This window comes from Carassius carassius, chromosome 26 (genome assembly GCF_963082965.1).
Source record: "Carassius carassius chromosome 26, fCarCar2.1, whole genome shotgun sequence".
Taxonomy (NCBI): domain Eukaryota; kingdom Metazoa; phylum Chordata; class Actinopteri; order Cypriniformes; family Cyprinidae; genus Carassius; species Carassius carassius.
The window spans coordinates 31639614-31711702 of record NC_081780.1 but is presented as its reverse complement, the minus strand read 5'-3'; the positions used below and the strand labels follow the sequence as shown (position 1 = coordinate 31711702).

Genomic DNA, 72089 nt, shown 5'->3' with positions numbered 1-72089 from the left:
TGATTGGAGAGGTGTTCAGGGTGGGTTGCAGGAGTTGTGAGTGGTGTGAACAGTTGTTTGGAGAGGCATTCAGGGTTGGTTGCAGGAGTTGTGAATGGTGAGAGCGGTTGATTGGAGAGGTGATCAGGATGGGTTGCAGGAGCTGTGAATGGTGTGAACGGTTGTGTGGAGAGGCATTCAGGGTTGGTTGCAGGAGCTGTGAATGGTGTGAACGTTTGTTTGGAGAGGCATTCAGGGTTGGTTGCAGGAGTTGTTATTGGTGTGAACGGTTGTGTGGAGAGGTGTTCAGGGCAGGTGATGGGTGTTCTTTCAAACCTGCAGTAAAACTCGTTCAGATCGTCTGCCAGTCGTTGATTTTCCACAGTGCTGGGGGGTGGTGTCTTGTAATTGGTGATCTTCTTTAGGCTTTTCCACACTGATGCGGAGTCGTTCGAAGTGAACTGAGTCCTTATTTTTTCAGAATAATTCCTCTTTGCCACTTTGATCTCCTTTTCCAGTGTGTATTTAGCCTGTTTATACAAGACATTGTCCCCCTTCACGTAAGCATCTTCTTTGGCCTGACGGAGCTGTCTGAGTTTTGCAGTGAACCACGGTTTGTCATTGTTGTAATTTAGTTGAGTCTTGGTAGGAATACACATATCCTCACAGAAACTGATATATGATGTTACAGTCTCTGTGAGCTCGTCCAGATCAGTGGCAGCAGCTTCAAAAACACTCCAATCAGTGAGGTCAAAACAAGATTGTAAATCCTGCTCTGCTTCATTAGTCCATCTTTTTACAGTCCTTAATACAGGTTTAGCTGATTTTAGTTTCTGCCTGTAGGTCGGTATAAGATGAACCAGAAGGTGATCAGAATGTCCCAAACTTGCTCGTGGAACAGAGTGAAATGCATCCTTTATTGTTGTGTAACAGTGATCCAATATATTACTGTCTCTTGTGGGACAAGTAACATGCTGTCTGTATTTTGGCAGTTCACGGGAGAGATTGGCTTTCTTAAAGTCCCCAAGAATGATTAAAACAGAGTCTGGGTGTTGTTGTTCTGTGTCTGTGATCTGCTCAGCGAGTTTCTGTAAAGCTGAGCTCACGTGCGCTTGAGGAGGGATGTAAACACTAACCAGAATGAACGAATGAAACTCCCGCGGCGAATAGAACGGCTTGCAGTTAATGAAGAGCGTTTCGAGATTTGAGCAGCACGTCTTCTTTAACACAGTTACATCTGTACACCACCGTTCATTGATGTAAAAGCATGTCCCGCCGCCGCGCGATTTCCCCGTTGATTCTGCGTCGCGATCCGCTCTAAACAGCTGAAAGTCCGGCAGATGGAGCGCGCTGTCCGGTATGGTGTCATTCAGCCAAGTTTCCTTGAAACACAGAGCAGCAGAGTGAGAGAAATCTTTATTTGTCCGAGAGAGCAGAAGCAGTTCGTCCGTTTTGTTGGGTAGAGAGCGGAGATTTGCCAGATGGATGCTAGGCAACGGCGTTCGAAATCCGCGTTTTCTGAGTCTCACGAGCGCTGATGTGGATGCTGAGGATGCCACTCAGAGGATGCTGAGGAGATGGTCTTCATCCCTCCTGGGGTGGCGCCACTCTTCTCTCTAGAAATATGGCAAATAGTCTTAGTGTTTATACTTGACTAACTGGGGCCCAGGTCAGGAAGCAGACAGACTGGCTAAACCGACCGTCTGCTAGCTGCCTCCCGTCACAGAGGTCAGTTAATTCTCAGCACATAGAGACTCTTTCACCTAGATATCACACTATAGAGACTGTGTCTGTTCCCCGAACTAGAAAATACAAAAAACGTCCAAACCAAGTTAAGATTAACAATTTAATTGAGGTTCAACAAATAAAAAACAGAAGCAATATGGATAAACAAATGATAAAGCTTGGCTTATTGAATATCAGATCCCTTTCTACGAAAACACTTTTTGTAAATAATATGATCACTGATCTTAATATAGATGTACTCTGTTTGACAGAAACCTGGCTAAAACCTGATGATTACATTATTTTAAATGAGTCCACCCCCCAAGATTACTGTTATAAACATGAGCCACGTCTAAAAGGCAAAGGTGGAGGTGTTGCTTCAATTTATAACAACGTTTTCAGGATTTCTCAGAGGGCAGGCTACAAGTATAACTCGTTTGAAGTAATGGTACTTCATTGTGAATAAATAAAAATAAAAATAAAAAAAATAAAAAAATTGTGAAGTGACATTCAGCCAAGTATGGTGACCCATACTCAGAATTTGTGCTCTGTATTTAACCCATCCGAAGTGCACACACACAGAGCAGTGAACACACACACACACTGTGAACACACACCCGGAGCAGTGGGCAGCCATTTATGCTGCGGCGCCCGGGGAGCAGTTGGGGGTTCGGTGCCTTGCTCAAGGGCACCTAAGTCGTGGTATTGGAGGTGGAGAGAGAACTGTACATGCACTCCCCCCACCCACAATTCCTGCCGGCCCGGGACTCGAACTCACAACCTTTCGATTGGGAGTCCGACTCTCTAACCATTAGGCCACGACTTCCCCCCTGTTCATATAACATTATCCAAAGAAACAAATGTTTATGATAAATCCCCTGTTATGTTTGTACTGGCTACTGTATACAGGCCACCAGGGCACCATACAGACTTTATTAAAGAGTTTGGTGATTTTACATCTGAGTTAGTTCTGGCTGCAGATAAAGTTTTAATAGTTGGTGATTTTAATATCCATGTTGATAATGAAAACGATGCATTGGGATCAGCATTTATAGACATTCTGAACTCTATTGGTGTTAGACAACACGTTTCAGGACCTACTCATTGTCGAAATCATACTCTAGATTTAATACTGTCACATGGAATTGATGTTGATGGTGTTGAAATTATTCAGCCAAGTGATGATATCTCAGATCATTATTTAGTTCTTTGCAAAATTCATATAGCCAAAATTGTAAATTCTACTTCTTGTTACAAGTATGGAAGAACCATCACTTCTAACACAAAAGACTGCTTTTTAAGTTATCTTCCTGATGTATCCAAATTCCTTAGCATATCCAAAACCTCAGAACAACTTGATGATGTAACAGAAACTATGGACTCTCTCATTTCCCAACACCACAGCAGTAATGACTTTATGAACTACTTTACTTCTAAAATCGATACTATTAGAGATAAAATTGCAACCATTCAGCCGTCAGCTACAGTATCACATCAGACAGTGCACTATAGACCCCATGAGGAACAGTTCCACTCATTATCTACCATAGGAGAGGAAGAATTGTATAAACTTGTTAAATCATCTAAACCAACAACATGTATGTTAGACCCTATACCATCTAAGCTCCTGAAAGAGGTGCTTCCAGAAGTCATAGATCCCCTTCTGACTATTATTAATTCCTCATTGTCATTAGGACATGTCCCCAAAACCTTCAAACTGGCTGTTATTAAGCCTTTCATCAAAAAACCACAACTTGACCCCAAAGAACTAGTTAATTATAGACCAATCTCGAATCTCCCTTTTCTGTCCAAGATACTAGAAAAGGTGGTATCCACACAATTATATTCCTTCTTAGAGAAAAATGGTATATGTGAGGATTTCCAGTCAGGATTTAGACCGTATCATAGTACTGAGACTGCTCTTCTTAGAGTTACAAATGATCTGCTCTTATCATCTGATCGTGGGTGTATCTCTCTATTAGTTTTATTGGATCTTAGTGCTGCGTTTGACACAATTGACCACAACATTCTTTTGCATAGACTTGAATACTTTGTTGGCATCAGTGGAAGTGCATTAGCATGGTTTAAATCGTACTTATATGACCGCCATCAGTTCGTAGCAGTGAATGAAGATGTATCCTATCGATCACAAGTGCAGTATGGAGTACCTCAAGGCTCAGTACTAGGGCCGCTACTCTTCACGCTTTATATGTTACCCTTGGGAGATATCATCAGGAAACATGGTGTTAGCTTTCACCGTTATGCTGATGATACTCAGCTCTATATTTCTTCGCAGCCCGGTGAAACACACCAATTTGAAAAACTAATGGATTGCATAGTCGATATAAAAAACTGGATGACGAGTAATTTCTTACTGCTAAATTCTGAAAAAACAGAGGTGTTAATTATAGGACCTAAAAACTCTGCTTGTAATAACCTGGAACACTGTCTAAGACTTGATGGTTGCTCTGTCAATTCTTCATCATCAGTTAGGAACCTAGGTGTGCTACTTGATCGCAATCTTTCCTTAGAAAGCCACGTTTCTAGCATTTGTAAAACTGCATTTTTCCATCTCAAAAATATATCTAAATTACGGCCTAAGCTCACAATGTCAAATGCAGAAATGTTAATCCATGCATTTATGACCTTAAGGTTAGATTATTGTAATGCTTTATTGGGTGGTTGTTCTGCACGCTTAGTAAACAAACTACAGCTAGTCCAAAATGCAGCAGCAAGAGTTCTTACTAGAACCAGGAAGTATGACCATATTAGCCCAGTCCTGTCAACACTGCACTGGCTCCCTATCAAGCATTGCATAGATTTTAAAATATTGCTTATTACTTATAAAGCCCTGAATGGTTTAGCACCTCAGTATTTGAATGAGCTCCTTTTACATTATAATCCTCTACGTCCGCTACGTTCTCAAAACTCAGGCAATTTGATAATACCTAGAATATCAAAATCAACTGCGGGCGGCAGATCCTTTTCCTATTTGGCGCCCAAACTCTGGAATAACCTACCTAACATTGTTCGGGAGGCAGACACACTCTTGCAGTTTAAATCTAGATTAAAGACCCATCTCTTTAACCTGGCATACACATAACATACTAATATGCTTTTATTATCCAAATCCGTTAAAGGATTTTTAGGCTGCATTAATTAGGTAAACCGGAACCGGAAACACTTCCCATAACAACCTATGTACTTGCTACATCATTAGAAGAATGGCATCTACGCTAATATTAGTCTGTTTCTCTCTTGCTCCGAGGTCACCGTGGCCACCAGATCCAGTCTGTGTCCAGATCAGAGGGTCACTGCAGTCACCCGGATCCAGTACGTATCCAGACCAGATGGTGGATCAGCACCTAGAAAGGACCTCTACATCCCTGAAAGACAGCGGAGACCAGGACAACTAGAGCCCCAGATACAGATCCCCTGTAAAGATCTTGTCTCAGAGGAGCACCAGGACAAGACCACAGGAAACAGATGATTCTTCTGCACAATCTGACTTTGCTGCAGTATGGAATTGAACTACTGGTTTCGTCTGGTCAGAGGAGAACTGCCCCCCCAACTGAGCCTGGTTTCTCCCAAGGTTTTTTTCTCATTTCTGTCACCGATGGAGTTTCGGTTCCTTGCCGCTGTCGCCTCTGGCATGCTTAGTTGGGGACACTTCATCTACAGCGATATCGTTGACTTGATTGCAAATAAATGCACAGACACTATTTAACTGAACAGAGATGACATAACTGAATCCAATGATGAACTGCCTTTAACTATCATTTTTGCATTATTGACACTGTTTTCCTAATGAATGTTGTTCAGTTGCTTTGACGCAATGTATTTTGTTTTAAAGCGCTATATAAATAAAGGTGACATTGACATTGATAGGGAGCCAGTGCAGTGTTGACAGGACCGGGCTAATATGGTCATACTTCCTGGTTCTAGTAAGAGCTCTTCCTGCTACATTTTGGACTAGCTGTAGTTTGTTTACTAAGCGTGCAGAACAACCACCCAATAAAGCATTACAATAATCTAACCTTGAGGTCATAAATGCATGAATTAACATTGCTGCATTTGACATTGAGAGCATAGGCCTCAATTTAGATATATTTTTGAGATGGAAAAATGCAGTTTTACAAATGCTAGAAACGTGGCTTTCTAAGGAAAGATTGCGATCAAATAGCCCACCTAGGTTCCTAACTGATGACGAAGAATTGACAGAGCAACCATCTAGTCTTAGACAGTGTTCTAGGTTATTACATGCAGAGTTTTTAGGTCCTATAATTAACACCTTTGTTTTTTTCAGAATTTAGCAGTAAGAAATGACTCGTCATCCAATTTTTTATATCGACTATGCATTCCATTAGTTTTTCAAATTGGTGTGTTTCACCGAGCCGCAAAGAAATATAGAGCTGAGTATCATCAGCATAACAGTGAAAGCTAACACCATGTTTCCTGATGATATCTCCCAAGGATAACATATAAAGTGTGAAGAGTAACGGCCCTAGTACTGAGCCTTGAGGTACTCCATACTGCACTTGTGATCGATATGATACATCTTCATTCACTGCTACGAACTGATGGCGGTCATATAAGTACGATTTAAACCATGCTAATGCACTTCCACTGATGCCAACAAAGTGTTCAAGTCTATGCAAAAGAATGTTGTGGTCAATTGTGTCAAAAGCAGCACTAAGATCCAATAAAACTAATAGAGAGATACAACCATGATCAGATGATAAGAGCAGGTCATTTGTAACTCTAAGAAGAGCAGTCTCAGTACTTTGATATGGTCTAAATCCTGACTGGAAATCCTCACATATACCATTTTTCTCTAAGAAGGAACATAATTGTGAGGATACCACCTTTTCTAGTATCTTGGACAGAAAAGGGAGATTCGAGATTGGTCCATAATTAACTAGTTCTTTGGGGTAAAGTTGTGGTTTTTTGATGAGAGACTTAACAGCCAGTTAGAAGGTTTTGGGGACATATCCTAATGACAATGAGGAATTAATAAAAGTCAGAAGAGGATCTATGAGTTCTGGAAGCTCCTCTTTTAGGAGCTTAGATGGTATAGGGTCTAACATACATTTTGTTGGTTTAGATGATTTAACAAGTTCTACAATTCTTCCTCTCCTATAGTAGAGAATGAGTGGAACTGTTCCTCAGGGGGTCTATAGTGCACTGTCTGATGTGATACTGTAGCTGACGGCTGAATGGTTGCAATTTTATCTCTAATAAATGTCAATGTCAACACTTGATGAGGCTTTATTTTTCGTTAATTTAGCCACTGTATTGAATAAATACCTGGGGTTATGTTTGTTTTCTTCTAAAAGAGAAGAAAAGTAATCGGATCTAGCAGTTTTTAATGCTTTTCTGTATGATAGGTTACTTTTCCGCCAAGCAATACGAAATACCTCTAGTTTTTCGGGCTGCTCTCTTTAGGGTGCGAGTACCACCAAACCACCAAACCCAACCACCAAAGCCTGTGAGCCCTGTTCCTGTGAGAACTCTCCAACCGCTGCCACAACACCAGGGCCCAAACCCTCTATCTGCTGAAGGTGAACCAAAAACAACTGATAGCAGCTCTCAATGATATGTGTCAGGTCCCCGCTATAATAGCAGCAACATTCACAAATGCTTACAGAACAAGCGGGAACCCAGTGTGCCTGTAGCTTTCTCTATTTCAATTTTAGAATTTATTCATTAGAACGTATTTATCTAGGGATTGTGCTGAAAGGGGCTCCACGCATTCTGTTTATTATTATTTACAGGCCTCCAAAATACTCTCCAGCCTTTGTTGAAGAGGTCACAGAAATGTTATCAATGATTTTCTCAGAGTTTGACTGTTTTGCAATCACAGGGGATTTTAATATTCACATAGATAATTCAGAAAACAAAACTACAAAAGAAATGATAACGGTTCTAATCACTTTTGACCTGATTCAGCATGTGCATGGACCCACACACTAAGGTGAACACACTCTGGATCTAATCATCAGTAGGGGTCTAAACATTTCATCCATTGTTATTAAGGACGTAGCACTATCTGATCACTTAATGATCACGGAGATGCATTAATGAGAACACAAGTGTACTATTTATGGAGGCTATATCTTTAAAACCAAGCATTTCTGCAGACTCTGTTGATACTCTCCTTGATTCCTTCAACTCAAAAGTTAAGAATGTTATTGATGATATTGCTCCAATAATAGTCGGTAAGAAAACAAACAGACAGAAATCAGTTTGGAGAAGATCAACAGCAGTTCAGACTATGAAAAGACAATGCAGAAAAGCAGAGCGGATGTGGCGGAAGACAAAACTTGAAATTCACTATAGCATCTATAAAGACAGCCTTCATGCTTTTAATGTGAAACTAGCCACAGCTAGACAGAATTTATTCTCAAGCCTTATAAACAGTAACTTAAATAACACTCATACTCTTTTGGCCACTGTTGAGAGACTGACAAACCCCCCAAGTCAGATTCCCAGTGAAATGCTCTCAGACAGCAAATGCAATGAGTTTGCATCCTTCTTTTGAGAAGATCATCAATATCAGGAAGGCGATTAGCACATCCTCAAGTAATGCAGAGGTCAGACAGATTAGGCCACAATATAAAAAAGATACTATGTCTATTTTTGAAGCAATTGATAGCAAAATTCTGGAAGACAAAGTGCAGCACCTAAAATCGTCAACCTGCTATCTTGACACACTTCCCACATCTTTTTTCAAAAGTGTGCATAACCTCTTAGAAGCAGATCTTTTAGAAGTGGTTTAATGCCTCACTTTTTTCTGGGACGTTTCCAAGCTCCCTAAAAACTGCAGTTGTTAAGCCCCTCCTGAAAAAGAGCAATCTTGATAACACCATTTTGAGCAATTTTAGACCAATATCTAATCTTCCTTTTATAGGCAAAATTATAGAAAAGGTCGTTTTTAATCAGATGAACAAATACTTAAACTCAAATGGATACCTGGACAATTTTCGAGTCAGTTAGAAATACCAAGGGTTCACACAAAACAAGGGGAGTCCTCCTTTAGTTACTATGCCGCCCGCAGTTGGAATCAAATTCCAGAAGAGATCAGATGTGCTAAAACACTGGTCATATTTAAATCTAGACTTAAAACTCATCTTTTTAGCTGTGCATTTATTGAATGAACACTGTGCTATGTCCTAACTGATTGCACTATATTTTCACTGTTTTTTTTTAATGTAAAATCATTTTCTAACTGTTTTTAAATTCATTTTAAGTAAATGTATTAATCATTTTAAAAGTTTTAAAATTGCTTGCTTTATTTTTGTTATTTTTCTTCATGATTATTTTACTTTCTTTTATGTAAAGCACTTTGAATTACCATTGTGTACGAAATGTGCTATATAAATAAACTTGCCTTGCCTTATTATCTTATTCCTGAAATGCTGTTATGTATCTATGTTCTTGTTTGTTTGTTTCTGATGGTTTGTATGTACGGCCCATATCAGACCTATATGCATAGTGCTTTCTGTTTTTGTTGTCATCACTTTCTCTTTTTTCTGTTCTCGTCACAGATCACAACACATAACGATGATGAGTAATTACAAGAATGTATTAATTCTGGCCTACGTGTTCATACCAAAGATATAGAAATGTTTATATGATGCAAATAGCCTATATAATATTAAGCAATAAGCCCCAATAAAGAGTGAGCCATGGATTATTAAAGCGAAAGTTTCAACAATGGAAGGTGAGCTTGAGAAATGTTTAAAGCGTAATAACCTCAAATGACCTTCCTCCAAAAATGTTGGTAAACATTTATTATTAAGTGCCATTTTTATTTTTCATTCATTTTAATCAATTAATTTAATTAATTGTAATTCATTGTAACACCCAAAGAATATGGAGGTTCAATTTACTTGATATCAAATAATATATTTTTTAAATATTTAAATAAATCGTTACATTTATAATTAGATCATTAATAAAACATACAAAGCACACATAAATTGATTATTAAATCACCAAATAAATAAATATCTGTTGTATTTAATTTTTTATCATTCATTTGTATTTATTTGCCATTTTTATGGTTATCTTTGAATTGTACATTTCAGCATGGGCTGGTGTTATTTAATTTTTGTTGTCACAGTTGTCAGCATGTGTCACTCAACAATATTGGGTGTCTGTTTTTACATTTTTCTAAAACAAATTCACAGACCCTCCAGGCCCCCTGGGGGTCCCCAGAAATAAGTTTAAAAACTCCTGTTTGTGTTAATGTGGTTAGTAGTAGTGCTTAGAGTAGAACAGTGACGCAGATTTATCAACGCTCAAGAGCAGCGAGAGGACTGATATCTGAGGGAGCTCCAAGGTCTCCATGAATCCATATTCCTGTCAATTCATCCCGTGGAGGCCAGGATTCCTGACTTGATTTTTAGTTGTTTGACCCCTATAGTCAAGGTATGCATTCACCTTGAAAACTTCATCTTTGTTTCCAAATGCAATGACTTCAGTTTTTTCCTTGTTTAACTGAAGAAAGTTCTGGCACATCCTACTATAAATTTCATCAATGCATTGACAGAGGGAGTCAATGGGGCTGTAGTCATTTGGAGATAAGGCTAGGTAAATCTGGATATCATCAACATAGCTGTGATAGGCAATTTGGTTCTTTCTCATTATTTGACTTAGTGGGAGCATATACAACTAAACAAGAGCAGTGCAAGAATTGACCCTTGTGGGACTCCACATGTCATGGACGTCCACTTAGACTTATGCTCTCCTATACTCACATAATAACCTCTCCCTTTTAAGTATGACCTGAACCATTTGAATACCATCCCCGAAAGCCCGACCCTGTTTTCCAGTCTCTCTAGTAGTATGTTATGATCGACAGTGTTAAACGCAGCACTGAGATCTAGCAATACCAGCACCGATATTTACCCAGAGTCACAATTTAAGGGAATATCATTTATTATCTTAATGAGTGCTGTCTCTGTGCTGTGATGCGGTCGAAAACCAGATTGAAAATTGTCCGGGTATCTATTTGAGTTTAAGTATTTGTTCAGCTGATTAAAAAGTACCTTTTCTATAATTTGGCCAATAAAAGGAAGATTAGATATTGATCTAAAATTGCTCAAAATGGTGTTATCAAGATTGCTCTTTTTCAGGAGGGGCTTAACAACTGCAGTTTTTAAGGAGTTTGGAAATGTCCCAGAAGGAAGTGAGGCGTTCACCACTTCTAAAAGATCTGCTTCTAAGCAGTTAAGCACACTTTTGAAAGAAATCTGTCAAGATAGCAGGTTGACGATTTTAGGTGCTGCACTATGTCTTCCAGAATTTTGCTATCAATTGTTTAAAAATCGACATAGTATCTTTTTGATATTGTGGCCTAATCTGTCTGACCTCTGCATTAGTTGAGGATGTGCTAATCGCCTTCCTGATATTGATGATCTTCTCAAAAGAAGGATGCAAACTCATTGCATTTGCTGTCTGAGAGCATTTCACTGGGAATCTGACTTGGGGGGTTTGCCAGTCTCTCAACAGCGGCAAAAAGAGTACGAGTGTTATTTAAGTTACTGTTTATAAGGTTTGAGAAGAAATTCTTCAAGCTGTGGCTAGTTTCACATTAAAAGCATGAAGGCTGTCTTTAAAGATGCTATAGTGAATTTCAAGTTTCGTCTTCCGCAACATCCGCTCGGATTTTCTGCATTGTCTTTTCATAGTCTGAACTGCTGTTGATCTTCTCCAAACTGATTTCTGTCTGTTTGTTTTCTTACTGACTATTATTGGAGCAATATCATCAGTAACATTGTTAACTTTTGAGTTGAAGGAATCAAGGAATCTCACAAATGAGTGAGAGAGTTTAGTCCCAGCATACACAAATTCCTCCATTTTTTGTGAGAAGCACAGAAGTGGAGATGCTGGCGAGGGGGATAATGTGTCTGGTGAGATGGGCTGTGTCTCTGGTGTTTCCGGTGGCTGTGATATGTTGTCCTGGCTTCCCTGGCTGTTTTCCAGAAAGTAATCCCTGGGTGCTGAATCTTGTAGCTGTTTTGATACATCACAGTCAGTCTGTGAGGAGGTCTGTGGGCAGGGCTCATGTCGGGATAGTGTCCATGAGCAGTGCTTGTTTTGGCTGCATGGTGTTATCAGTGTCCTTGTGGGATATGTCAACCACATGATGGCTAGGACCCGGTGTGTGTGTGCTGAATGGATGGACACACTCTGCTGAAGAATGATGGAGTGAGTAACAGATATTATCCTTAAACACTCCATGTAAAAGCACCATGTTTGTTTGGGTGGAGGCCATCCGGTTTAAACAATTGTCTATGGTGCCAGAAAATATTGAAGTTGTTGATGAAATTCACTCCTTTTATATTACAAGATCTTTGTAGCCATGTGTTCAGCCCAAGCAACCGTGAAAACATATTTGTTCCTCTTGCTGGGAGTGGTCCTATGATGAACAACTGAACTTTAAGTCTTCGAAGTGTTTCAAAGAGTTCACTGAAGTCCTTCTTTAGGAGTTCTAAATGCTCTTTCCGAGTATCATTCTTTCCCACATGGATGATGATTTGATTTGCAGTCTTGTGCTTCATCAGAATGTTCTGAAGTTCCTTGTTCACATCAGAGACCGTTGCTTGAGGAAGGCAGCATGTTGTTGTAGTCCTGCTACGGATGTTTCTGATAACAAAGTCACCCACTATCAGAGTCCTTGGCGCGGCTGCGCTCTGAGCTGAAAGCCACTGTCTGCTCGTCCTTGAGCGCCTGTTAGTAGCGATGTTAGCAGCTGGCTGATCCAATAGATGTTTAATCACATTTAGGGATTCCTCACCCACATTCATTTATGCTTCAAATCTGATCTCAAGATGTATAGGGGTTGGTTGAATGCCAGTATTTACAATTGTCATAGTTGTATCTGGGGTAGAGGAAGCTACGGCAGCAATACGAGAAACTCGTGACAATCTGATGTCTTGTGTTCCTTTGGGTCTCGCTCCCTGTTTATGCCATCGATTAGTGTGGTGATCAGTTACAGCTTGTTCCTCTACACTTGGTATAAACTGTTGAGATTCAGAAGATTCATGGGACTCACCAGTGTTTGCGCCAAAAATCTGTTACATGAGCACTGTGCTGATCTGCTGAAGAAAAAGAAAAATCTGAGAAAAGTACAGAAATAAGATGCACAGCGCAGAGCAGTAAGCTAGAACGTCCGAACGGTAGCAAAGCCTGAAGCAGCTGACCGAAACTGATTTAGCAGACCGAAACTGGGCAGTCCCGCAATAGGCAAATGCAAAACCAAGCGCCACTTCAGCACGTATTTACCAGGGTAAGACACACAGTTAATAAATCAAAGTTTCCTAGCAACGACGATCACGCAGTAGTTTTTTCCCCCCTTTGGACTAATCATCCAAATAATGTATAGGCCTATAAAGCTATTATTATCAGAGCATAGCATCACAGGAGGGAAGCATTGCCATGTTACAGCACAGGAGCACTACTGGAAAAAGGAGCTTTTGACTAAAGGGGAAATCCAAAGACCATTTAGTCAAAGTTTTTTCACGTTGTGAAAAGGTTGTGATTGCATTTTTTCCCCAACATATTTAATATGACAAATGTTGTTTTTGTCGTTGCATGAAGGTTTTTATAACTTTTTTTATCACGTCCATATGTTTCCTCCCAACATTTTAAAAATGTACTTACCACACCCAATCTGGTACTTTACAATCTGTCATTAAAATGTTTTCTTTACAGCATTAAATCCGAATATTTATCTTATTACCAGCGCTTTTTTACATCTCACCTTACTTGTAGCTTTGCTGACCTCTGGTTGCTGTCCATCTTGTAAGCTTACATTAACATATGTAGGCCTAATAATTTATACTTCACACAAATTGTGTTACTCATTGAATTTTTCAAAATATACAAATTTATATAATATGGGTAGTTCACCAAATGCATAAATATATAGCAATAAAACGTAATACTACACACCATGATGACTACTAGACCATGATGGCGGTGCGAACACATGGCGAGGCTTAGCGTCTTACTAGATTTTGGAAAATAGTGTTAATTTACTTGTTTATTTCCTTTATGTTTGCTTGATTCTGTTATGCGAACTACAGCTATAGTAAACAGTCACTTTTGGACATCAACAAATGGTGTTTCAACATAGTTTAAGGTCATCCTTTTGACGATGAGTCAGCCTACAGGGATGAGGGGCAGCACCTGGCTGTTCCAACAATCTGGAACTAAACACCCAGAAGACAAAGGAGATCATTGTGGACTTCAGGCGGACTAGAAGTCATGCACACACACCCATCTACATCAACGGAGCTGTAGTGGAGCATGTGTTACTTGGCATCAACATCGCTGATGATCTCACCTGGTCCCTAAACACCTCCACCCTGGTCAAACAGGCACAGCAGTGCCTTTACTTCTTACAGAGCCTTAAGAAAGTTCACATAAGGGGTCCCAGGATACTTGTGGCATTCTACCACTGTACCATTGAGAGCATACTAACAAAGTGCATCTCAGTATGGTACAGCAATTGCTCCGCTTCTGACCGCAAAGCACTCCAGCGAGTGGTGAAAATTGCTCAACGGATCACCAGCACCCAGTTAACTTCCATTGAGAACATTAATCATAAGCGATGTCTGGACAGGGCAAGAAATATCATCAAGGATCCCTCTCAGCCTGACCATGGACTTTTCACCCTCCTTCCAGCCGGCAGGCGTTACAGGAGCCTACGCTCTCGCAGTAGTAGGCTCAGGAAGAGCTTCTTCCCCGAGGCTGTTGCACTTCTGTACTCCACACCACCAATCTAACCTGCACCTGCTCTTTTACTGCACTGGTCACAGTACTTTACATACATGTATTTAAACTAGTCATATTTTGCACAGACTGCACATTGTTAAAGCTATACACTATAAACTGTCTAAAGTTGTTATTGTACAAAGCACAGTAAATTATTTCTATAAAAATATCATTGCACTACTGTTATTTTGCATATAATACATTGTTTAACAATACTATTGCACACTCATCCAACTATATTTATTACCACTGTTCTTACGTTGCTGTTGTTCATAATGTACATATAATACTACATTGTTCATAATGTACTTATAATCCCTACATTACATTCCTATTTATATTCTGTATATTCTCTGCTCAGTACTGTATTTAGCAACTCCACTGTACATTCTGTAAATCATAGCTTCACTTACTCTGCACTTATATGCATATATAGGAAGATGGAAGATGGCGCCGATGTGTCTGGCTTGCCGTCTTACCCTGGCAGTCTTTGTTTTGTTTGTGTGGTTGTGCTGTCTGTCCCAAAGACGATTCATTCTTTGTTGGTGTATGATCGTCAGGAGTTACTTAAAATCAAAAGTATGGTGGACTTTACAGCAAACTACTCCCAGGGTGGTTCAAAAACATTTCCTCCTCCACTCTTGACGGATGTCCCAGCTCATTTCATCTGCATCGAGGGTCCACCTCCCCGGAGATGCAGACGTAGAGGGGTGCGTAGCGGCTGGCTAGTCCAGATTAAGGCATGGCTGGCTTCACCTTTTCAGTTGTTGCCGGCGACACCGGAATGTCACCGATGTTTTCAACGCCTTGTCGCTCATCGTGGCCTTGTTTCAACTAGCAGCTGGTTGATACCTGTTGTAGGATTGTACGAAGAGCGACATGGTATGTGCATCTGCGCGCCCTCGTTCCAGAAGTCCTGGCAGAAGTAACTACAGCAACCTTCGGCCACTGTGCCGGTCAGCTCATGCGGCTGACATCTCGACTCTACCAACCAAATGTGCACTGATAAATGCTAGGTCGGTAATGAACAAAACTTTCATCCTTAAGGATTTCTTCATCACACAAGCGGTGGATGTATTGTTTTTAACAGAAACATGGATTGCTGTGGGTGAGTCAGATGCTTTTACAGACCTCTTACCTCCTGACTGTACTTTTTTTAACTCCCCAAGGACCACTGGATGTGGAGGAGGAATAGCAACTGTCTTAAAGAGCAGCTTACATTGTAAGCTTTTGGCACCATCTCTTTTTTCATCATTTGAATTGAGCTTGTATGTTTTAGGCCGTTTGGATCCCGTATTGTGTGCGGTGATATATCGCCCGCTGAAATATAACAAACATTTTATAAAAGAGTTCTCTGACTTCTTGGTCAGTATTATGACAGACTATGACAGAGTTTTAATTGTTGGTGATTTTAATGTACATGTTTGTTGTCCCTCCAAACCACTTACTGTACTAAAGATTTTTTAGATATGATTGATACTTTTAACTTTTTTCAACATGTCAGTGGACCCACTCAGGAACAGGAACACATGTTAGATCTTGTGTTATCCTATGGTTTGCCCATTTTGATTATTCAGACACAGGATGCTGTATTTTCTGATCACATGCCAGTTTTATTTGATTTTAACTTGTCATGTCTTAAATCTAAATCAAATGCTCCTGCACGCCTAGGTCGTGTGTTTAAGCCGACCACTGCTGCTCAGTTTTCTTGTCTTTTTCAAAAATCGTTTCAATTTTATACTGGTCTCATAGCAGACAAAGAGAACTTAACTTCTTCCTTTCTCTCCACATGTTCTAGCATTCTTGACATTGTTTCTCCTTTAAAAGTTTTGCGCCCCAGACCTAAATCTAGCCATGGTTTAATGACACCACCCGTGCATCAAGGAGAGAGTTCAGGAGAGCAGAGCATCGGTGGAAGAAAAAACAAGCTTCCTGTCTTTTATGAAATTTTAAAGGAAAGCTGGACAAGGTATCAAAAAATAGTAAAAGCTAAAAGAATTTTTTTTTTCTTCAAAATTTCAATAAACCACGTGTCCCTTTTCACCCCAATCCTCTTGTTTAGAATCTTCTTCTGAAGTCTGTGAGAATTTTTACACTATTTTTTAGACAACATTGCCTCCATTAGAGCTCATATTTCCCCACTTGTATCTGACCCCTCTGAAATGCTGACCTGTTTAGCAGTATTTGACCAGTTTGAGCCTGTGTCACTCTCTTGCCTCAATAAATTAATTCTGCAGCTTAATCCCTCAGTATGTCCCACGGACATTGTCCCCCCTTGCCTTTTTAACAAGGTCTGGACCACTATAGGGCCAAATGTCCAAAAAATTATTACCAGCAGTTTGACTTCAGGAGTTGTTCCAGCGTATTGCAAGGAGGCATCTGTTGTACCTCTAATTAAAAAGCATAATCTGGACACTACTATTTTAGCTAACTACCGACCGATATCAAAGCTTCCTTTTATTTCTAAAATCTTAGAAAAATTTGTTTTTGCACAATTACAACCCTTTTTAGATACAAATAGTATTTTAGAAACTTTTCGATCTGGTTTTAAAGCTTTCCATAGTACTGAGACTGCACTTTTAAGAGTTTTTAATGATCTTTTATTAACTACCGACCGTGGAGACTCAGTTATTCTTGTGCTTTTAGACCTTACTGCTGCTTTGACACAATTGATCATGCTATTCTTATCTCTCGCCTAGAGCACTGTGTAGGCATCCGAGATACTGCCCTGCAGTGGTTCAGATCGTATTTATCTGACCGGTCTTTTTCTGTAAAACTTGGTGACTCTACATCATCTATCGCCCCCTTTCTCTGTGGAGGCCCTCAAGGCTCAGTTCTAGGACCACTACTGTTCTCCTCTACCTCTTGGAAATATTTTTAAAAGACATGGTATTTCTTACCATTTTTATGCTGATGACTCGCAAATCTATTTACCACTGAGAAGAGATGCAAACAGTTCTCTTACTCCATTACTTGAATTTCTCAAGGATATTAAAACCTGGATGTCTTTTAATTTTTAAAATTAAACAAAGAAAAAACTGAGATCATTATGTTTGGACCCAGCCAGGTTTGTGACTCCACTACTGTAAACCTTGCAGCAATATGTAAAGCCAGTAGTGACCAATTTAGGCATTAAAATTGATAGTGAATTTAAGCTTGACAAGCAGATAAACATGGTGGTTAAATCCTGTTTTTATCAATTGAAGCTTTTAGCCCAAATTAATCCTGTTTTATCTTTTAATATTTTGGAGCAAGTGATTCATGCTTTTATTTTGACCCGTTTGGATTACTGTAATGCACTTTACATTGGCATGAATTTTGGCACAAATTGCCCTTTCACGCCTACAGCTAGTCCAAAATGCACCTGCTCGTCTGTTAACAGGAACCCGGAAACATGAATTACCGCTGCATATTAAAGTTGCGCCCAGCCTCTACACTTTTGAATCTCGTTTAATTCAGCTGTTATTTTGATTTTTTGAGAATTAGGCATATGCAATATTGGACCCACCGGTGGGTCCCCAGAGTCGATGTGGTTAAAAACACATTTTTATTCCCTGACTTTTGACTCACCATGAGAGCCGTTGTGGTCTTTGTTGTCTCTGTTACTGTTGATGCTATTTTATTTATGTTGTTTGTTTTTGTTTTATATTTTTATCTCTGTAAAGCACTTTGGTAACCTTGCTGTTTGTTTAAATTGTGTTATATAAATAAAGTGGATTGGATTGGATATAAAACACTATATTCTTGCACCTCTGGTTAGATGGTAACTGCATTTCATTAGCTCTATACTTGTACTCTGCATAATGAGAATTAAGTTGAATCCAATCAAATCTAATCTAAAAAATGGTTTCTAATAAAGTACAATGCATAAAAAATATATAATGACTTGCAAATTAATATATGAGCACATTAAAGGGGTTTAATAATTAGGAGTGGATGGATTTTTATCATTGTAGGGTGGAACACACCGTTATGCCCAAATACCATGTAAAAGTGAATTTGCATAATATGTGCCCTTTAATGTCCATGCAAATGTGTGCATTGTAGAACTGCATTTTAAATTTAATACATATGAATACTCATGAGATCACGTTGTTGAATGAGAAGTCTTAAAGGCCCTTTCTTCGTGATCCCATGTCCCAACTTTAGTTAGTGCGTAATGTTGTTGTTAGAATATAAATAATATCTGTAAAATTCTAAAGCTCAAAGTTCAATGCCAAGCAATATTTTATTTAAGAGAATTTGCCTACAACGAACGACCCGTTTGGACTACATCCCTCTAGTTCCTGCAGTAATGACATCACTAAAACAGTTTTTGACTAACCTCCGCCCACATGAACACACAGAAAAGGGGGCGTGGTCTTGTTGCACTCCGACGGAGAAGAGGAAGAGTTGCGGTTGAAGAGTGCTTTTGTCGCCCTTTTTGTCAAAACGCTGTTATTTTCATCTCAGAGTCCAATCACCTTTGTTTGGCCTTCCCAGGATTAGAGATCAATGGTTAGAATTTATGTTTAACTCTGTTCCCGAAAATTATAATCCACATGTAAAACTATGTGCAGCACATTTTGCTGAGGACAGCTTGCTCAATCTCAATCAGTTTAATGCCGGATTCACACAAAGATTATTCTTGAAAGATGGAGCAGTTCCCTCTTTGTCTGGAGAAGGCGTTGTTTATGGACCACAACCGGTAAGTGTATTTTATTATTTAAGTTGGTGCGTTTAACAGTTTCTTTTACTCATTACACAAAGGGCAACGCTGTTTAGTTTTGTTAACTAGATGGTAGGGCTGTACAAAAAAATCGAACACGATTTTCATGCGCATCTTGTCAGTAAAAACGCTCCTGTGATTTTAAGTACATCTCCAGCATGTGCGTTCAGATCAGGATTGGCAGGTTTTCAAAACAAATCCTGCCCACTTACTTCTCAAAACTAGTCCAATCGTGTTACCAGGAGGACAGCGTGCGCTCAGCTGCTGTCGAATCACAACACAGGAACCGCTGGCCCAATCAGAACTCGTTACGTATTTCTGAAGGAGGGACTTCATAGAACAATGAAGTCATCAGCCCTTTTTATGACAGTGAAAGGTGGTGAATTGTGTGAAAAATCCTGTGTTTTTTACACGCGAAACATGAACACATGTTATATTGCACACTGTAAACACAATCAAAGCTTCAAAAAAACAAGAAAAACATGACCTTTAAGAAACAACTGAAGACACTGTTATTCTTTCCTTTCTGCTTCAGTTTACTAATGTACAGGTGCTGGTCATATAATTAGAGTATCATCAGAAAGTTGAATTATTTCACTAATTCCATTCAAATAGTGAAACTTGTATATTATATTTATTCATTACAAACAGACTGATATATTTCAAATGTTTATTTCTTTTAATTTTGATGATTATAACTGACAACTAAGGAAAATCCCAAATTCAGTATCTCAGAAATGTAGAAAATAACTTAAGACCAATACAAAGAAAGGATTTTTAGAAATCTTGGCCACCTGAAAAGTATGAGCATGTAAAGTATGAGCATGTACAGCACTCAATACTTAGTTGTGGCTCCTTTCCCCTGAATGACTGCAGCAATGCGGCGTGGCATGGAGTCGATCAGTCTGTGGCACTGCTCAGGTGTTATGAGAGCACAGGTTGCTCTGATAGTGGCCTTCAGCTCTTCTGCATTCTTGGGTCAGGTATATCACATCTTCCTCTTCACAATACACCATAGATTTTCTATGGGGTTAAGGTCAGGCGAGTTTGCTGGCCAATTAAGAACAGGGATACCATGGTCTTTAAACCAGGTGCTGGTAGCTTTGGCACTGTGTGCAGGTGGCAAGTCCTGCTGGAAAATGAAATCTGCATCTCCATAAAGTTGGTCAGCAGCAGAAAGCAGGAAGTGCTCTAAAACTTCCTGGTATACGACTGTGTTGACCTTTGACCTCAGAAAACACAGTGGACTAACACCAGCAGATGACATGGCACCCCAAACCATCACTGACTGTGGAAACTTTACACTGGACCTCAAGCAACGAGGATTGTGTGCCTCTCCTCTCTTCCTCCAGACTCTGGGACCCTGATATTTACTTTCATCAGAGAACATAACTTTGGACCACTCAGCAGCAGTCCAGTCCTTTTTGAAGTGTGGCACCAGGTGTCTTCAATATTGAACCTTTTCACAATATTCTAATGTTCTGAGATACTGAATTTAGGGTTTTCCTTAGTTGTCAGTTATAATCATCAAAATTAAGAGAAATAAACATTTGAAATATATCAGTCTGTGTGTAATGAATGAATATAATATACAAGTTTCACTTTTTTAATGGAATTATTGAAATAAATCAACTTTTTGATAATATTCTAATTATATGACCAGCACCTGTAGTTTTTGTCTTTCTGTCTGTTGCGGTTATCTCTGCATCAGTACTGTATTTTACTCTACCTGCCTCAATCTATCTCAATCAATCTACTGCATATATCAGGTAAGATGTAAGTGTGTTTGATGACAAACCCCAGAGCTTCTCTCCCGTCTCTTGAAAAACCAGCTTCACTGGTTTTCCCGGAGATGAGTTTCAGAGCTTTTTCTCGAGATCCCAGATCACAGGTGGAACGAGAAGCCTTCAGACGTTCTCATTTACCACGGTAAGTTATTAAATACGGACCTATCTATATCTTAAGTTTCAATTGATTCTAGACTTTCACAATATCACAATAGTTTATTTTACTAATAATTGAATTATTAATAAAACACTTAAAAAACTTTTAATCCAGGGGTGCCTAACATTGATCCTGCAGAATTTTGATTCGACCTTGAAAATTCACCTGACTATAGAGATGAAGTAAAACTCAGATTTAAAAAAATGAGATAACTTTCTGTATCTTCAGCAGTTTTTCTACTTGTCCTGCCAGAGTGGATCAGTGAAGGGTGATGGCGTCTGTTTCAGAGCAGCTTCTGGCCGCTCTGGATGATCTAGATGCAGATAAACTGAAGAGGTTTAAATGGCACTTTAAGAATTATAAGGGCTTTTCAGTTGCGCATCTGGAGAAGGCAGACGCTCATGACACAGTGGATCTGATGATGAAGCGTTTTGGACCAGAAGAGGCTGTGAAGATCACGGTGGACATCCTAAGGAAGATGAACCAGAACCATGTGGCCGAAGAGTTGGAGGACAAACACAAGAAAGGTAACACATTAAAGTAAAAATATAAAAAAATAAAAATGACTAATCATGGCCCATCAAACAAACAAACAACAAAATAAAACAAATATAAAAATAATATTCACAATGCAAATCTGTTTAATAAACAAAGTAAAGGTGGACAAACCAAGAATCATTTGCATAGGACAAATAATCTCCTTGGGTCTTATGGCTGACTTTCACCACTTTCTTATGGTTTCTTTCACCACTGACATTCACACTGAACTGAACAACTGGATCAACTGACTTGACAGCATTGCTGGCTTTGTGAATCTCCTAAATGTTGTCTAGAGACATCTTGCGCTTTATGCAATACATGTCATGTCATTTGTAGCCAGGCAAAATAGTAGAGTCTAGAGAGAATTTCATGAATGTAAAACAAGTTCAATACATCGTTAAGCAGATCCACAAAGACAAGGAGTGATTAATCTGTAAGGCAGCTCTACCATTGTTTTACATTGAAGAAACTCCACACCTTACAAATAACTGACCAGAGAAAACATTTATGCAGATTAACCAACTAGCTATTATTCATGTTACAATAGCCACAAAGTGGTCAAAGCAGCCAGTCATTCACACCTGCTCAGGTACGCACAACAGCACACCTATTGGCTCGGATACATATATATATATATACAGTACAGACCAAAAGTTTGGACACACCTTCTCATTCAAAGAGTTTTCTTTATTTTCATGACTATGAAAATTGTAGATTCACACTGAAGGCATCAAAACTATGAATTAACACATGTGGAATTATATATGGAATCATATACATAACAAAAAAGTGTGAATCAACTGAAAATATGTCATATTGTAGGTTCTTCAAAGTAGCCACCTTTTGCTTTGATTACTGCTTTGCACACTCTTGGCTTTCTCTTGATGAGCTTCAAGAGGTAGTCACCTGAAATGGTCTTTCAACAGTCTTGAAGGAGTTCCCCGAGAGATGCTTAGCACTTGTTGGCCCTTTTGCCTTCTGTCTGCGGTCCAGCTCACCCCTAAACCATCTGGATTGGGTTCAGGTCCGGTGACTGTGGAGGCCAGGTCATCTGGCGCAGCACCCCATCACTCTCCTTCTTGGTCAAATAGCCCTTGATGCCTTCAGTGTGACTCTACAATTTTAATAGTCATGAAAATAAAGAAAACTCTTTGAATGAGAAGGTGTGTCCAAACTTTTGGTCTGTACTGTATCTTCACACATACATATTTTGGCTCAAACTTTCCTCTTTGCTGATGTACAGTATTTGTGTAGTTTAATCTTATTGTATATACACTCCGATCTGTTTTTCTCTCTCACACAGCTCAGGATGAGAGCAGTATTAAGGATCCTGCCCCTGCTGGAGCCGAATCAGAACCGATTGGGGGTATATATTGGTCACTGTCAGCTCATGTATACGTACCCCAAATCACATGTGGCTATACACCAGTAACATAAAAAACCTCATGGTTATTGTGTCATGATCTATATCTTCAAATTATATTTGTGTGTGTGTTTAATAATAGACAAGAAAACCATAGAAGATTGGGACGACATGAGGGTGAGTAAATGATGACAGAATTTCAAACTTTTAAATGAACAATCCCTTTTAAACTAGCCCCTGATAAAATAATAATAATAATAATAAATATAGCTGCAAGCAGCAATTACGGAGCTAAGCACTCCACCAGCAAATTGAGGAGCTAAGCATGGAATGGAGCATCATACCAAATGCTACAATGAGCAATTACAGCAATTTTAGGATGATTATAATTGTAATGGCTGAAAAATCATGAATACAACCACTAGTAATATGATTAAATAAGTTATCACTTTTGACCAACAGGTGGCACTGTAAATCATTTTGGCATGTTCTGTGTGAGATGACAATAGCACACAAAAAGTTTGGTGTCAATATGCCAAAGCATTGCAGAGATACAGCCTGAAGTGTCATTTTGGCATGATGCCTCAAATTCGTTGCGTTGCTATGCAAAGACAGTTTTGTCTATCAACACAAAATTTTGTTCAATAATGTAGGTTTTCAACATAAATCAAAATGGCAGACAGGAAGTTCAGCTTACTGTGGCATATTTTGCATTTATGCTTTCGGCATAAGCCACAAAATATTTTGAGACCAATTTCATTGCAATAGGCTAATTCAATCAAAAGTTATTAGCATTTTTATGAATGTAATTATTAATGAACGGTTTGTTACTCTTGACCAATAGGTGTTGCTGTTACCAAATTGATGTGGCATGGTCAATGTGAGGTGTCCATGGCACATATAAAGTTTGGTGAAAATATGTCAAAGCTTTGCAGAGATACAGCCTCAGATGCATTTTTGACATCTTTCCAGCAAATTTGTTGACGCACTAAATGAGAACAATTTTGTATATTGACACAAAATCCATAACTTTTGGCCAGTGGGGTCTGAAGATGATCCGTGTCAAATTTGGTGAAAATCGGACTAACGGTCTAGGAGGAGTTCGAAAAAGTAGGTTTTCCACATTAATCAAAATGGCGGACAGGAAAGATGGCCAATTTTGGAATAATTGGTATCGATGTTCTCGACATGACCCAACGAATTTAGGTAGACCATTTTCATTTATTCAAAAGCTTTAGCATTCTTTAGATATTTTATTATAACTTACATTATAAAGCCACCAAACATTTTGAGTACCTTCAGGACATGAAGCCAAAGATTTTTGTAATTATTTTCGTAACGATATGATAATGCATTTAAAAAATACAGCAAAATGGCTGACAGGGGAAAATTGGATATCATTCGACTCTACCGAATCTAAAGAAGCCAGTTTTGTGATTTTTGTCTAAACCATTCAGAAGTTATTAGCAAAAATATGCATTTTAAATATCTCCTGACCACTAGGTGGCGCTGCGTCAAAACACAGCAGTTAGTCTCAGGTCATGGTTATTATAACACAAACCAAGTTTGGTCTCAATACGCCAAACCATTGCCGAGATATAGCCTCACATGCATTTTTACTGCTTATTGGGCAGGACCAGTGATGATGAACTAACATCTGACAACTGACAGTTATACTACAACACAAATGGATCCACTCCATGCTGTCCAGTGGGTTGCGCAGCTGTGACATACATATTTTAGTAGTAGATAAATAAATCAGGCGATGTGCCAAAGAGGTAGGTTTAGGGGTAAATTAGGTGCAGATGCTGACACGAATTTCTCTGGCATACCTTGGTAGCCAAACCTGTGCTTACACAGAAGAAAGTCCTGTCTGCATGGCACTGTTCAGTATGGTTTTTGGCATTTCTTAACATTCTGTTTAATTGTTGTATGAGCTGATATAGCCTATAACTGCAAAAATCTAAAAGGATTGTAAGGATTCTCTCCAAGATTCTTATATATCCTAAAACTATACCAGAGTAGGATTATTATTCTGTAACATGGAACTGTGGAAGAATTGATGATAGCACATGTTGATATTTGGCTGACAAATCAGTGAGGGGGTTGTTTTATGCCTGACGACACATAGGAATGTAATATTCAAGCTGTTTATTTATGTCTATACCTGAACCTAAAAATAATAAAATCAGCCTGAATAAATGTTTTTGTTTCTGTGGTGTAAAAAAAGAATAGCACTATTAAAAAAAATTTCTGCTTTCAATGTTAAATCAAATAGTGAATAAACTTGACTGGTTTATCTTACAGCTCGATTTGAAGATAACACAGAGGATGTTCCGGCAGAAAATCCAGCAGAGACAAAAAGATCTTCAGCAGCTGGAAGAGGCTGTGAAATCTTATGAGGTGAGTTTTTGAGGAGTTTCCGTTAAGACTCTCCTCCAGAGCTGGAGCTCTTTCAGTCCCACTGTAGATGTGTGATTGTGATTTATTTTCAGTACTCTGCAGGAGCAGCAGTGGAGGACAGTGAGAAGATGTTTAAAGAGCTCATCAACACCATTGAGAGAAGCTGCTATGAAGTGTCACAGCGATTCAGAGATCAGGAAAAGACTGCAGTGAGTCGAGCTAGAGAAGGACTGGAGCAACTGGAGCAGGAGATCAGTGATCTGAGGAGGAGAGACGCTGAGCTGGAGCAGCTTTCAAACACACAGGATCACATTCAGTTCCTGAAGGTAACACAGATCTAGTGGATTTAAGCAATATCCTGCTATGACAGGAGACTAAGGAGCACTTATAAATGGACTTCAACTCTGAAAATCTCCCCCAAACTGCACATTTTGTATGTCTCTTGTCTAAAACACCTATGTATGGTCTTAGTGCCTCGGTTTATGAGCTCCCCTGACCCGAATCAGGTTCCCTTTCAATACTTCACTCGTACTGCGTCGAAGACGCTTATGGGGGAAAACTCCTTTGTTCTCCTGAACTGAAGCCTTATTCAATCACGCAGTGAAACTGCACGGCCATTGGTTCGTGCAGTGTTATTAAAACAAACCAATGGCTAGGCAGCGGTGCTGCACAAACCTATGGCAGCGAAGCCCGCCAAAGCCCGCCAAAATGGGCGGGGGATCTGGCTATATATTGGCTGCTCCGCCACTGGAATTCAGAATTCTTCTCCTTCAGTGATGACGTCACACTGCTTCGCTGATCTCCGCTGAACTGCTCGCCATTAACACTCCTCACACTGGAACGTGACTGCCGGTCCCCGTTGCAGATACATCGCTTCCCTGCGGCCATCCGGCGAGAGAGATTGAAAGAGCAAATTTCTGTAAAAGAGCCTTTTCTATGGCGTTGTTTCAAATGCCACTCTGCACGCTGATGATGGGCACAGCAAGTGTGTTGCGTGCTTGGGGAAACCCCACGCTGATGCAGCACTCGCGGGGAATTCCTGTTCTCATTGCAAGAACATGAATATCGCCTCTCTGCGCTCGTGAAACGCTTTCTTTTCAGAGAGCGATCTGGCTCCTCGCGCCCTCCTATTTTCTTCCTCCCGTGAGCCAGCAAGGAAGAAAAGGCGGGGCAGAGGATTAAAGCAACAGGATGAAAGTGAGCTCAAAGGGGGCTCAGCCCCCGCGTGCCTCGTTTTCTCCACCCAGAGGGGATTCCCCAGTCCTCTTTATTCAGCCAGACCAATGTCCCTCTGCTGCCGCAAGTGATCTGGTCCTGATCCGCATCTCTGCCCGCCCACGGCTATTGGATGGAAAGCCAAGGCGCTCCACTCCATGGCAGTGCTACAAGTCTTCCAGGCCAAACTTCTCGCCGCCACTGATGAGTCTGGCCCGGATGTCGCCACGCTCAGGGAGCTGAGAAGTGCAACTGACTTGGCACTGTGTGCTACCAAGAGCACTGCCCAGGCCATAGGGCGCTCGATGGCTAACCATCTAATGCGCCGATCTCCCCCAGTGGCCTCTTTTGTCCAGCGATTGAAGAGTTCGCCGAATGCTTCACGGAGGCACAGAAGTCTTCCAAGGCGATGCGACACTTCCTGCCAAAACGCACTTCATCTACCGCTGCCAGTCGCCCCAGACTCGTCTGCCTCCCAAACAAGTGCCCGCTGCTACCGCCGCTGCCCAGCCTGTTAAATCCTAGCCTTGACACCCCGTCGTCATCCTGATCTACAGGCAAGAAATAGGAGGGGGCTAAGTCTCACTGCGGCCGGACCATCCCCCAAACTGCCCCGTGTGTTTCGCTGTCCATCTCCAGGTGTCGACGAAGTTGTTTTTGCTGCAAACAATGGGCCCTTTTTAGCGCCCAGACAGCAAAGCGCTGTTATAGCGCACAAAATAAAAAACACACTCCTTCACAAAAAGAGCAGTTTTCCTCACATAACACTCACGAGTGCTATGTCCACCCGCGGCAGACAAACACTCGAGTTAATCCAACCTCTGTCCATCCGGGCCTCGCAATGGCAAGCCAATCCCGGGGTATCAGATTGGGTCATGGGAATAATAAAACATGGCTATTCCCTTCAGTTCGCTTTCGCGGGGTGGTCACCACTTCGGTGCACAACAATAAAGCTCACGTTCTTTGTGCCGAAGTAGAAAATCTGCTGTTGAAGGGAGCTATAGAAGTCGTTCCCCCAGTGCACTGCGACTCAGGGTTTTACAGCCGTAACTTTCTAGTTCCCAAGAAGGATGGCAGGCTGCGCTCCATCCTCAATTTAAGACATCTGAACCGTGCTCTCATCAGACGGTATTTCAGAATGATCACGCTGAAACAAATCCTCTCACAAATACGCTCAGGGGATTGGTTCTTTTAGCTGGATCTGAAAGACGCTTACTTTCACATCCAGATAGCCCCCAGTCACAGGCCGTTCTTGAGATTTGCCTTCAAGGGTGTGCCTTAGCAATACAAGGTCCTTCCCTTTGGGCTGTCTCTGGTGCCTCGCATGTTTACAAAGTGCATGGATGCGGCTCTCTCCCCTATCAGGCAGAAGGGAATCCGCATTCTCAATTACCTCAACGACTGGCTAGTCCTAGCTCGGTCAGAGGGGGAGGCATCTAGTTACAGAACTTTGCTCCTCAGCCATCTGGAATGCCTGGGGCTCAGGGTGAATTTTGCCAAGTGTTCGCTGTCCCCCAGCCAACGGATATCATTTCTGGGAAGAGTGTTAGACTCAGTTACGATGAGGGCAACAATGGTGAAGGAGCGCTTCGCGGCTCTACAGCGACTCGCGGCCTCTTTCAAAATAGGTGCTTCTTGTCCTCTAAAAACTTTCCAGAAGTTGCTCGGCCTTATGGCCAATGTTCCTCTGCTGCCGGAAGTGATCTGGTCCTAATCCGCATCTGTGCCCGCCCACGGCTATTGGATGGAAAGCCAAGGCCAACCATCCATCCAAACCCTGCCGTACGATGTCGGCGCTCGCCGGGTGTGCTTATTCATCGGCAGGTCAAGCAGCCACGGCGCTCCACTCCATGGCAGTGATACAAGTCTTCCAGGCCAAACTTCTCGCCGCCACTGATGAGTCTGGCCCGGATGTCGCCACGCTCAGGAAGCTGAGAAGTGCAACGGACTTGGCACTGTGTGCTACCAAGAGCACTGCCCAGGCCATAGGGCGCTCGATGGCTAACGTGGTCGTCCTGGAGCGCCACTTGTCAAGGATCAAGGATGCTGACAGAGCCCAGTTCCTGGATGCGCCGATCTCCCCCAGTGGCCTCTTTTGTCCAGCGATTGAAGAGTTCGCTGAATGCTTCAAGGAGGCACAGAAGTCTTCCCAGGCGATGCGACACTTCCTGCCAAAACGCGCTTCATCTACCGCTGCCAGTCGCCCCAGACTCGTCAGCCTCCCAAAGAAGCGCCCGCTGCTACCGCCGCTGCCCAGTCTGTTCATCATTGAATTCAGTGATGTCATCTCTGTTCAGTTAAATAGTGTCTGTGCATTTATTTGCAATCAAGTCAATGATATCGCTGTAGATGAAGTGACCCCAACTAAGCAAGCCAGAGTTGACAGCGGCAAGGAACCGAAACTCCATCGGTGACAGAATGGAGAAAAAAAACCTTGGGAGAAACCAGGCTCAGTTGGGTTGTCTTCTTTCTCCTCCTTTTTCATGGTAATGCACTCAACTTCCAGCTCTATCTCTTTGTCTTGCTCCTGCAATTTTTCATTTGCCCACAGAACAAATTTCCCTGCAGCTGCATTGACTGAGGCAAAGTCTCTTGACATGCTTTTCATGCTTTCATGTGTTGCCATAACCATTCTGTGGGCAGACAAAATATCCATCCATTGTGTTTGGAGGTATATGGACAGTGGTGATGTCTGCTCAGATATCCTGAGGAAGGTCTGTGCTGTCAGTATCATCTCATACTCAAGCAGAGCCTCAACAAATCCTCGTGCCTGAACTTGAGCAGTTGTTTTCATGGTCATATCCTCTTGTATCGCCGTTAATGCAAGGGTGACATCCACATAAAGACAATTATCTGGATTTGCAAATGATCCAAACACTTTCCTGAGAGCATTATCTTTGGCCCACCACCTTGTATCGCCAATTGGTAAGAGTCGCCTCTGGTGCTTGCCCTGGCTCTCACTTTCCCACACATTCATCCTTTTGTATGACTCGCGAAAGAACACTGCAATATCATTGAGAACTGCAAACAGTGAACCACTTTCTATTACTTTTTGGGTTGTGTCAGCAAGAACTAGGTTGAGGACATGCGCAAAACACCAAACATGCACTTGATTTGGTGTCACTTTGGACATCTGAGTAGAAAAGCCTTTGTATTGACCTTGCATATCAGAATCAGAATCAGAATCAGAATGAGCTTTATTGCCAGGTATGTTCACACATACGAGGAATTTGTTTTCGTGACAGAGCTCCGCAGTGCAACATAACAGCGACAGAACAAAAAACACAATAAGGAATAAAAAATACAAAAAAATACAAATAGGTGGGTAAGGATTGACAATATACAAATTGACAATGTATGGCAGGTATATTAAAAAGAGCATTTATGTATGTACATGTATATTATGTGGAAAAATTGTAACTGTACGCTAAGTATGTGTGTTTGGATAAATAAGTGTATGTCTATATAAATATAAATATAAGTAGTATAGTGTGTTCCATGTATGTACATGTATATTATGTGCAAAAGATTTACGTGTACGCTAAGTATGTGTGTTGGATAAAAAGTGTAGTGTATATAAATATAAATAGTGTAGTGTGTCCCACAGTTATTATCAGCTGTTCATAAGATGGATTGCCTGAGGGAAGAAACTGTTCCTGTGTCTGGTCGTTCTGGTGCTCAGTGCTCTGTAGCGTCGACCAGATGGCAACAGTTCAAAGAGGGAGTGTGCTGGATGTGAGGGGTCCAGAGTGATTTTAACAGCCCTTTTGCTCACTCTGGATAAGTACAGTTCTTGAATAGATGGGAGGGTTGTACCGATAATTCGCTCAGCAGTCCGGACTACCCTCTGTAGTCTTCTGAGGTCCGATTTAGAAGCTGAGCTGAACCAGACAGTTACTGAAGTGCAGAGGATGGATTCGATGATGGTGGAGTAGAACTGTTTCAGCAGATCCTGTGGCAGGTTAAACTTCCTCAGCTGGCGAAGGAAGTACAACCTCTGCTGGGCCTTTTTCACAATGGAGTCAATGTGAATGTCCCACTTCAGGTCCTGAGAGATAGTGGTGCCCAGGAACCTGAATGACTCCACTGCAGTCACAGTGCTGTTCATGATGGTGAGTGGGGGGAGTGCAGGGGGGTTTCTCCTGAAGTCCACGATCATCTCCACTGTTTTGAGCGTGTTAAGCTCCAGGTTGTTGAGACTGCACCAGACAGCCAGCTCTTTAACCTCCTGTCTGTAAGCAGACTCGTCACCGTCCTGAATGAGGCTGATGAGTGTGGTGTCATCTGCAAACTTCAGGAGCTTGACAGAGGGGTCCTTAGATGTGCAGTCATTAGTGTACAGGGAGAAGAGCAGTGGGGAGAGAACACAGCCCTGGGGAGCTCCGGTGCTGATTGTACGGGTGCTGGATGTGTATTTTCCCAGCCTCACTAGCTGCTGCCTGTCTGTCAGGAAGCTGTTGATCCACTGACAGATGGAGGTGGGCACGGAGAGCTGAGTTAGTTTGGGCAGGAGGAGGTTTGGGATGATCGTGTTGAAGGCAGAGCTGAAGTCCACAAACAGGATCCTCACATAGGTCCCCGGTCTGTCTAGGTGTTGCAGAACATAATGCAGTCCGATGTTTACTGCATCGTCTACAGACCTGTTTGCTCTGTAGGCAAACTGAAGAGGATCCAGCAAGGGTCCAGTGATGTCCTTCAGGTGGGCCAGCACCAGTTTTTCAAATGACTTCATGACTACAGACGTTAGAGCCACAGGCCTGTAGTCATTTAGTCCTGTAATTTTGGATTTCTTTGGAATGGGGATGATGGTGGAGCGTTTGAAGCATGAAGGGACTTCGCACAGCTCCAGCGATCTGTTGAAGATCTTTGTGAAGATGGGGGCCAGCTGGTCAGCACAGGATTTCAGACAGGCTGGTGTAACACAATCTGGGCCTGGTGCTTTTTTCCTTTTCTGCTTCCTGAAGACCTGGCACACCGCATCCTCGCTGATCTGTATTGCAGGTGTGGGCAAGTGGGGGGGGATGCAGGAGGTGTGAATGGTGAGAGCGCTTGATTATAGAGGTGTTCAGGGTGGGTTGCAGGAGTTGTGAGTGGTGTGAACAGTTGTTTGGAGAGGCATTCAGGGTTGGTTGCTGGAGTTGTGAATGGTGAGAGCGGTTGATTGGAGAGGTGATCAGGATGGGTTGCAGGAGCTGTTAATGGTGTGAACGGTTGTGTGGAGAGCCATTCAGGGTTGGTTGCAGGATCCACCATTCTGTAGCATGTCCGATGCACTTGCTCAGATCCAAATTGAGCTACTCAGCAAGATCTGAAACAAGACTGACAAAATATTGTCCAGTCGATTCCTTACACTTGACAATGCTTATAAGCCTTCCGTGAATTTTGTCTGTAACATATCGTACAACACTATAACATTGATCTTGTGATGTGATGTCTTGTGTGGTGTCAGTCTGAAGTGAGAACATTTCAGCATTCTTTATGTCTCTCACAATGGTCTCCTGGATAAGCTGCTGAATGGTGTTAATGACAGAATTAATGGTTCTTACAGACAGTAATAAAACCATGGAACCTCTGCCTTTTGCCCCAGATTTATGAATCCTCCTGGATTTTTCGATACATTCCTACTTGCTCAACAGGACTATAACCTCCAAGAAGTTACCATGATCAATACTGAAGTCATCAAACATGTATGCAGCCTCATTCTCTGACCTATAGCTTAGGCCTCTTTTGCCAATCATTTTTACAACATCAACTACACGCTCCAGTACTTGTCGTTTCTTTCGGATTTGTTTCCTGTGCGAGGACAACTGACTTCCACTAAGTAAGTCTTTCACATCAGATTTAGAGGCATTTAAAAAGTATGCTTCTGCACAAGTTTTGTGAGCCATGCTCTTTTCATGTTCCTCTAATCGCTGATGCACGTTTCCAGTCTCTCATACCACTAACTGAAGATTTGTCAGTTGACTTGGCAAATGCTGAGCAGACAGAGTAATGTAATGCATGGCGTTCTTGGCAGTAAGTAAGCCACCTTCTGTTAGTGCCATCCTTGCAACAGAATAATTTTTGCACTACTGGATTACTTGATGTTTGTTGAGGATGATACTCAAAAAAGGCCATCAAGCTGTCATGGTGGGGACGAATGTAGTAATCCATTTGTTCCTTAGTGTTTTCACTCCTCTACTGTGAATGTTCTTACTTCTCCACTCTCTCCTATTCTTCCATGTACTCTATCCTCTACTCTATCACGTGTTCTTTCTTTTCCTCTCTTCTCTATCCTGTCTACTCTCATCTCCTCTCTCTTCTTCACATTCTTCTCCTGCCTCATGCCCTCTCTAATATAATGTATTATTAATATTAAAAATATTTTCTCAACTAACCTGCTATGGTCTTTAAAAGGCTTTCTTGAGGTTAATGTAATGTTCTGTTACATAATTGTTCTCCTGCTGTTTTATTGACTGATTGATTGATATTAATTATGAGGCATATATACGATAGATCGGTTTACTTGAACTGAGGCGCTAAAGCAATCTATCACGTCTCATTTAGTGCCAAAATGGTATTGTCTGAATTTCGTAATAAAATGGACAGAACCTGAGAGCTGAGTTTTAAAAGTCATTTATATAGATCAGTGAGTGGTGTCCTGTTACAGCTGGAACATTGTAACTTTTTGAAACAAAACATTGTAGTAACCTACGTGTATCATTAAATGTCTGTCTCACCTCAGCAGTCAGGCCTGCCCTGCTGACATCTTCAATGAAGTCTTTTGCCGGCCTTCCAGAAAATAATTAATTTATCTTGACACATTTGATGGCATCTGCCTCAAGTGCTTGTTGTTTTCTCTCTCTCAACTTCTCTGCCCCTCCTTTACGCTTAGATATTTTATTATTTTGTTGCTTATCATCACATCGCTGCAGTTGTAAAAGCTGCCTCTTTTCAAGGCTAGAACTTGATTCTGATTGGCCAGTGCTCAGTGAACACGACACGTGTGCTCATCACAGGTTTAGACCCGTCAGTCTCGCAGCTCGCATCGGCTTCATGAGAGAGACACATAAGCCCGGAAATTGGACTATAGAACAATATACTTAAGAATATATTTATGATTAATAATGATTTAAAAACAAAATACATGCAGCACCAGCCCAACCAGACCGCGGAGCACTGGGAATCTCCCAGTAATCCCGATGGCCAGTACATGCCTGCCATGAGATGAGATTTATGACATAAACTATGCAACTAAATAAATACATGATTGTGATAGAGAATAAGAATATGATGTCTGATTTGTTTAGAGTGCATAGTCTTTTGCATCGCTTATAAATATTTCTGCCTTGTTTAGTGATTATAATCCACATTGGATCGAGTTATTTCAAACACTTACTGCTGAGTAAGAGTGAGTTTTGAGCTCAACTTATTTTATAAAGTCTTTAATACTGGTGTTAAAGCTGTTATCTCTCTGAAATGATCCGTGGCTGACGATCTCCGATCTCCTATCATTATTATAACAGTATATATATATTCTGACCAAGTTTGCCCTGATGGAGGTCACAGTTTAAATTCTGAGTACAGCTTCAAGATGGGCATCACTAAGCCTGGACCTGTACTTGCTTTTATTGAAGTTCATAGTTGAGAAAGGTTCCTCACACAGATATGTGCCCGACTGAACACTTTGGACAGCTCTAGGAAGCATGGAGGTAATTCTCCTAAAAACTGTCCAATCTTGTCTGCTTATCCCTGTGCCTCTCTGAATTTAGTTTTTATCTCACTGTTGCACTGCAAGTCAGTAAGTTCCATTTGCAACACACTTGGGACACCCTCCACATCAGCTGAGATTGGGTCTGCAATCACCTGGAAAGTGTCACGATGTGTCTTGAAGACAGCAAAACGGTGATTAAATTCCTGCAGATGACAGCAGAGGCATATTCATCACCACTGAATGCTGTGCCCTCCTCCACAAGAGATCTGGATGTTGGGAAATGACTGCATTTCAAGCATTTGCTTCACAGTGCCTGTTGGTGAATAATGCAGTGCAGAACAACTGTTCCTCTTCTAACTTTCTTTGTACTAGCACTACCAGTCCATTCTTCCCCCTGTCATAGACGGAAGCCATCAGTGGTAATGCCGCCCAGCCTGTTCCACAGCAAACCAACGTGCTCAAGTGTGTCACACAGCTGCTGAAATATATCTTTGGCTGTGGTACGGCTGTGCATTGGACACAAACTCAGCAACTCTTCTGTCACTTCAAATCGGTCATTAATACCCCTGATGAAAATTGCTAACTGAGCCCTGACGGTTATGTCTGTGCTTTCGTCAAGCACCACAGAGTATGCAGTGAAAACCTTAGATTTGCTGCGTAAATTATCATAAATGTCACTTGATAACTCGCTGATCTGCTCCGCCACTGTGTTTGACGAAAAAGATTGATTGTTGAACATGTTTTTCTTTTCTGGACAAAGAATATCAGCATGCAATCCTTAATAAACTGCCCTTCTGTGAATGGCTTTCCCGCTTTAATGATCAACTCACTCACCACATAACTTGCCTCTCCTGAAGGATCAGCATCCGTCTGAGGTCTGTGCTGAAGGCTCGTCTCATTGAGGGCAATGTTGTGGTATCCCTGGGTGCAGATCTACCAGTCTGGACACGGGTCAGATCCAAGTGACTATGGTATCCTTGGGTTAAGCAGCAACAAACAGGCCAATATATTAGTCTATATAGTCTTCTGATTATGTAACATGTACATCGGGTGTTCCGGTTGACCTAATTGATGCACCCTAAAAATCCTTTATTGTATTTGGATATTAGAAGTGTATTAGTGTGTAATGTGTAAGCCAGGTTAAAGAAGTGGGTCTTTAATCTAGATTTAAACTGCAAGAGTGTGCAGGGCTGGGGAGTAACGAAATACATGTAACGGCGTTACATATTTAAAAATATTACAAAATATGAGTTACTGTATTTCGTTATAATTACATTTTAAATAAGTGGTAATCAGATTACAGTTACATCTGAAAAGTATTTTATTTTACCATTTTGTGATTACTTTTTATTTTGATGTAATTTATTAATTTAATATTTAAGTAAACAGTTTGGGGATTTCAGCCAATACTGCGACTGAATTGAAACAAAAAACCCTGCGTGCAGCAGCTGTTCATTTAGGGACTCCTAGTGAGCAATACATGCTCATCACGACACAAACAACCTCCTAGAACTCACACTTTGCATTCAGTTAACAGATCCATATGAATCATGCATGAAATAGAAGTTAATAAAGTCAAACGATAGCTTCATGTGCTTTACAGATGAACTTGAAGTCTTTATTTATTCGAGATGCTCAATAAAAGATAATCTTTGACTCGGTAATGCAAGTTCATGATCCGATTCGTGAACAGATGATTCTTTTGAGTCAGTCTTTTCAAATTATAATTTATTTTCTTTAACGAAATCTGTGTGGAAACCACAAACTGGATAGATCTGAGGTGCAGGGCTCCGACGTCCTGGGGCTATTGTGTTTTCCAGTCAGCTCCAAAATATATCATAGCCTTGCCCGACGGGCTATCGTGAATAGTGATGTAATATTCCTAACTTGATTCGCGTGGTTCACTCGCTTGAAGGGGTAAAACGGAACGTAGTTGATCGTTTACACTTGTTTCTAAATCTTGCCAATTCAAACGTTTTAAACCATTCGCGTGCATTCGGAGCTTACGTGCACTCATTCAAAGCACGCGCTGAGAGCAGCGTTTCAGACAATGCACTTAAACAAAATTAATTCATCTTTCGCGTGTCCTTGCTTCTGAATAAACACATAAACACAAAATCATCTCAAAATAATTGTCTCTGCAAGTATTCTTGTAAACACGTTCGGTTATGTCTTAAGTGTACATTCAGTTTTTGCTTCATTATCTTTTAATTATACAATCCAAATAACATGTTTTTAGCATATTTTTTTGGATAGTAATTCAATGGTTTCCTCTAATTTAAAATAGAGCACAGACTATGTTTTTTTTTTTTTTCAATTTAGATATTTCTTTTAGTTGTATGATTCTTGTATTTGATATAGGATTTGTTTCAAAATAAAAATAAAAATTAGAATTTCAAATTAGTTTTATTATTTAACATTTAAATTTCACAATGAAATATGCAGCATTTTGTCGTTTGTCTAATAATAAAAGGACACATTTTCATTTATAATTTGTCTTACATTTAGTAAAAATAAATAAATTGTCAGAAAATTGTATGGCGTTATCTGTATTGTGAATTTTATCGCATCAGAAGTTTATTGTATCGTTACATCCCGAAATGCTACTCTATGTTATAAGTTTATTGTTTATTAAATGCTACTCGAAATGCTATAAGTTTTTGCTGATCATGCAGATTTGTCCAGAGAAAAGTTCAGTAAATGTCTTTTTTTTTTTTATTCCGGGTTAGTTAAATTCATTTTGGGCTACCAAAACCTGAAGAATGCCTGTCCGAAGGGCTACCAGTGATTTTGAAATCGCAACCCCTCAGGTGTGTTTCCCAAAAGCATTGTTAATAACGACATTGCTTGTGGCCATGGGAAACGAACCCTGTCAATTTTGACTCAGCGATTCTTTTGCGACTCTTTTTCACTTAAAGTTTGGTCCATTCATTAAACAAATCTATTGTATAACTAGGACAACTGTCATTATGTTTTTGGTGTGTCTGGATTCATTTAGAATTTTGGAATGCAGCAAGAAACGGCACAGAATGCCATTCATTATATTCAAATTGAATTTATATTGATTAGTAAATTTAAATGACAACATTATTTTGTTGTTCATAGAAATCCTGTGGAAAATTGATGTTCTTAAAAATAAAATGCAAAGAAAACACAAATCTTATGGGTGGTAGATGTCAGAAAGCATAAAATCAAGACATCAAGTTAATATCTTCCTTTGTGTTACAAAGCTTAAGTATTTCAAAGTATTCTAAAGTATTTAGATTAAGTTACTTAACCCGAGTAATCTAAAAAAAATACATTACTGTATTTTGTAATCTGTAGTGGAATACATTTTAAAAGTAACCTTCCCAATCCTGAGAGTGTGTCTGCCTCCTGAACAATGTTTAATTAGGTTATTCCAGAGTTTAGGCGCTAAATAGGAAACGGATCTGCCACCCGCAGTTGATTTTGATATTGCGATATGTAGATTTTGAGATGATAATGGATGAGAAGCGCTGAAATGCAACAGAAGTTCACTGAGATACTGGGAAGCTAAACCACTCAGATCTTTATAGATAATCAGCAGAACTTTAACATTTACACAATGCTTAAAATGAAACTCACATATTGCACCTCATATTTAGGTAATTTTGTGCATGGCCTTGAATGTCATTCATGTTTTTTTACTATGTTTGATTATTCAGTTTTGAGGTGATGGAATTTGATTTCTGTTCTCTGTAGAGTTTCCAGTCTCTCTCAGCACCTCCTGAATCTACAGACGTACCCAAAATTCCCTTTGGTTCTTTCTTCTCTTTTGATGGCCTGAAAGAAACTGTCCGTCAGCTGACAGACAAACTAAATGATGTCTGCAAAGAGGAGATCTTGAACATCTCAGACAGAGGTAAAGTCCTGGAGATTCATCTGCTCTCAGAAATTAGTCTTCCATCATCTGATATCTTGGAGAACATCATATTAGAAATGTGTCATGAATGGATACAGGATCATGAAAATCACACTGTTCTTGTCTGTTGATTTCCACAGTCACGTACAACAGCATTGCTTCTAAGACCAGGAATGACCTCCTACAATGTAAGTCACTAAAGCTGCGTTCACACCATCAGTGACTTTGTCGCTCAATGTTCCTATCCCATTAATGCTATTGGTAAAGTGCTCATGTGGACATATCTTCAGTAAATGTGATCACTTGATATATTGCTGATAAAACTAGGATTCTAATTTAAATAGGAATTGGTTTTCTTTGGGCAAAGCGTTAGCACTCGTTAGCTTGTCATTAGCGTTTTCATTCGAACCTATCGCTGTATTCTTTTCTCCCCTCGCTCCAGTTTTTCACAAGTTCATCAAACAACCGCAGTAAGAAGTTTCATCAAGCACGGTGAGTAATGGCTTCTCCTGTCATTGTTTCTTGCACCTCTTGCCACATGTACAGTTTATCTATCTCTGTCGCTGATGAGGGATTCACATGTGATAAATGCAGGGAAATAGTTAGGCTGACAGAGAAGATTTCAGAATTAGAGACACGCATCCAACCTTTAATTGAGGACAGTAAGAATGTTAGGGCTCTAGATACGGCTTTGGATGCGTCTAGCTCAGGGATTCCTGTACATTGTTCGGTTCCGGAAACAGAGCCCCCGCAGCAGGGCAACTGGGTGACGGTGAGGCAGCGTAGTCATGGGTCAAAACACCGCTCTTCTGTTCCGATCAAAACATTAAACAGGTTCTCCCCACTCAGTGATGCACCCACTGAGAAACCTGATGAAAGTGCTCTAGTTATTGGTGATTCTATTGTACGGAACGTGAATATAGAGACACCAGCCACCATAGTCAAATGTTTACCGGGAGCCAGAGCGCCTGACATCTTGGCAAATTTAAAGGTGCTGGCTAATGTTAAACGTAAATACAGTAAGATTGTTATTCATGCTGGCGCTAATGATGTTCGACTTCGCCAGTCGGAGATCACTAAAAATAACATTAAAGAGGTGTGTGAACTTGCAAGCACGATGTCAGACACTGTAATATGCTCTGGTCCCCTCCCTGCTTACCGTGGTGATGAGATGCATAGCAGATTGTCATCACTCAATGGCTGGATGTCTAAGTGGTGCCCACAGAATAACATAGGTTTCATAGACAACTGGACGAGCTTTTGGGGCAGACCTGACCTGTTTAAAAGAGATGGTCTTCATCCCTCCTGGGGTGGCGCCACTCTTCTCTCTAGAAATATGGCAAATAGTCTTAGTGTTTATACTTGACTAACTGGGGCCCAGGTCAGGAAGCAGACAGACTGGCTAAACCGATCGTCTGCTAGCTGCCTCCCGTCACAGAGGTCAGTTAATTCTCAGCACATAGAGACTCTTTCACCTAGATATCACACTATAGAGACTGTGTCTGTTCCCCGAACTAGAAAATACAAAAAACGTCCAAACCAAGTTAAGATTAACAATTTAATTGAGGTTCAACAAATAAAAAACAGAAGCAATATGGATAAACAAATGATAAAGCTTGGCTTATTGAATATCAGATCCCTTTCTACGAAAACACTTTCTGTAAATAATATGATCACTGATCATAATATAGATGTACTCTGTTTGACAGAAACCTGGCTAAAACCTGATGATTACATTATTTTAAATGAGTCCACCCCCCAAGATTACTGTTATAAACATGAGCCGCGTCTAAAAGGCAAAGGTGGAGGTGTTGCTTCAATTTATAACAACGTTTTCAGGATTTCTCAGAGGGCAGGCTTCAAGTATAACTCGTTTGAAGTAATGGTGCTTCATATAACATTATCCAAAGAAACAAATGTTAATGATAAATCCCCTGTTATGTTTGTACTGGTTACTGTATACAGTCCACCAGGGCACCATACAGACTTTATTAAAGAGTTTGGTGATTTTACATCCGAGTTAGTTCTGGCTGCAGATAAAGTTTTAATAGTTGGTGATTTTAATATCCATGTTGATAATGAAAAAGATGCATTGGGATCAGCATTTATAGACATTCTGAACTCTACTGGGGTTAGACAACACGTTTCAGGACCTACTCATTGTCAAAATCATAACCTAGATTTAATACTGTCACATGGAATTAATGTTGATAGTGTTGAAATTATTCAGCCAAGTGATGATATCTCAGATCATTATTTAGTTCTGTGCAAACTTCATATAGCCAAAATTGTAAATCCTACTTCTTGTTACAAGTATGGAAGAACCATCACTTCTAACACAAAAGACTGCTTTTTAAGTTATCTTCCTGATGTATCCAAATTCCTTAGCATATCCAAAACCTCAGAACTTGATGATGTAACAGAAACTATGGACTCTCTTTTCTAGCACTTTGAATAAAGTTGCTCCTTTACGCTTAAGGAAGGTTTTGGAAAACAGTTTGACACCATGGTATAATGAGCATACTCGCACCCTAAAGAGAGCAGCCCGAAAAATGGAGCGCAGCTGGAAGAAAACAAAACTAGAGGTATTTCGTATTGCTTGGCGGGAAAGTAACATATCCTACAGAAAAGCATTAAAAACTGCTAGATCCGATTACTTTTCTTCTCTTTTTGAAGAAAACAAACATAACCCCAGGTATTTATTCAATACAGTGGCTAAATTAACGAAAAATAAAGCCTCAACAAGTGTTGACATTTCCCAACATCACAGCAGTAATGACATTATGAACTACTTTACTTCTAAAATCGATACTATTAGAGATAAAATTGCATTTCTAATAATAAAAGGACACATTTTCATTTATAATTTGTCTTACATTTAGTAAAAATAAATAAATTGTCAGAAAATTGTATGGCGTTATCTGTATTGTGAATTTTATCGCATCAGAAGTTTATTGTATCGTTACATCCCGAAATGCTACTCTATGTTATAAGTTTATTGTTTATTAAATGCTACTCGAAATGCTATAAGTTTTTGCTGATCATGCAGATTTGTCCAGAGAAAAGTTCAGTAAATGTCTTTTTTTTTTTTATTCCGGGTTAGTTAAATTCATTTTGGGCTACCAAAACCTGAAGAATGCCTGTCCGAAGGGCTACCAGTGATTTTGAAATCGCAACCCCTCAGGTGTGTTTCCCAAAAGCATTGTTAATAACGACATTGCTTGTGGCCATGGGAAACGAACCCTGTCAATTTTGACTCAGCGATTCTTTTGCGACTCTTTTTCACTTAAAGTTTGGTCCATTCATTAAACAAATCTATTGTATAACTAGGACAACTGTCATTATGTTTTTGGTGTGTCTGGATTCATTTAGAATTTTGGAATGCAGCAAGAAACGGCACAGAATGCCATTCATTATATTCAAATTGAATTTATATTGATTAGTAAATTTAAATGACAACATTATTTTGTTGTTCATAGAAATCCTGTGGAAAATTGATGTTCTTAAAAATAAAATGCAAAGAAAACACAAATCTTATGGGTGGTAGATGTCAGAAAGCATAAAATCAAGACATCAAGTTAATATCTTCCTTTGTGTTACAAAGCTTAAGTATTTCAAAGTATTCTAAAGTATTTAGATTAAGTTACTTAACCCGAGTAATCTAAAAAAAATACATTACTGTATTTTGTAATCTGTAGTGGAATACATTTTAAAAGTAACCTTCCCAATCCTGAGAGTGTGTCTGCCTCCTGAACAATGTTTAATTAGGTTATTCCAGAGTTTAGGCGCTAAATAGGAAACGGATCTGCCACCCGCAGTTGATTTTGATATTGCGATATGTAGATTTTGAGATGATAATGGATGAGAAGCGCTGAAATGCAACAGAGGTTCACTGAGATACTGGGAAGCTAAACCACTCAGATCTTTATAGATAATCAGCAGAACTTTAACATTTACACAATGCTTAAAATGAAACTCACATATTGCACCTCATATTTAGGTAATTTTGTGCATGGCCTTGAATGTCATTCATGTTTTTTTACTATGTTTGATTATTCAGTTTTGAGGTGATGGAATTTGATTTCTGTTCTCTGTAGAGTTTCCAGTCTCTCTCAGCACCTCCTGAATCTACAGACGTACCCAAAATTCCCTTTGGTTCTTTCTTCTCTTTTGATGGCCTGAAAGAAACTGTCCGTCAGCTGACAGACAAACTAAATGATGTCTGCAAAGAGGAGATCTTGAACATCTCAGACAGAGGTAAAGTCCTGGAGATTCATCTGCTCTCAGAAATTAGTCTTCCATCATCTGATATCTTGGAGAACATCATATTAGAAATGTGTCATGAATGGATACAGGATCATGAAAATCACACTGTTCTTGTCTGTTGATTTCCACAGTCACGTACAACAGCATTGCTTCTAAGACCAGGAATGACCTCCTACAATGTAAGTCACTAAAGCTGCGTTCACACCATCAGTGACTTTGTCGCTCAATGTTCCTATCCCATTAATGCTATTGGTAAAGTGCTCATGTGGACATATCTTCAGTAAATGTGATCACTTGATATATTGCTGATAAAACTAGGATTCTAATTTAAATAGGAATTGGTTTTCTTTGGGCAAAGCGTTAGCACTCGTTAGCTTGTCATTAGCGTTTTCATTCGAACCTATCGCTGTATTCTTTTCTCCCCTCGCTCCAGTTTTTCACAAGTTCATCAAACAACCGCAGTAAGAAGTTTCATCAAGCACGGTGAGTAATGGCTTCTCCTGTCATTGTTTCTTGCACCTCTTGCCACATGTACAGTTTATCTATCTCTGTCGCTGATGAGGGATTCACATGTGATAAATGCAGGGAAATAGTTAGGCTGACAGAGAAGATTTCAGAATTAGAGACACGCATCCAACCTTTAATTGAGGACAGTAAGAATGTTAGGGCTCTAGATACGGCTTTGGATGCGTCTAGCTCAGGGATTCCTGTACATTGTTCGGTTCCGGAAACAGAGCCCCCGCAGCAGGGCAACTGGGTGACGGTGAGGCAGCGTAGTCATGGGTCAAAACACCGCTCTTCTGTTCCGATCAAAACATTAAACAGGTTCTCCCCACTCAGTGATGCACCCACTGAGAAACCTGATGAAAGTGCTCTAGTTATTGGTGATTCTATTGTACGGAACGTGAATATAGAGACACCAGCCACCATAGTCAAATGTTTACCGGGAGCCAGAGCGCCTGACATCTTGGCAAATTTAAAGGTGCTGGCTAATGTTAAACGTAAATACAGTAAGATTGTTATTCATGCTGGCGCTAATGATGTTCGACTTCGCCAGTCGGAGATCACTAAAAATAACATTAAAGAGGTGTGTGAACTTGCAAGCACGATGTCAGACACTGTAATATGCTCTGGTCCCCTCCCTGCTTACCGTGGTGATGAGATGCATAGCAGATTGTCATCACTCAATGGCTGGATGTCTAAGTGGTGCCCACAGAATAACATAGGTTTCATAGACAACTGGACGAGCTTTTGGGGCAGACCTGACCTGTTTAAAAGAGATGGTCTTCATCCCTCCTGGGGTGGCGCCACTCTTCTCTCTAGAAATATGGCAAATAGTCTTAGTGTTTATACTTGACTAACTGGGGCCCAGGTCAGGAAGCAGACAGACTGGCTAAACCGATCGTCTGCTAGCTGCCTCCCGTCACAGAGGTCAGTTAATTCTCAGCACATAGAGACTCTTTCACCTAGATATCACACTATAGAGACTGTGTCTGTTCCCCGAACTAGAAAATACAAAAAACGTCCAAACCAAGTTAAGATTAACAATTTAATTGAGGTTCAACAAATAAAAAACAGAAGCAATATGGATAAACAAATGATAAAGCTTGGCTTATTGAATATCAGATCCCTTTCTACGAAAACACTTTCTGTAAATAATATGATCACTGATCATAATATAGATGTACTCTGTTTGACAGAAACCTGGCTAAAACCTGATGATTACATTATTTTAAATGAGTCCACCCCCCAAGATTACTGTTATAAACATGAGCCGCGTCTAAAAGGCAAAGGTGGAGGTGTTGCTTCAATTTATAACAACGTTTTCAGGATTTCTCAGAGGGCAGGCTTCAAGTATAACTCGTTTGAAGTAATGGTGCTTCATATAACATTATCCAAAGAAACAAATGTTAATGATAAATCCCCTGTTATGTTTGTACTGGTTACTGTATACAGTCCACCAGGGCACCATACAGACTTTATTAAAGAGTTTGGTGATTTTACATCCGAGTTAGTTCTGGCTGCAGATAAAGTTTTAATAGTTGGTGATTTTAATATCCATGTTGATAATGAAAAAGATGCATTGGGATCAGCATTTATAGACATTCTGAACTCTACTGGGGTTAGACAACACGTTTCAGGACCTACTCATTGTCAAAATCATAACCTAGATTTAATACTGTCACATGGAATTAATGTTGATAGTGTTGAAATTATTCAGCCAAGTGATGATATCTCAGATCATTATTTAGTTCTGTGCAAACTTCATATAGCCAAAATTGTAAATCCTACTTCTTGTTACAAGTATGGAAGAACCATCACTTCTAACACAAAAGACTGCTTTTTAAGTTATCTTCCTGATGTATCCAAATTCCTTAGCATATCCAAAACCTCAGAACTTGATGATGTAACAGAAACTATGGACTCTCTTTTCTAGCACTTTGAATAAAGTTGCTCCTTTACGCTTAAGGAAGGTTTTGGAAAACAGTTTGACACCATGGTATAATGAGCATACTCGCACCCTAAAGAGAGCAGCCCGAAAAATGGAGCGCAGCTGGAAGAAAACAAAACTAGAGGTATTTCGTATTGCTTGGCGGGAAAGTAACATATCCTACAGAAAAGCATTAAAAACTGCTAGATCCGATTACTTTTCTTCTCTTTTTGAAGAAAACAAACATAACCCCAGGTATTTATTCAATACAGTGGCTAAATTAACGAAAAATAAAGCCTCAACAAGTGTTGACATTTCCCAACATCACAGCAGTAATGACATTATGAACTACTTTACTTCTAAAATCGATACTATTAGAGATAAAATTGCATTTCTAATAATAAAAGGACACATTTTCATTTATAATTTGTCTTACATTTAGTAAAAATAAATAAATTGTCAGAAAATTGTATGGCGTTATCTGTATTGTGAATTTTATCGCATCAGAAGTTTATTGTATCGTTACATCCCGAAATGCTACTCTATGTTATAAGTTTATTGTTTATTAAATGCTACTCGAAATGCTATAAGTTTTTGCTGATCATGCAGATTTGTCCAGAGAAAAGTTCAGTAAATGTCTTTTTTTTTTTTATTCCGGGTTAGTTAAATTCATTTTGGGCTACCAAAACCTGAAGAATGCCTGTCCGAAGGGCTACCAGTGATTTTGAAATCGCAACCCCTCAGGTGTGTTTCCCAAAAGCATTGTTAATAACGACATTGCTTGTGGCCATGGGAAACGAACCCTGTCAATTTTGACTCAGCGATTCTTTTGCGACTCTTTTTCACTTAAAGTTTGGTCCATTCATTAAACAAATCTATTGTATAACTAGGACAACTGTCATTATGTTTTTGGTGTGTCTGGATTCATTTAGAATTTTGGAATGCAGCAAGAAACGGCACAGAATGCCATTCATTATATTCAAATTGAATTTATATTGATTAGTAAATTTAAATGACAACATTATTTTGTTGTTCATAGAAATCCTGTGGAAAATTGATGTTCTTAAAAATAAAATGCAAAGAAAACACAAATCTTATGGGTGGTAGATGTCAGAAAGCATAAAATCAAGACATCAAGTTAATATCTTCCTTTGTGTTACAAAGCTTAAGTATTTCAAAGTATTCTAAAGTATTTAGATTAAGTTACTTAACCCGAGTAATCTAAAAAAAATACATTACTGTATTTTGTAATCTGTAGTGGAATACATTTTAAAAGTAACCTTCCCAATCCTGAGAGTGTGTCTGCCTCCTGAACAATGTTTAATTAGGTTATTCCAGAGTTTAGGCGCTAAATAGGAAACGGATCTGCCACCCGCAGTTGATTTTGATATTGCGATATGTAGATTTTGAGATGATAATGGATGAGAAGCGCTGAAATGCAACAGAAGTTCACTGAGATACTGGGAAGCTAAACCACTCAGATCTTTATAGATAATCAGCAGAACTTTAACATTTACACAATGCTTAAAATGAAACTCACATATTGCACCTCATATTTAGGTAATTTTGTGCATGGCCTTGAATGTCATTCATGTTTTTTTACTATGTTTGATTATTCAGTTTTGAGGTGATGGAATTTGATTTCTGTTCTCTGTAGAGTTTCCAGTCTCTCTCAGCACCTCCTGAATCTACAGACGTACCCAAAATTCCCTTTGGTTCTTTCTTCTCTTTTGATGGCCTGAAAGAAACTGTCCGTCAGCTGACAGACAAACTAAATGATGTCTGCAAAGAGGAGATCTTGAACATCTCAGACAGAGGTAAAGTCCTGGAGATTCATCTGCTCTCAGAAATTAGTCTTCCATCATCTGATATCTTGGAGAACATCATATTAGAAATGTGTCATGAATGGATACAGGATCATGAAAATCACACTGTTCTTGTCTGTTGATTTCCACAGTCACGTACAACAGCATTGCTTCTAAGACCAGGAATGACCTCCTACAATGTAAGTCACTAAAGCTGCGTTCACACCATCAGTGACTTTGTCGCTCAATGTTCCTATCCCATTAATGCTATTGGTAAAGTGCTCATGTGGACATATCTTCAGTAAATGTGATCACTTGATATATTGCTGATAAAACTAGGATTCTAATTTAAATAGGAATTGGTTTTCTTTGGGCAAAGCGTTAGCACTCGTTAGCTTGTCATTAGCGTTTTCATTCGAACCTATCGCTGTATTCTTTTCTCCCCTCGCTCCAGTTTTTCACAAGTTCATCAAACAACCGCAGTAAGAAGTTTCATCAAGCACGGTGAGTAATGGCTTCTCCTGTCATTGTTTCTTGCACCTCTTGCCACATGTACAGTTTATCTATCTCTGTCGCTGATGAGGGATTCACATGTGATAAATGCAGGGAAATAGTTAGGCTGACAGAGAAGATTTCAGAATTAGAGACACGCATCCAACCTTTAATTGAGGACAGTAAGAATGTTAGGGCTCTAGATACGGCTTTGGATGCGTCTAGCTCAGGGATTCCTGTACATTGTTCGGTTCCGGAAACAGAGCCCCCGCAGCAGGGCAACTGGGTGACGGTGAGGCAGCGTAGTCATGGGTCAAAACACCGCTCTTCTGTTCCGATCAAAACATTAAACAGGTTCTCCCCACTCAGTGATGCACCCACTGAGAAACCTGATGAAAGTGCTCTAGTTATTGGTGATTCTATTGTACGGAACGTGAATATAGAGACACCAGCCACCATAGTCAAATGTTTACCGGGAGCCAGAGCGCCTGACATCTTGGCAAATTTAAAGGTGCTGGCTAATGTTAAACGTAAATACAGTAAGATTGTTATTCATGCTGGCGCTAATGATGTTCGACTTCGCCAGTCGGAGATCACTAAAAATAACATTAAAGAGGTGTGTGAACTTGCAAGCACGATGTCAGACACTGTAATATGCTCTGGTCCCCTCCCTGCTTACCGTGGTGATGAGATGCATAGCAGATTGTCATCACTCAATGGCTGGATGTCTAAGTGGTGCCCACAGAATAACATAGGTTTCATAGACAACTGGACGAGCTTTTGGGGCAGACCTGACCTGTTTAAAAGAGATGGTCTTCATCCCTCCTGGGGTGGCGCCACTCTTCTCTCTAGAAATATGGCAAATAGTCTTAGTGTTTATACTTGACTAACTGGGGCCCAGGTCAGGAAGCAGACAGACTGGCTAAACCGATCGTCTGCTAGCTGCCTCCCGTCACAGAGGTCAGTTAATTCTCAGCACATAGAGACTCTTTCACCTAGATATCACACTATAGAGACTGTGTCTGTTCCCCGAACTAGAAAATACAAAAAACGTCCAAACCAAGTTAAGATTAACAATTTAATTGAGGTTCAACAAATAAAAAACAGAAGCAATATGGATAAACAAATGATAAAGCTTGGCTTATTGAATATCAGATCCCTTTCTACGAAAACACTTTCTGTAAATAATATGATCACTGATCATAATATAGATGTACTCTGTTTGACAGAAACCTGGCTAAAACCTGATGATTACATTATTTTAAATGAGTCCACCCCCCAAGATTACTGTTATAAACATGAGCCGCGTCTAAAAGGCAAAGGTGGAGGTGTTGCTTCAATTTATAACAACGTTTTCAGGATTTCTCAGAGGGCAGGCTTCAAGTATAACTCGTTTGAAGTAATGGTGCTTCATATAACATTATCCAAAGAAACAAATGTTAATGATAAATCCCCTGTTATGTTTGTACTGGTTACTGTATACAGTCCACCAGGGCACCATACAGACTTTATTAAAGAGTTTGGTGATTTTACATCCGAGTTAGTTCTGGCTGCAGATAAAGTTTTAATAGTTGGTGATTTTAATATCCATGTTGATAATGAAAAAGATGCATTGGGATCAGCATTTATAGACATTCTGAACTCTACTGGGGTTAGACAACACGTTTCAGGACCTACTCATTGTCAAAATCATAACCTAGATTTAATACTGTCACATGGAATTAATGTTGATAGTGTTGAAATTATTCAGCCAAGTGATGATATCTCAGATCATTATTTAGTTCTGTGCAAACTTCATATAGCCAAAATTGTAAATCCTACTTCTTGTTACAAGTATGGAAGAACCATCACTTCTAACACAAAAGACTGCTTTTTAAGTTATCTTCCTGATGTATCCAAATTCCTTAGCATATCCAAAACCTCAGAACTTGATGATGTAACAGAAACTATGGACTCTCTTTTCTAGCACTTTGAATAAAGTTGCTCCTTTACGCTTAAGGAAGGTTTTGGAAAACAGTTTGACACCATGGTATAATGAGCATACTCGCACCCTAAAGAGAGCAGCCCGAAAAATGGAGCGCAGCTGGAAGAAAACAAAACTAGAGGTATTTCGTATTGCTTGGCGGGAAAGTAACATATCCTACAGAAAAGCATTAAAAACTGCTAGATCCGATTACTTTTCTTCTCTTTTTGAAGAAAACAAACATAACCCCAGGTATTTATTCAATACAGTGGCTAAATTAACGAAAAATAAAGCCTCAACAAGTGTTGACATTTCCCAACATCACAGCAGTAATGACATTATGAACTACTTTACTTCTAAAATCGATACTATTAGAGATAAAATTGCAACCATTCAGCCGTCAGCTACAGTATCACATCAGACAGTGCACTATAGACCCCCTGAGGAACAGTTCCACTCATTCTCTACTATAGGAGAGGAAGAATTGTATAAACTTGTTAAATCATCTAAACCAACAACATGTATGTTAGACCCTATACCATCTAAGCTCCTAAAAGAGGTGCTTCCAGAAGTCATAGATCCTCTTCTGACTATTATTAATTCCTCATTGTCATTAGGATATGTCCCCAAAACCTTCAAACTGGCTGTTATTAAGCCTCTCATCAAAAAAACACAGCTTGACCCCAAAGAACTAGTTAATTATAGACCAATCTCGAATCTCCCTTTTCTGTCCAAGATACTAGAAAAGGTGGTATCCTCACAATTATATTCCTTCTTAGAGAAAAAATGTATATGTGAGGATTTCCAGTCAGGATTTAGACCGTATCATAGTACTGAGACTGCTCTCCTTAGAGTTACAAATGATCTGCTCTTATCATCTGATCGTGGGTGTATCTCTCAATTAGTTTTATTGGATCTTAGTGCTGCGTTTGACACAATTGACCACAACATTCTTTTGCATAGACTTGAACACTTTGTTGGCATTAATGGAAGTGCATTAGCATGGTTTAAATCGTACTTATATGACCGCCATCAGTTCGTAGCAGTGAATGAAGATGTATCCTATCGATCACAAGTGCAATATGGAGTACCTCAAGGCTCAGTACTAGGGCCGCTACTCTTCACGCTTTATATGTTACCCTTGGGAGATAGCTTTCACTGTTATGTTGATGATACTCAACTCTATATTTCTTCGCAGCCCGGTGAAACACACCAATTTGAAAAACTAATGGATTGCATAGTCGATATAAAAAACTGGATGACAAGTAATTTCTTACTGCTAAATTCTGAAAAAACAGAGGTGTTAATTATAGGAATAATAACCTAGAACACTGTCTAAGACTTGATGGTTGCTCTGTCAATTCTTCATCATCAGTTAGGAACCTAGGTGTGCTATTTGATCGCAATCTTTCCTTAGAAAGCCACGTTTCTAGCATTTGTAAAACTGCATTTTTCCATCTCAAAAATATATCTAAATTACGGCCTATGCTCTCAATGTCAAATGCAGAAATGTTAATCCATGCATTTATGACCTCAAGGTTAGATTATTGTAATGCTTTATTGGGTGGTTGTTCTGCACGCCTAGTAAACTAAACTACAGCTAGTCCAAAATGCAGCAGCAAGAGTTCTTACTAGAACCAGGAAGTATGACCATATTAGCCCGGTCCTGTCAACACTGCACTGGCTCCCTATCAAGCATCGCATAGATTTTAAAATATTGCTTATTACTTATAAAGCCCTGAATGGTTTAGCACCTCAGTATTTGAAGGAGCTCCTTTTACATTATAATCCTCTACGTCCGCTACGTTCTCAAAACTCAGGCAATTTGATAATACCTAGAATATCAAAATCAACTGCGGGCGGCAGATCCTTTTCCTATTTGGCGCCTAAACTCTGGAATAACCTAGCTAACATTGTTCGGGAGGCAGACACACTCTTGCAGTTTAAATCTAGATTAAAGACCCATCTCTTTAACCTGGCTTACACATAACATACTAATATGCTTTTAATATCCAAATCCGTTAAAGGATTTTTAGGCTGCATTAATTAGGTAAACCGGAACCGGAAACACTTCCCATAACACCCTATGTACTTGCTACATCATTAGAAGAATGGCATCTACGCTAATATTTGTCTGTTTCTCTCTTGTTCCGAGGTCATCGTGGCCACCAGATCCAGTCTGTGTCCAGATCAGAGGGTCACTGCAGTCACCCGCATCCAGTACGTATCCAGACCAGATGCTGGATCAGCACCTAGAAAGGACCTCTACATCCCTGAAAGACAGCGGAGACCAGGACAACTAGAGCTCCAGATACAGATCCCCTGTAAAGACCTTGTCTCAGAGGAGCACCAGGACAAGACCACAGGAAACAGATGATTCTTCTGCACAATCTGACTTTGCTGCTGCCTGGAATTGAACTACTGGTTTCGTCTGGTCAGAGGAGAACTGGCCCCCAACTGAGCCTGGTTTCTCCCAAGGTTTTTTTCTCCATTCTGTCACCGATGGAGTTTCGGTTGCTTGCCGCTGTCGCCTCTGGCTTGCTTAGTTGGGGTCACTTCATCTACAGCGATATCGTTGACTTGATTGCAAATAAATGCAAAGACACTATTTAACTGAACAGAGATGACATCACTGAATTCAATGATGAACTGCCTTCAACTATCATTTTTGCATTATTGACACACTGTTTTCCTAATGAATGTTGTTCAGTTGCTTTGACGCAATGTATTTTGTTTAAAGCGCTATATAAATAAAGGTGACTTTGACTTTGACTTTCTTGTTACATCAGTTCTGCTATTGGAGAGTGTTATAAACTATGGATCACTGAATCATTGACCAGATGAATGATCTAACAATACATAATTTAAACTCACGCTGCCAAATATGTCCAAAATGTAATTTTAAATTTGACTCTTGTTTCTAATAATAAACATTATACAGGGAAAAACTGTTTTAATATGAACTGCATCAGTCCTAAAATGCTTTAAAAAAAATCATCAGTGTATGAATCAAACACTCAGATTGTTGACAGTGTCTTTTACGTATATATTTAATTCTTAAATCAGAGTGTCTACACTTGAGCTCCACTTGTTGTTACTCCTTTTGCCAGTGGTCATTGTCGCTCATGTCACTGGTCGTCCCCAGCTCTCCACTTTTAATGAACAGAATCATGCTGTTTGTCATTGGCGGAATGAACAGGGCTTAATTTATGTAGTGATGTAAATGATGATTTACACAGGATATCTGGTAAGATGCACTGAACATGAAGAGTGCGGCTAAATGAAAAGATTCTGATGTGTTTTATCTCCATTAGATCACCATCAGTTCACTCTGGATCCAAACACAGCACATCTTTGCATCCAACTCTCTGAGAGAAACAGAGTGATGGCTTACAATGGCACAATCGAGCCATTACCAGATCATCCAGAGAGATTTGGTGTGAATAATCAAGTGTTGTGTAGAGAGAGTGTGTCGGAACGCTGTTACTGGGAGCTGGAATGGAGTGGAAATACTGTGTATATAGCAGTGTCATATAAGAACATCAGCAGAAAAGGACGTGATGAGTGTTGGTTTGGACATAATAATAAGTCCTGGACATTGTACTGCACGCCCAAGCAAAATTTCTTTATACACAATAGCAAATTTATGCTTCTCCCTGTTGAGCCCATCAGCAGCCCTAGAATAGGAGTGTTTGTGGATCACAGTGCAGGAATTCTGTCCTTCTACAGCGTCTCCAAAAACACAATGAGCCTCATCCACACAGAACAGACCACATTCACTCAGCCGCTCCATCCTGGGTTTAGTGTTGAATGTGGATCAGTGAAACTGTGTTGATGAAACAGAATAGATTAACAAGAGATTCTAGCCGTAATGCTTTGAGCTCAGTGTTGGGGAGTAACTAGTTACATGTAACAGAATTACGTAATTTTATTACAAAATAAATGTACTCTGTAATCTGTTGCAGTTACTGAGAGAAAAAGCTTCAGAAGTTTAAAACACAGAATAGGACACATGCATATTTGATAACTATTTTCTTTTCTTTTGGGGTTTGTGCATTGGCTTTATTTGTACATGAACTGTTTTTTCTCAAGGCACTGTTAGATGCTAGAGTTTCCTGTCATCACTATACAAAGATTCGATTTCAATAACAGTATCAAAGTATATCTTATGATTTTTAAATCAGTATTTAACCACAAAACGACCTCAAAGTAAAAACAGCTAATGCTAAAGTCTCAAATTGATTTTGTAGTGGCTGTGCTTTTAAAAAAAAATCTTAATTTAAATGAAGGATTCTGAAATTCTAACGTTAATCAGTGTTGAGTGGTAGGGATTGCTGTAGGGTTAACCCTGTCAGCTTTAAATGTTTGAAAATGATTAAGTTTGTAAAATTTAATTTTAATTGTTAATTTTAAATAGTAAAGGAATCAAGCGTAATCACTTATATTACTTCAATTAAGTAATTGACATATTTAAACTGCTTATTACATTTTAAATAGGTTAACTTTAATCTGTAACCTATTAAATTTCCAAAGTACCCTTCCCAAGACTGACTGAGCTGCATGATAATCAGTAACAGTGATATTATAGTCTCTTCTTTTCTCTTAATGACATTATTAAGACATTATCATTTTCATTACATCCTTTACATAAGTGATTATTGAGTATTTATCCTTTAATGAATGATTGAATAAAGTTTATAAGATTGTGCCTTGTTTGATTGAATAAAATTGTATCTTGAATCTTATGTTTCCGTGAGCAGTATTAAGTTTATTTTTACACACCCACACACAAAATACTGTCAGCTGACTTACTATTGCATTGTAGGTCACACAAGCTATGCAGGTCTTTCTTTAATATTCTCTTAGCAAAAAGCATTTGCAAGCTGTACACTACAAAACTGAAGACCACTTCAAGCATATGTCAACTTTCGACACTGTCGAACACAAAATATTTTTGCATAGACTAGAAAACTTTGTTGACAGTAATGGAAGTGCATTAGCATGGTTTAAATCATACTTATATGACCGCCATCAATTCGTAGCAGTGAATGAAGAGGTATCATATCGATCCCAAGTTCAGTATGGAGTACCTCAAGGCTCAGTACTAGGGCCGCTACTCTTCACGCTTTATATGTTACCCTTGGGAGATATCATCAGGAAACATGGTGTTAGCTTTCACTGTTATGCTGATGATACTCAGCTTTATATTTCTTCGTGGCCCAGAGAGACATACCAATTAGAAAAACTAACGGAATGCATAGTCAATATAAAAAGCCCAATTATACAGTAGGTGGCCAACCAAAATGGTACTGCCACCACATTTCCACAGCGTTAACTGCAAGTCAGTCAATTGTTGAAGTTGTTCACAAAACTACCACCAGGTGGCGCAAAGGGAGTTTGCAAACTGACTGATATTGATATTTTGTTTTGTAAAAGAAGATCAAATAACAAAATAAAACAATAACATTATAATATAACATCATAACATCTTTAACACTCAGAAAATTAATTGAAAATATTTTTTTATAAAGTTAATTTTAAAATGTGTGATATTCATATGTGCAGCACAATGCATAAAAATAATTACATAAAGGCTCTTACTGCATCTTCTGGTAATTAAACAGTCATTATAAACACCATTAAAACTTCACAATTTCCTTATGTTGTATTAAGGAGCTGTCATTTCAGTCTAAGTTTCTGAGCGAAAAAACCTTGGTTTTTGGTCCTCTCTGCACAAGGCTGCACATCATTCACTCTATTTGCATTGCAATTTACTTTGACTCACACCATAAAAATAAAAATATAAGTTATGAGAAATCAAGATTAATAGGCTAAAACTGTGACATGAAAAATGTCTAGAAATTGTACAAAAAGTATAAATATTAACTTGGAATATTTAGAGGAGGTGTGCATTATGCAATAAAAAAATTAAACGATTGAAAATGTGGCTTGTTGATGAGTGTTATAGGCTAGGCCTAGTTCTAACACATATTTTGGCACTATAGTCACATTTGCCGCGTTTCCACCGAAATTACCTTTTATTACCGAAATTAACTTTTTTTCCCAGGAAGTTTTTTCCCCTCAGACCTGTTGCTTTCTGCGTTTCCACCACTGTGTAAAGTACCGGGAAGATTAGGCAAATAGACTGGTGACGTAGGTCTGCGCGCGTTTCTCAATACAAAGTACGCTGATTTTGGACGTGCATCCTCGGTAGTTCAGACTTTGTGCATTCGACTTGGGAGTGTGATGTCCGCGAGAGCAAGTCCAGTAAATCTGCAAACAGCAGCATATACTTGATAACTTTAGTCAGCTGACCATGGCTACTATTTTCCTCTCTGTATATTTACAATAAAACGAAGTAGGATATCAAATACCACTGCCTCCTTTCGTTTTCATTTAAGCATAATAACAGCTGCAGAAATGTACTTAGTTCAGGGATATGTGTATATATACAGCCATTACAATGAAACGAAATATTATATAGATTTGACTTTTTTATTTTCATTTTAACATATAGATACATTGAGTACAGACCATAGAAAACCTGTTAGATTTACCCCGCAGCTGAATTATATTTTATGTTTAACCACTAAAGAGACATCAGAGCCAGCGGAACACATCAGAAGGTCTAGCCGAGGAGAGACTGCATCTCGGTGGATAGATGATTACTGAGCTCCCGCTGGTCACGTGGAGCTCACCGTCTCTGAGATCGGCGAAACACATTTTTAAATAGGCGCTGTCTTTATAAATAAACCACAGATTTGAGTTTTAAACAACTACATTCTCGACTGAAATACTTTTAAAATTACATTTCATGACACAATAACAGTAATATTTTGAAAATGTTGATCCGAATAAATGGTGGTTGAACTCAACCAATGCTGCGTGAACTCAACCAATCAGGATGTTTAGCGGCCAGGTCCCGCCCCCGAAAGTTCAGGAACTTTGAAAAAGTACCACCTCGCCAGCAGGGACTTTCTGAGGGGCATTTTTTTACCCGGAACTTTATTTAGTTCCTGGTTCCTGCGGTGGAAACACACCAAGTACCAGGCCAAAGTCCCTAGTGCCTGAGTAAAGTTCCTGCGGTGGAAACGCGGCAATTGATGCCACAAATTGTGAGAGGCTTGAAACTTATATGTAATAATTCGCTGATGTATTTCAGCAGGACAAACATTCTTATTCATTATCTGTTTTTTTTTCTTTTTATAAAAATATGTTATTTGGATTATATATATATAATCATGTAGTATGTAAAAGTACTAAGAATTTTCCGCACACTGACATTGTCATTTTAATTATTGTTAAGTGAGACGAATTAAGAGCGAGTCTGTCTTGTGTGTGCAATGTAAAAGGGAAGTTATCAAGTTAATCTATAGTCCAGTGGTAGAAGCCAGTCAAGTGATTTCAGTGACACAGGTTCAAATCCCAGAGTGTGTTTGCGTTTCTTTTTTCTTTTTTTAAAATAATATAAGATGTGTGTATTCTGCAGTTCGTTGGTTAATGTTACCACTTTTTTTTCTTACTTTCAGATAGAGCATGTCCATTTTACACAATGAAGCTATACAGAACTACACCCAAACCCCACCCCCTCCAGCTGGACTGAATTCAGTCACACCACTTGATGTTTGACTGATTTCAGACACACTACTGGATGTTTGACTGAATTCAGACACACTACTGGACGTTTGACTGATTTCAGACACACTACTAGATGTTTGACTGAATTCAGACACACTACTGGATGTTTGACTGATTTCAGACACACTACTGGATGTTTGACTGATTTCAGACACACTACTGGATGTTTGACTGAATTCAGACACACTACTGGATGTTTGACTGATTTCAGACACACTACTAGATGTTTGACTGAATTCAGTCACACTACTGGATGTTTGACTGAAGTATTGTGACTGATTTTAGTGAAACTACTGGATGCTTTGACTGATTTCAGTCACACTACTGGAAGTTTGACTGAATTCAGACAAACTACTGGATGCTAAGTGAGATGAATTAAGAGCGAGTCTGTCTTGCATGTGCAATGGAAAAGGGAAGTTATCAAGTTAATCCATAGTGGATGTATAACTGTTTGACTGATTTCAGACACACTACTAGATGTTTGACTGAATTCAGTCACACTACTGGATGTTGACTGAATTCAGTCACACTACTGGATGTTGACTGAATTCAGTCACACTACTGGATGTTTGACTGATTTCAGTCCAGCTGGACTCGGTGGGGTTTGGGTGTAGTTCTGTATAGCTTCATTGTGGGGGTTGAAATAAAGGTGTGGATCTCTTGCTCTTTCTTATGGAGAGTGTGTTGTGCGTTTCTGAGAGCGAGAGACAAAGAAACAAAAGATACAAGTCTTCCAGGGAGACAAAACTTTTGTTTTGTTGTACTATTTTCAGTTTTGCACTGTTGTAATTGTAAGCTCCAAAGCTGCAGCCTTTTTTGCAATATAAATGTAAACATATATGTCAGTTAAAAGAAAGTGTCCTGAGTTTAGTTTCATTTATTTGGCAATTTCAGAGTTAATGACGTGATTCGCAGCCAAAACCTGAAACACAGTAGGTGGCTATCCTATCTGGGCCTTGTACGCGCGGTGGTAACTGTGATTCAGTCACGTGTTAAAATCATTCGCGAAACTACCGCCAGGTGGCGAAAAGGGACGGATTGCGAAAATGAATGTAATTGTAAAATGAGATAAAAGAAGGAAGTAAAACAACAATAACATTATGATATAACATTGTAACATTTAAAAAAACAATTTGTTAATTTTTACAATGTTGGATAGTCTTAGGCTACAGTCTACTAAACAAAAATTAAAAGAGGACCTTAACACAAAGGATCATATGCATGCTATTTTTATTAAACAGTAAATAAATACAAGGCAATACATATTATATATATGTATATATATATAAGCTAAATGTTTTAATTTCATTTTCATTTCAGTTCATTCTTGGTTTAAAAAAATCTCCAGGTTCCATATGCAGAGCGAAATGGGAACGGTCCAGCATTTAGCAATAATTAGTATTAACTCTGTTATTATTCTTGATTTTTCAAACTACCAGCATTTTTGGTTTATGCCTTATGTGTGACCAAAACCCCGGTTCAAAACCCCTTATGAGAAGAATAAATCAAAGGACCGTGACGTCGCCCGGTATGGCGCAGCCGGGGCCCCACCCTGGAGCCAGGCCCGGGGTTGGGGCTCGTATGCGAGCGCCTGGTGGCCGGGCCTCCCCCCACGGGGTCCGGCCGGGCTCAGCCCGAAGGAGCGACGTGGGGCCACCTTCCCGTGGGCTCACCACCTACAGGAGGGACCGTAAGGGGCCGGTGCTTAGACAATCGGGTGGCAGTCGAAGGCGGGGGCCTCGACAGCCCGATCCCTGGACACGGAAACTAGCTCTAGGGACGTGGAACGTCACCTCACTGGCGGGGAAGGAGCACGAGATTGTGCGTGAGGTAGAGAGGTTCCGACTAGCGATAGTCGGACTCACCTCTACGCACAGCTTGGGCTCTGGTACCACACTCCTCGAGAGAGGATGGACTCTTCACCACTCTGGAGTTGCCCAAGGTGAGAGGCGGCGGGCTGGTGTGGGTTTGCTTATAGCCCCCCAGCTCAGCTGCCATGTGTTGGAGTTTACCCCGGTGAACGAGAGGGTCGCTTCCCTGCGCCTTCGGGTCGGGGATAGGTCTCTCACTGTCGTTTGTGCCTACGGGCCGAACGGCAATGCAGAGTACCCAGCCTTCTTGGAGTCTCTGGGAGGGGTGCTGGAAAGTGCTTCGACTGGGGACTCCGTCGTTTTACTGGGGGACTTCAACGCCCACGTGGGCAACGACAGTGACACCTGGAGGGGCGTGATTGGGAAGAACGGCCCCCCTGATCTGAACCCGAGCGGTGTTCAGTTATTGGACTTCTGTGCTAGTAACAGCTTGTCCATAACGTACACCATGTTCAAGCATAAGGGTGTCCATCAGTACACGTGGCACCAGGACACCCTAGGCCGTAGGTCGATGATTGACTTTGTGGTCGTTTCATCCGACCTCCGGCCGTATGTCTTGGACACTCGGGTGAAGAGAGGGGCGGAGCTGTCAACCGATCACCACCTGGTGGTGAGTTGGATCCGATGGCGGGGGAGGAAGCTGGACAGGCTCGGCAGACCCAAACGTACTGTGAGGGTCTGCTGGGAACGTTTGGCCGAGTCTCCTGTCAGAGAGATCTTCAACTCCCACCTCCGGCAGAGATTCGACCGGATCCCGAGGGAGGCTGGAGATATTGAGTCCGAGTGGACCATGTTCTCCACCTCCATTGTCGAAGCGGCCGCTCGGAGCTGTGGCCGTAAGGTTTCCGGTGCCTGTCGAGGCGGCAATCCCCGAACCCGGTGGTGGACACCGGAAGTAAGGGATGCCGTCAAGCTGAAGAAGGAGTCCTATCGGGCCTGGTTGGCTTGTGGGACTCCAGAGGCAGCTGACAGGTACCGGCAGGCCAAGCAAACTACAGCCCGGGTGGTTGTGGAGGCAAAAACTCGGGCCTGGGAGGAGTTCGTTGAGGCCATGGAGAAGGACTATCGGTCAGCCTCGAAGAGATTCTGGCAAACCGTCCGGCGCCTCAGGAGAGGGAAGCAGTGCCCTACCAACGCTGTTTACAGTAGAGGTGGGGAGCTGTTGACCTCAACTGGGGATGTCGTTGGACGGTGGAAGGAATACTTCGAGGATCTCCTCAATCCCGCTGTCACGTCTTCCATTGAGGAAGCAGAGGCTGAGGGCTCAGATGTGGACTCATCCATAACCCAAGCTGAAGTCACCGAGGTAGTCAAGAAACTCCTCGGTGGCAAGGCACCGGGGGTGGATGAGATCCGCCCTGAGTACCTCAAGTCTCTGGATGTTGTGGGGCTGTCTTGGCTGACACGCCTCTGCAGCATCGCGTGGCAGTCGGGGACGGTGCCTCTGGGATGGCAGACCGGGGTGGTGGTCCCTCTTTTTAAGAAGGAGGGTGTGTTCCAACTACAGGGGGATCACACTTCTCAGCCTCCCTGGGAAAGTCTATGCCAGGGTACTGGAGAGGAGAATCCGGCCGATAGTAGAACCTCGGATTCAGGAGGAACAGTGTGGTTTTCGTCCAGGCCGTGGAACACTGGACCAGCTCTATACCCTCTACAGGGTGCTGGAGGGTTCATGGGAGTATGCCCAACCAGTCCACATGTGCTTTGTGGATTTGGAGAAGGCATTCGACTGTGTCCCTCGCGGCGGCCTGTGGAGGGTTCTCCGGGAGTATGGGGTCCGGGGCCCTTTGCTAAGGGCTATCCGGTCCCTGTACGAACGGAGCAGGAGCTTGGTTCGTATTGCCAGCTGTAAGTCAGACTTGTTCCCGGTGCGTGTTGGACTCCGGCAGGGCTGCCCTTTGTCGCCGGTTCTGTTCATGATTTTTATGGACAGAATTTCTAGGCGCAGCCAGGGGCTGGAGGGGGTCAGGTTTGGTGACAACACGATTTCGTCTCTGCTCTTTGCGGATGATGTTGTCGTGTTGGCCTCATCAGGCCAGGACCTTCAGCATGCACTGGGACGGTTTGCAGCCGAGTGTGAAGCGGCTGGGATGAGAATCAGCACCTCCAAATCCGAGGCCATGGTCCTCAGTCGGAAAAGGGTGGCTTGCCCACTTCAGGTTGGTGGAGAGTTCCTGCCTCAAGTGGAGGAGTTTAAGTATCTTGGGGTCTTGTTCACGAGTGAGGGAAGGATGGAACGGGAGATTGACAGACGGATCGGTGCAGCTTCTGCAGTAATGCAGTCGATGTACCGGTCTGTCGTGGTGAAGAAAGAGCTGAGCCGCAAGGCGAAGCTCTCGATTTACCGGTCAATCTACGTTCCTACTCTCACCTATGGTCATGAGCTTTGGGTCATGACCGAAAGGACAAGATCCCGGATACAGGCGGCCGAAATGTGCTTTCTCCGCAGGGTGGCTGGGCGATCCCTTAGAGATAGGGTGAGAAGCTCAGTCACCCGGGAGGAGCTCAGAGTAGAGCCGCTGCTCCTCCACATCGAGAGAGGTCAGCTGAGGTGGCTCGGGCATCTGTTCCGGATGCCTCCTGGACGCCTTCCCGGGAAGGTGTTCCGGGCACATCCCACTGGGAGGAGACCCCGGGGGAGACCTAGGACACGCTGGAGAGACTATGTCTGGGGTTCTCTGCTTAGACTGCTGCCCCCGCGACCCGGCCCCGGATAAGCGGTAGAAGATGGATGGATGGGTGTGACCAAAAATTAAGTATTATTTGTTTCAGCTGTTTGAGCGTGCTGGTGCCTCACGCACATATTCACTGGAAACAGCAGTCGTTCACCAGACATTCGGCGTGAGCGCTTTGACATATTGTTAATTATGATTTTTTTTCATCGATACTGAAAGCACACAGCCTATTTACCTCATGAATAATAGTTAAGCTTCAAATGGGCAACATCACAAATATGGAAACGTTTGATTTCTCCCGATTGAGAAAGCCAAACCTTACCTTATGCTTAGCTTTAAATTATTATTATTTTTTGTTTTTTTGTTTTATTACTAAGCCTATATTATTATATACTGCAATTATATTTATCCATTAGAATTATATATTTTTAATTATTGTTTTGTTCTGATAAATTTGTTAAATTTAAAGGATTTGTTGTAAAATATTTTCTAATAGCCTATTTTTTTCCTCTCACAAACTCTGATTTATTTTTTAGCGTGTTTAAAAAAAAACATGCAGCAAACGAAAATAGGTGATTGATCCATTAAAATGAAACCTATACACGACTCATATATTTTTTTCCTCTGACAAACTTAATTTATTTTTTAGCTTGTTAAAAAAATAAAAAATAAAGAAAACATTCTGAAAATGAAAATAGGCGATTAATCCGTTAAAATGTGTTACTCTTGGTTAACAGTAATTATAATTATTTTACTTCAGAACAGAGCCTTGGACTAATCTAGGTTATCCATGTTTTTTTTTTTTTCATTGCATCTGAAAATGACTTTGTTCATTACATTCACTTCACGCGATCTGGCGCAAATCAGCCTCCCGCGATGCTCAGCTGTGGACGATTTAAAAATGTTTGAAATAAAGCAGTGGTTCTCAACCTGCGGCCCGTCACGAATTCAAATGCGGCTCACACCACATGCTGAATAATAGTATTTAAATTCAAGTAAAAAAAAAAGGTTTTAATTGCTTAAATTATTTTTATTAATTAATAATATGTTATCATGTTTATTCTTGTAAAAAATATGTGTTTATTCTTTAGGAAAACAAGGGAAAAAATAAGGGACAATCCGAATATTTGTTTTGCTTTACCTATTTATGTAAGCTACAATTATTCAAATAATAATAATAATAATAATAATAAAATAATGTCAATAAAAAATACCATTGTAATTTTTCACCATTATAGAATTGTGACTTTAAAGATTAGTCATTTAGGTGGTAAAAATACTGTGAAATTAATAATGGCATGGATTTTAGAGCATAACAACTGAAGGTTTATGAAACATTAGCCAATAAAGCATTTTTTTAAACAACGGAACTTAAAGTTGTGAACTAAAATATTATTTCAACCATACAGCATGTGAATAAATAAACTGCATAATTTTCATAACATTTCATTATTCATAAAATGCATAACGTTTCTGGTGTTTGGATTTGTACTTCAGTATAATGAGCTCCAAGTTTAAGAATAGCCCTAGACTAGTTTCTCTCTCTCTCTCTGTTTAACAGCATTAGCTCAATGATATACATCTTCCTTCCGTTAGAATTTTCCTGCCTTGCTAAATGTTGGGCTCATGCAGGGCCGGCGCGTGCCTATAGGCGAACAGGGCAGCTGCCTAGGGCAGAGAGAGAGAAGGCGAGAGAGAGAGAGAGAGAGAGAGAGAGAGAATTATTAATTTATTTGTTTTTTCACATTAGGTATAAATAAAATAAAAGTTATAAATAAATAAAAAAAACTTTACATTTCGAATAAAAATTCCCGCACGGCAGCGCCCTATTAGTAGGTCTATATGCATGCAAAATACTTTAATGTATATTCAAAAATGTCAAACCGAATAAATGTATCTGGTCATGAGTAATCGCCTCCGTGGAAGAGCGCTTTTCGCTGCTTAGAGACCATGGGCCCGTATTTGGATTTTTATATGACATCGCATCTCTCAAAGAAAAGGAGAATAGAATAGCCTTCAGGATTGCTTAGGACTGGAAAAGGCCCTGACTCATGGAGATTCGCGGATGTTGATGGGCATGAATTGTTTGAAGAGCTGACTGCTTTGGGCAGACGCCTGGTTGCTGGATCTAAACCACTGGATGCGCTTAAATTCATCTGTTTTTGTAGCATTGAGAGTGCTTCTCACTCTCCCATTCACTGTGAGCTATGGAGAACCAGTTTCTCAAAGCTTAAACTGATAAAAATTATCTCCGAAGTACAAGTTAAACTCGAGGACGCAATCAAAGCGTTTGCCGCTGCGAAAGCCCGACGTGCACGCTTCTGAAATGAAGTTGTGTGAATGCGTGTATCAGTCAAGAAAACAATCGAAAACTCCAGTTTTGTGAGCTAAAAAAAAATTTGCATATGTTTAGTTTTATTCTGTACACTATTAGCCTATAAAACAGAATTTATACTTAGCTGTTGCATTGTGTAGGCTACCCTTTTCACCAATTAAAAACTCTGAAAACATGCTTGCACGTTTTTATTTTAGTGTAATTTCATAGATGAAAAAAAAATTGTTTACATGAGTAAACAATTTGTATACAAAGAGTACTGCTGAGTGCAAGCATGTTTCAGCCCAGTAACACACCGTTCCTCAGAGCCAAAACACAGACCGAATTCTGTTCAGCTGGAGGGGGTTGGGTTTTGGGTAGTTATTCATGGCGTGTGGGGGTCGAGATAAAAGTGTGAATTGCTCTTTCATATGGACAGTGTCTTATGAGGCTTTCACTTGCTGAACCGGTTTATACACGACTGTTGTTTTGATTATATTAACAGTGCTGGCTCTCTCCGACGAGAGAAATGCAACATTCACACATTACACTATTCCTTTTCGTTTAAAAACATTTCAAGCTTTCAGTAGATATATTTTTAATGTACCTATGTGGGACACCACAATATTATGTTAATTAAAAAATTATACATTCATTATCATGAAAAATTAAAGTGATGAGATGGCGCCTCCCTGTCATTAATGCACATTAATAATTTTTGCACAAACACTTGAATATGAGCTTCTTATCACGAGTAAAATTCATGCCAACTGCCAACATATTTAGCTTGATCAGAAGGTTGACTGCAAGAGTCGAGCGGGATGTTAAGAGTTTGTCTGTTTCTTTTACTGATTATTTTCGGGTTAAAGCATGATATAAACAGATTCACACTCAATCGCTTTCGCAATAATGCGTTCAAACAAATGTAATCTTATTACAGTGCTACATTATCAGCATGCTATCTGATTTTGAATTCTTGAAGAAGTTAATCGATCTGTTTAGATAAAAAAACCTGACAAAAATATACTGTTATTTTCATCACAAACAACATTTTCACAGCAGAAAGCAGCAATTAAAGATGTAATGCAAATGCTTACAATGTTATTTGTTTGGCATGTGATATAGGGAAAAAAGTTTACACAAAATAGCTTAAGCCACTTTGAAACTCTACTGTTATCTTTTTTATTATTATTTTTTTTTATATGCTTTTTTATGAACATAACATTTCAAACATACTGAAATACTTTATTCACTGAATGAAGGTGAAGTTTAGACACACTTTTCGCTGTGGGGCACAGATGACAACTTTCGCGTCCGGTGTAGACACAGACAGTGACTGCTCTATTTACAAATAAGTTCTATAAGAAAAAAAGAAATAGCAATCTAAACCAGCGGCATAACAAGATGGAAATATAAACTAGAAAAAATATTAACAGGTCCTCCGTCCATGACACTGACTCACTGTGGAGCTGGCAGTTTTAATCTGAACAGCTCTTAAAGCTGAGTGGATGTTAGATGCATGATGGGCTAGTATTAAAAAAAATAAAAATAAATAAAAAAATAAAGGTCTTTCCAGCATTTAGGTATAACAGTACTGTTTTTTTTTTAAATCATCTTGTTGCAGTTATAAATTTGACTGCTAAATGAATGATAAAGAACTATATTAAAACTTATTTTGTAAAATTTCTTCATCATTTGAATATTGATTTAAAAATCGATTTAAATCATAAATCAGATTTTTTTTTCTAAAATTAAAAAAAAAAACTGAAATTTTTTTTTAGGCCATATGATGTTACCCTACTTTAAAAGCAAGTAAAGAAGGTTCCCTTCAAAATCACTTTAGTTGTCAATTACTAAAGCTTTTTTTTACATCGTGTGAATGTTGTTGCTTATAATGAGAGAACTTGAGTTTAATCGTGAGGACGTTTTATTAATTCTTTAGACTTTCCAAGATTTAATCGTGTCGGTTTAATTTTATTCGTTTCTTGTTTTAGGCAAATTAGGCCTAAATAATGGGAACGAAATTATACAGTGCTTCACATTTAAACATGCAACAATTTCTTAATCAGTTTACGGACAAATGTCTTTTTCCCAATAAATTATGTCAAAATAAAGGACAGGTAACGAATAACAAAAATGCATGTTGTTTTATTTAAGGAAAAAATATATTTATATTTAAAATACAAATTAAAATATAGGCATAATATATTAAAATATTGACATTTTGCATATTAATCCATGTAGCCAACCCCCCTAAAATAGGCTACCACTTTTAATGCTCCGATGCAAAGTAAACCACAATTTCTTTTGAATAATATAACGGATAATTAATATAATATAAATAATACAGCACACCTTTTAAATGTGTCAAATCTAAAATATGGTTTAATACCATGTAGCTTAGAAAATATTAGCACAGACTCAGGCACAGGCTTGACATTTATCCTGCTTGAATTCGTTCTAAGAAATGCACATAACTTCATAAATACCAAACTTTCATATGTGAATATTAAATATTAAATATATTAAATATTTAAACTATAGTGTTTTTCTTTCATTTTCCGTGACTGAAGCATTCAAATGTAACACATCAGCGAGGCAAAACTGACGTCTATTTGCGAAAATGTGCTTTGATGCTCTTGTTTGATAACTTGTGGTTAAAGCAGCACTCAGTGGTCAAAAGCTGCAAATGCACTTTATAGACGGCGTGGCGGCGGTACCCGCGGCAGTAAAAGAGGCGTTTTCGATGTCTGCTTAGTGTATATTGAAAATTGAAGGGGACCTAGGACGGATCCTTGTGGCACTCCATATTTTACTGGTAATAAATTAGATGACTCCCCATTTAAGTAAACAAAATGGTAGCGATAGGACAGGTAGGATCTAAACCATTGTAGAGCCTGCCCTTGAATACCTGTATAGTTTTGTAATCTATGAGTATGTCATGATCTATGGTGTCGAACGCAGCACTAAGATCAAGTAAAACTAGAAATGAGATGCAGCCTTGATCTGACGCAAGAAGTAAGTCATTTGTAATTTTAACAAGGGCAGTTTCTGTGCTATGGTGGGGTGAAATTCTTCATACAGATCATTTTTTTGCAGTAAGGACATTTTCACAATAAAACAACATTTTCAAAAATTTTAGACATAAATGGAAGATTTGAAATAGGCCTATAATTTGCCAGTACACTAGGATCTAGTTTTGGTTTCTTAATAAGAGGCTTGATAACTGCCAGCTTGAATGGTTTTAGGATGTGACCTAAAGATAACGACGAGTTAATGATATTGAGAAGCGGTTCTTCGGCTACAGGTAACAGCTCTTTTAGTAATTTAGTGGGTACAGGATCTAATAAACATGTTGTTGGTTTAGATACAGTGATAAGTTTATTTAGCTCTTCCTGTCCTATATTTGTAAAGCACTGCAGTTTATCTTTGGGTGCGATGGATGAAACTGAAGTATTAGACGCTGTAGAATCTACATTCGCTATTGTATTTCTAATGTTATCTATTTTATCAGTGAAGAAATTCATAAAGTCATTACTATTTAACGTTGGTGGAATATTTGAATCAGGTGGCTTCTGGTAATTTGTTAATTTAGCCACTGTGCTAAATAAAAACCTTGGATTGTTTTGGTTATTTTCTATGAGTTTATGTATATGCTCTGCCCTAGCAGTTTTTAGAGCCTGTCTATAGCTGGGCATACTGTTTTTCCATGCAATTCTAAAAACTTCTAAGTTAGTTTTTCTCCATTTGCATTCAAAGCTACAAGTTTCTTTCTTGAGAGAGTGAGTATTACTGTTATACTATGGCACAGTACATTTTTCTCTAACCTTTTTCAATTTGATGGGGTCAACAGCTTCTAATGTATTAGAGAAAATAGTGCCCATGTTGTCAGTCATTTCGTCTAGTTCATGTTTATTTTTGTGTACAAATAGCAGTTGAGATAGATCAGGCAGGTTAGTTGTGAATCTGTCTTTGGTGGCTGGAACAATAGTTCTGCCCAGATGGTAACGCTGAGACATATAGTTAATATCAGTGATATGCAGCATGCGCGATACAAGGAAATGGTCTATAACATCATAACTTTGAGGTACGATATCTATATCAGATAAGATTGATTCCATGCGATATAATTAAATCGTGTGTATGATTAAAATGAGGGGGCCCAGTGAAATTTTGCTTGAGTCCAAAAGAGTTTATTAGGTCAGTAAACACAAGTCCTATTGCATCATTTGTCTTATCAACATGAATATTAAAATCTCCCATGATTAGCGCTTTATCAACTGTAACCAGAAGGGATAAGTCGTCGCCCGGGGCCTGACTCGCGTCCTCCACTGTGGATGCATCTAGGGTCCGTGGTGTCCCGGCTCCGGAGTGAAGGACATCTGGGAAGATCTCATCCTGGGTGCACCGGGCCTGTGCAGAGAAACATACGGAGTAGACGTGGTGGGACTGTTAGCAGCACACTGTATACTTACCCCAGACTTGTGAGCGTCAGCCCGGGATGATTCCAGCGCGGATCTCCGCTCTCTCAGCTGGGCCTGCCTCACCTCCAGGTCGCGAATCTGCTTCTCCACGGCCTTCACCTCGAGCTGCATTTTGTGTCTTCACCTGCAATTAAAGGTAGACATTCATCAGCCATCAAAGCAAGTAACAGTGAGTAACGCAATGGTAATGTGTGTGAATAGAGTATTAGCAATGTAAGCGCAGTTAGCAGCAACCAAGCTGCTGATGCTAACGGGACAGTGTTTTCTCTACTTCCTGTTGGCCTTCTGTAGCAAATCGTAGCTCCGTGTAGCTGTTCTTATTTTATTTTTTCTCCAGAATCTTTATCTTACTATCACTCTGTTTTTTAAAGTGTTTTTCACAAGTTCATCAAACAACCGTAGTAAGAATATTTAATCAAGCACGGTGAGTAATGGCTCCTCCTGTCATTGTTTCTTGCACCTCTTGCCACATGTACAGTTTATCTATCTCTGTCGCTGATGAGGGATTCACATGTGATAAATGCAGGGAAATAGTTAGGCTGACAGAGAAGATTTCAGAATTAGAGACACGCATCCAAACTTTAATTGAGGACAGTAAGAATGTTAGGGCTCTAGATACGGCTTTGGATGCGTCTAGCTCAGGGATTCCTGTACATTGTTCGGTTCCGGAAACAGAGCCCCAGCAGCAGGGCAACTGGGTGACAGTGAGGCAGCGTAGTCGTGGGTCAAAACACAGCTCTTCTGTTCCGATCAAAACATTAAACAGGTTCTCCCTACTCAGTGATGCACCCACTGAGAAATCTGATGAAAGTGCTCTAGTTATTGGTGATTCTATTGTACGGAACGTGAATATAGAGACACCAGCCACCATAGTCAAATGTTTACCGGGAGCCAGAGCGCCTGACATCTTGGCAAATTTAAAAGTGCTGGCTAATGCTTAACGTAAATACAGTAAGATTGTTATTCATGCTGGCGCTAATGATGTTCGACTTCGCCAGTCGGAGATCACTAAAAATAACATTAAAGAGGTGTGTGAACTTGCAAGCACGATGTCAGACACTGTAATATGCTCTGGTCCCCTCCCTGCTTACCGTGGTGATGAGATGCATAGCAGATTGTCATCACTCAATGGCTGGATGTCTAAGTGGTGCCCACAGAATAACATAGGTTTCATAGACAATTGGACGAGCTTTTGGGGCAGACCTGACCTGTTTAAAAGAGATGGTCTTCATCCCTCCTGGGGTGGCGCCACTCTTCTCTCTAGAAATATGGCAAATAGTCGTAGGGCCCTATTTTAACGATCTGAAATGCAAGTGTCAAAGCGCGAAGCGCAAGTAACTGTGTGGGCGGGTCTCGGCGCTGTTGCTATTGTCCCGGCGGGATAAATGGCTCTTGCGCCCGGCGCAAATCTAAAATGGGTTGGTCTGAAGTAGCTTCATTATTCATAGGTGTGGTTTGGGCGTAACGTGAAATAAACCAATCAGAGCGTCATCCAACATTCACTTTAAAAGCAGGTGCGCAAGTTCCATGGAGTCGATTTTTTTTTCCTGGTTCTTGACAGACAAACCAATTTGTCAGATGTCCTTATATACATATATGTCTTGCCACTATTGGGCAAACAGGTCTGATCCTTAATTACTACAATTAGCCTGAATAATTTGTAAGCTAGATTTATGCCTATTTTTTCACATCTTCATGGCACACCACAATGATTTCCATCATCTCATGTGTTAATATTTTTTATTGTAACAATTTATGATTTGCAAAAATAACTGTTGCATCTGTGTAGATTACATGAGCAAAGTGTATGCTCGTTGTGCACGCTATACATTATGGTCAAGCATGCGCCCTTAAAATAGCATAATGAACAACGCGCAATGCGCCACTGACTTTAGACTAGTTTTTTCTGGTCAGTGGCACAATTGTTTATTGGAACAGCAAAATAGCACCAGGGATTGTTTGCGCCGGAACACGCCTCCTTTTTGCGCTGAACTGCCCAGGGAGCGCAAGTTCATTCACTAGTTTAGCGACGTGCTTCTGTGGAGGGAAAAGCGCGCTTTGCACGGGTGCAAAATAGGAATGACACATGCGTCGGTGTACAAAGTCAATTGCGCTGGGTGCAAGATAGGGCCCGTAGTGTTTATACTTGACTAACTGGGGGCCCAGGTCATGAAGCAGACAGACTGGCTAAACCGATCGTCTGCTAGCTGCCTCCCGTCACAGAGGTCAGTTAATTCTCAGCACATAGAGACTCTTTCACCTAGATATCACACTATAGAGACTGTGTCTGTTCCCCGAACTAGAAAATACAAAAAACGTCCAAACCAAGTTAAGATTAACAATTTAATTGAGGTTCAACAAATAAAAAACAGAAGCAATATGGATAAACAAATGATAAAGCTTGGCGTATTGAATATCAGATCCCTTTCTACGAAAACACTTTTTGTAAATAATATTGTAACAGTTGACAGTTACATTTTGTCCCATTAGCTTTCAGGGTGTGCATTATTTAATCCTGTCACTAGGGGTGCTCTAGCCAGTGAGTTGCCTAGTAGCATAAAAGGGTAAGAGAAGAAGTATGGAGTAGGAAGTATGTGTTAACCACATGGAGGAGTATTCTCACCAATGCTGTCTTGCTCATTTCCCTCATTTGAGGAACCTGAGGTTCTTTAACTCAAATGTAAGTGATCTTGTTAGTACCTTATTTGTATATATGATGTTGGGTAATGTTTATGTAAATATGGGATGAGTAAATGTGTTAATGGCGGCACTAAGGTTATGTTTGTTTGATGCAGAGGGTTCAACATGCAGGCCTGAGCTGGCAGCTGGACTATTGATAGGCCCTTGATCAAAAATGGGATTAACTGTCTTCGTCTTGTCCACAACAACTTTTTGCCATCTATGGTTCATTTTATAAACTACAGTTCATATTACGGACAGTTATTTGGGAAGCTCGGTTGCAGGCAGATGGGGCCTCTTCCACAATTTCATCTTGCTTCTACGTCACTTAAGACTGAACCTTGAGTAGCCAAAGACACTGCTACAGAAGTCTGAACTGAACTGTTTGATTTTTTCCATGCAACTGTGTAACTATATGTACATTGTGAGTTACTGACTGTATGTTGATTTGTGGTGCAATACACGTGGCTCATTGAAATGAGAAAGTCTCTGGTCCCTTAATTATGTAGCATCAAAAACATTATTTTAAAATCTGGTGTTACAATATGATCACTGATCATAATATAGATGTACTCTGTTTGACAGAAACCTGGCTAAAACCTGATGATTACATTATTTTAAATGAGTCCACCCCCCAAGATTACTGTTATAAACACGAGCCGCGTCTAAAAGGCAAAGGGGGAGGTGTTGCTTCAATTTATAACAACGTTTTCAGGATTTCTCAGAGGGCAGGCTTCAAGTATAACTCGTTTGAAGTAATGGTGCTTCATATAACATTATCCAGAGAAACAAATGTTAATGATATATCCCCTGTTATGTTTGTACTGGCTACTGTATACAGGCCACCAGGGCACCATACAGACTTTATTAAAGAGTTTGGTGATTTTACATCCGAGTTAGTTCTGGCTGCAGATAAAGTTTTAATAGTTGGTGATTTTAATATCCATGTTGATAATGAAAAAGATGCATTGGGATCAGCATTTATAGACATTCTGAACTCTATTGGTGTTAGACAACACGTTTCAAGACCTACTCATTGTCAAAATCATACTCTAGATTTAATACTGTCACATGGAATTGATGTTGATAGTGTTGAAATTATTCAGCCAAGTGATGATATCTCAGATCATTATTTAGTTCTGTGCAAACTTCATATAGCCAAAATTGTAAATTCTACTTCTTGTTACAAGTATGGAAGAACCATCACTTCTAACACAAACGACTGCTTTTTA

General features: G+C 40.0%; 1 protein-coding gene across 1 annotated transcript; it reads left to right on the top strand.

Moving 5' to 3' along the window:
* The first annotated feature begins 20905 nt into the window (after positions 1 to 20905).
* Positions 20906 to 53104, top strand: LOC132106015 (uncharacterized). The gene is made up of 10 exons (XM_059511598.1): positions 20906 to 21669; positions 22986 to 23048; positions 23188 to 23222; positions 25353 to 25448; positions 25541 to 25774; positions 38080 to 38361; positions 42337 to 42618; positions 46594 to 46753; positions 46894 to 46941; positions 52511 to 53104. Exons 1-10 carry the CDS (start codon positions 21414 to 21416, stop codon positions 53029 to 53031), a joined length of 1977 nt encoding a protein of 658 aa, XP_059367581.1. The 5' UTR covers positions 20906 to 21413; the 3' UTR covers positions 53032 to 53104.
* Positions 53105 to 72089: the final 18985 nt, after the last annotated feature.

What these genes read in the sequence shown, in the direction of transcription:
- LOC132106015 (XM_059511598.1), top strand. Translation starts at nt 21,414, where the DNA reads ATGGCGTCTGTTTCAGAGCAGCTTCTGGCCGCTCTGGATGATCTAGAT. An exon ending in AGGCTGTGAAATCTTATGAG is followed by an intron (nt 25,449 to 25,540) that starts GTGAGTTTTTGA and finishes ATTTATTTTCAG; the next exon opens with TACTCTGCAGGAGCAGCAGT. An exon ending in CTTGAACATCTCAGACAGAG is followed by an intron (nt 46,754 to 46,893) that starts GTAAAGTCCTGG and finishes TGATTTCCACAG; the next exon opens with TCACGTACAACAGCATTGCT.